Source organism: Lontra canadensis, unplaced genomic scaffold (assembly GCF_010015895.1).
Source record: "Lontra canadensis isolate GAN:19392208 unplaced genomic scaffold, GSC_riverotter_1.0 scaffold5, whole genome shotgun sequence".
NCBI lineage: Eukaryota > Metazoa > Chordata > Mammalia > Carnivora > Mustelidae > Lontra > Lontra canadensis.
In genome coordinates, this window is record NW_022630999.1 from 2,921,469 (window position 1) to 2,993,557 (window position 72,089).

The 72,089-nt window shown below is 38.3% G+C and overlaps 1 protein-coding gene across 4 annotated transcripts; it reads right to left on the bottom strand.

The window, feature by feature from the left end:
• Positions 1 to 3,255: 3,255 nt before the first annotated feature.
• RANBP3L (RAN binding protein 3 like) lies at positions 3,256 to 48,836 on the bottom strand. Of its 4 annotated transcripts, XM_032851335.1 has the most exons (15): positions 48,232 to 48,836; positions 26,213 to 26,271; positions 25,052 to 25,085; positions 24,484 to 24,561; positions 23,383 to 23,457; positions 20,730 to 20,801; positions 20,251 to 20,390; positions 17,444 to 17,547; positions 15,833 to 15,917; positions 13,356 to 13,458; positions 12,647 to 12,777; positions 11,147 to 11,267; positions 9,584 to 9,726; positions 5,725 to 5,914; positions 3,256 to 4,134 (listed from the first exon to the last, which is right to left on the bottom strand). In XM_032851335.1, the coding sequence occupies exons 1-15, from the start codon at positions 48,320 to 48,322 to the stop codon at positions 4,091 to 4,093; spliced, it is 1,470 nt and encodes a 489-aa protein (XP_032707226.1). In that variant the 5' UTR covers positions 48,323 to 48,836; the 3' UTR covers positions 3,256 to 4,090. The 4 variants fall into 4 exon arrangements, with proteins under 4 accessions (XP_032707226.1, XP_032707228.1, XP_032707227.1 ...); XM_032851337.1 differs by lacking the exon at positions 23,383 to 23,457; XM_032851336.1 differs by lacking the exon at positions 20,730 to 20,801.
• Between the last annotated feature and the right edge of the window lie 23,253 nt (positions 48,837 to 72,089).

Here is a 72,089-nt window from a genome sequence, read left to right on the forward strand (position 1 = left end):
ATGATACTGAATTATACTATTTTCCTACTTTCATGAAAATATTGGGCCTTACTGATACAGAAATATAAGGTTAAAATTAAATATAAAAGAATTTGGGGCATCTGGGTGGCTCAGTGGTTAAGCCTCTACCTTCGGCTCAGGTCGCGATCTCAGGGTCCTGGGATCCAGCCCCGCATTGGGCTCTATGCTCGGCGGGGAGCCTGCTTCCCCACCCCCCCTCCTGCCTCTCTGCCTACTTGTGATCTCTGTAAAATAAAAAAAAATAAAATCTTTTAAATATAAAAGAATTTTAAAAAGAGTGTCAAAGCCACTTAGCTTTGACAGGCACACTTTGCTTTGACTGGAATTTCTTGGAAGAAAACAAGCAGAGAATAAATACCTGAAAGATACTCAACCTTAGTAGAAATTAGAAAAATACAAATTAAGGTAATTTCACTGAAATAGTCTTTTATATCCACTAGCTTGGCAGAAATTAGGAAGATTTGGTGAACTTCTAATTGTTTGAAAACAATTACATCGTCTTTATTAGGCTACATATTTGCCAGTTATTTCAGTAACTTCTCTAATGCCACAGTTTCCAAATATCATCTCAGAGACTTTAAATGTGTTCATGTATTCCAGTTTGTCCACGGCAAGTCTGATGTCAGAATCCTGCAGTACTGTGGGTGTGATTTGTCCATCACAAAACAAACAGAAGTGCTTGCATTCGTGGATTTAATACGAGTTTCAAAACCCTCGAACTACTAAAACAATCCGTAATGTAACTGAGTCTCAAAAACTCAAACCCATCTCTGGCACAGCTGATATACTTCTCTAGAGAGTGGGCTTAACCCAACCACCTGGTAACCACATCTCAGGAAGCTTATTTTTCTCAACATGTTACAGGGAAAATTATTTTCTCAACATGTTACAGGGAAAATATCATTGTGATATTCACAATTTGAGGATTTACAAAGGTTAAGAGATGCCCTTCCAACCCATTTCACATACATTCTAACTCTAGGAGAGATACACATACCCCCCTTTTTTTAATGACATCCTCATATTCTAAGACTTGTATGGGATATTCATCGTTAAGGTCAAAAGATTCCTGGCTTTGACAGTAATGGATGTAAAATAATATTTTAAGAGAGAACATTTTGATGGCCCATAATTAAGCTGAATAACTTAGTAGAGTCTAAAGTCCTGTTGAAAGAGAAGAATGGTCAGGTTATATGAATCTAAGATATATAATTAGATATAATATTAAATATATAACTAGTATATTTGGGAAATATTGAAGTAAATTTTGACAAAAAGCAGCTTCTATCAAAATCTAAGATGTATCCTTTGAAATCATCTCATAATTTATGAAAATGATTATCATGTATGATGATCTCTTCACCTTACAGAAAGGTCAACATACGTAGAAAAGCCAAAAAGAGGAAGGTTAGATGAAGATATAGGACAAAGAGAAATAATAAGATGTTTTTACTTATATTATCCCTCTAAAATATTACTAAATATTTGCATAAAGGCTATAAGAAGGAATAGTAGAGTGGATAGAAATGGTTTGAAAATCATAACCTGAATACCATGTATCTGCTGTTGGTAACCATGTCATAATCAAGAAATTTTCACTTTTTCTCTCTGCCTTTCTGATACTCTATTTTTTATTCTGTTGCACTGGCATTAATGAGTAAATAAGTAATTGAAGTAGTCTAATTTTTTTTCTGCTTGGTGTATGCAGTATAAGGAAAGTGAAAGTACAAGGAAAATGAAAGAAAGAAAGAATAAATTCAAATGATATTAAAATATCTGAAGCATTGAGAAAATACTGCTTTATCTCCACCCTAAAGTGAGCACAAGAATGAACATGTCAGGAAGATAAAGAAGATCTCTGTTCTCTGTTTCACTTTAACAATTTAGTGCAATGACAATGTTTCCATATCAGCTAAGATCTTATAGGAAAAGAGAACGAATTAATTTCTTCTCCAGATGTCTTCCTGTTTATTTCCACTTCTAAAGAAAATTTTCCACTGACTCTGATGTCTTCAGCATCAGAGGCATTTTTAGGAGTTAAAAAACCCAAACTACTTTAAACTTTTGCTTTCCCATTGTTTTTATTCTTCCTTTTATGCTAGAGCTATTCTTTGATTATTTTTCCTTCTCTTTACCTTTTCTGTATTCCTCTCTCACATTAATTTTTCTTTTCCATTTCCTGAATCATTGCTTATTTTAGAAGGATGCTGTATTTCTTCTATAGTCACTATAATGAATGAGCCTCTCTCATTCATATGAATGAGCTAAATTTTACTAAGTTATAGGGAAAGAACAAAACTCTGAACAACTTATATACTAATGAAATTAGAGTCTAAAAGAGTTAATTAAACTTTCATATGCCAAACTGTCAGAAATTAGCTCAGATTTGACCATACCTATGTGTATGTATGTATGTATGAATCTACCTATCTATATCTAAATAATTGCTTTTATTACTATGAGAGGTACTATAGCAAAATAATGTGACTTTAAAAAAATGTATAATCACATGCGTATATCCAAATGAATATTGTTCTTCAAAGTAGCATTTAGTGAAGATAGACCCATTATTCCAAATATGTTGTCATTGTTCCAAAAATTTTCAGAAATCATTTTGGAATTGTAAATCCTATTCCCTAGTTACAGACTGGATGTTTATGTTCTCCCCCAAATGTATATGTTGAAGCCCTAACCCCCAGTATGATGGAATTTGGAGATGGGCTTTGGGGGTAATTAGGGTTAGATAAATGTATGGGGGCAGGGCTCCCATCTAATGGGATTAGTGCTCTTATGGGAAGAGACATTAGGGAGCTTGCTCTCTCCCTGCCTGTGCTCCAACGAAGAGGTCCTGTGAGCCCTGGAGTCAATGACTGCAGCCTACAACCAAGAGCAGAGGCCTCAGAATAAGCCTATTGTGTTAACCCTTTGATCTTCAACTTCTCAGCCTCTAGAACTGTGAGAAATAAATTTATATTGTTGAAGCTGCACATTGTGGTATTTCGTTATGGCACCCTGAGAAAACTAAGATGCTTCTAATAAGGGAATATTTAGAAATCATGATCAAAAGTCATTTTGAAGTCATAGGGAGATCAAACTGGATTGAAAAATGAAATATGGCTAGAAGCCCTAATTTTTGTGTGTAACTCATAAAGTGTCTCTGAGACAAATCTCAAAAGAGGAGCATCAGAACTTTGTTGCACAACTGTTGAAATTACCATAGTCTACCACAGTAACAGCATTTAAGAACAAATTTCATTTGGATATATATGAATATATTTGTTTTTTTTTTAAAGGTCTCTATACGGCTATACCCATTAGACTATTAATGACAATTTAATTACATAAAGCAAAGAACAAGTTAACATAGTTTACTTCTTATATACTTACTGTTTTGTTACATAGTTAATATTTTGTTCATCCCTTCCACAACTATTGGATGCTGGACTGTTGTCAAGCATATACAAGGTGCAATGGATACAAGTCCAAGAACAATACTATCTTTAAAGGAATTGATACCATGAATATATAATCATAACATATTAGTAAATCTAAAGGTTACATGAAAATACACATTTCCCAGAAGAGAAACATGACTTAATGAAATGTTAGTATGCAGTTATACTGTTTTGGAAGAAATGACTAGAAATCTTGGAAAATATTTGTTTTATGACCAGACAATGTATGACTGAAAAACATTTTAGTTAAACATTTATCAAATCCAGCAATTTATTTTAACTATTATATCCACCAATGTGATGAATAGTCCAAATTAGTTATCAAATCCTATTCTAAATTAGCTTCTTCAAAAATGATAAATTTTGAACTTCCAAAGTCCATGTATTTCTTCAATTCTGTCATTTTCTCCACAATAAACAAAATGTAAAATCTTGCAATTACTAAACTATATAAGAGAAAAATCTTAATTGCAACAAATTATCTTTCATGAACTTTGCTATAAAAACTCTTCAAGGAATTAATAGGATCTTCTCATTTCGTTAGGATGGCTTAGTATTTTCAGTAAGGTGACCAATCCTTTTGTAGATGTTGTCACGTTTATGGTAGATGGCGCTCATGAACAGGCAACGGACTGTCTGTGAGTCCACCTAGAAGGATCTGTGAGATAAATTCAAAATATTATAAAATGTTATATTCGGATTACATTTAATATTGAACAAAACTGAACATGAATATGCATGACTATGCTTACTATGAGGAAATGCGATATATAGAATATACATTTTATATGTAACATTTGGAAATGTTACTAATTTTAAACGTGACATTTCAGATAATTAAACCTTTCCTTAATTCATGGGCAACAAAGTTTAAAAAAATAGACTTTTTATTGCTTTCCTAATAGTTTAGCATTTGTATGTAACACCTCCTGGAGAAAATACCAAGTGAAAAAAGAAAATGGCAGAGGAAGGATGGGTTCCTATGATTGACATTTACTTTGCATTATTTCCATTGTTTCTCATTTTGTATGAAGAGAGTTGAATAATCCTTTTTCCTAAAATGGAATATAATAAAATATAGATTTCCTAAGTGTGACTTTTGTTGATGAGAAAATTTTGCCATTTAATCCTATTTCAAATTAACATTTTTGATGGATACCAATTAATTTTCCAATAGACCCCATTTTATTGACAATATATGCATTATAAAAGATAATTTTATGTATAGATCTCACACTTTAAAGAATAAGAAACCATTTGTTTAATAGTGACAAGAAAAATCATATTCACTTGGTTGTCTGGCTCACTTTAGTCAAGCAGTTTATATGCCTGGGTTGCATATTCTGTGCATTTTTCTTCTTGATTACATTCTTAGGATTAGGCAAAGGAAGATATTTCATCAAGTTTTGCACATGTCCTGTGGTAGATTCTTAAACTATGTATGATTACGTTACCTTTAAGATTTAAAATGATTAAAGGTTGGAAAAATGTTAATACACTGTCTTTGTAAGGATGTTACTCAGTTCTTTGTAAAGCAGAATTCAGGCCTAAATGAAACTATTACTGAACGTACTTGGCACCATTTATATAGCAAAGCTGGTCTTATTATTTCCTTGACCATATTTCTCCCCAAAAATAATGATAAATTTTTGTTTTAAATCTATCATCAGGACAAGCACTGAAACCTAAAAATCTACTAACAACTGGTTCCAATTGAACCTTGCTCAATTCATGAATCTTGACCCAATAAAAAAATAGTACTGCTTGCCATAGGCAAAAAAAGTCATTGAGAATAAAGCAGTCAAATTCCAAAAAGGAGACAAATAGGAGTCTCAGTATTTCAAGTCAGATCTGTCTGGTGGGCTTCATCGTAATGTGCTTTTACCTTTATGATGTATTTATGATTTCTTCTATTATGGCCAATAATAGGAAAACGAGAACAAGTGATGAGAAATATGAATAAATGGGTTAGTTTCAGTGTAAGACTTTATGGCATTTTTATTAAATCTATGTGCAAATGACATATGGGCATCACAGTGAAGAGGAATTTTGGCAAAATCCTAATGAAGGCCATACACAGAAGACAATGATTTCCAAACCCATTCCTCTGATCCAAAGAGCTAGGACTCTAATTCCCATCCACTTTAAATAGATAAGTTCCACTTTACAAAAATCTAGTTCATGTATTAGGATTGTGCAGAAGATTTCTTTCTTAAACCGCTGACCTAAGAAAAGAAAAGTTACTTACCTGATCCATTTTTAGTGACTTGGAGGAAATCATCCTCATCCTCATCACAGCTCTCGCAGTTTAATTGTTGCAGGATTGATTCTGACTGGCTTTCAGCTTGATTTACATCTTTCTGTTTATTGAAGCTCCGAAGGGCAAGGAGCCGGTGATGTATTGCTGCGTACAGACATCCTATGTCTTTGGCGCTGGCCTGCATGAGGAAAATTAAGTTGTTAAGAATATAAATAGGGCACCTGGGTGGTTCAGCCAATTCTTGATTTCAGCTCGGGCCATGATCTCAGGGTCTGGAGATCGAGCCCCATGTCAGGCTTCACACAACTCAGTGTGAGTCTGCTTGAGAGTCTCTCTCCCCTTCTCCCTCTGCCCTCTTCCTGCCTCCCCCAAATAAAGAAACTAAAATTTAAAGAGTATAAATAACTGGGGCGCCTGGGTGTCTCAGTGGGTTAAGTCTCTGCCTTTGGCTCAGGTCGTGATCTCAGGGTCCTAGGATCCAGTCCCGCATTAGGCTCTCTGCACAGTGGGGAGTGTGCTTTCCCACCCCCCCACCTGCCTCTCTGCCTACTTGTGATCTCTGTCTGTCGAATAAATAAAGAAAAATCTGAAAAAAAAAGAGTATAAATAACTCAGTAATAGCCACATTTTAGAAATTTTTTAATCTTTCACTATTAACAAGGAAGGGATCAAATGGCATAAATCTAGACTATAAATAACCCTAAAAATTAAAGAGCAAAAAGCCACTCATCTTGAAACAAATTGAATCTGAAAGTGAATAATCTTATAACAGGTCCCAATTTGTGCATTTTAAACTGAGAAATGAAATTCTGTGATTTAAAATTTCTTTTTTTAAGATTTTATTTATTTATTTATTTATTTATTTATTTGTCAGAGACAGCAAGAGAGGGAACACAAGCAGGGGAATGGGAGAGAGAAGTAGGGTTCCACCTGAGCAGGGAGTCTGATGCAGGGCTCTATCCCAGAACCCTGGGATCATGCCCCTAGCCAAAGGCAGACACTTAATAACTGAGCCACCCAGGCGCCCTGTGATTTAAAATTTCCATTTGAATTTAAGACTATCCTTTCTCCACTGTTTTACACTGTAGAAAAGTGTAGGGTGGATGAAAAAAGACCGCCTTTCCTTTACATGACTGTGTTTAAACATTCTGTGCAAGCCTCCCAGCTCAGTGGGAAAACAGAGCTCATTAGAGCAGTCTGTAATATTGCATCACAGAAATTCAGTGTGCCGTCCATTGGGCCACAGAGCCACCCTTACAATATTGTATCAGAAATACATCAGAAGTCCTTCCTCTCAGTATTTTCTATGCTGTTTTTATGGATGCGATTAATATAAAAAATGATGGTAACAATAACATTGGTATAACAGTTATGGTTACTCCATTCTTTTTTTTTTCAATCCTTCCAATAAAACCATGAGTGAATTATTTATTTCACTTCTATTAGCAAAAGTACCCAGCACAAGTATTCAGTATATACTCATTTCCCACTTCCCTCTACAGATGAGGAGATTATGGCTCAGAAAGGTACAATGACTTGTGTGAATGAATATAGCTTGTCTGCAAATGACTGGGCTTGAATGCCAGATCTTTGCCATCAAAGTCAATGTTCTTTTTAGGTGACATGGCAGCGGTTTACTTTTTTTTTTAACCTTTGCACAATTTCAAAGAGAATCTAGGTAAATTTTTCTCTTTGCTAATCTTCCAGAAAGCTGTCTTACTTATCAAAGCCAAGAAATTGAGGGTTGAACAAACTACATGCCAACTTTTTGGGAGAAGGGTTAAAATTATATTTTTTCATTTGAATGTTCTTAAGTTTCCTTAATTACTTTGGGAGAAAATAACTAAAAGTTAAATAGAATATTTTTCTTCCTCATATTGTGCTAAATATTATATAGTAAATGTTGAGAAAATAATTATTGACTCTTGACTGATTTCGTTTTTTACATTATATGCAAAGGTGTAATTTTTTTCTTAGTAAGTTAATAAATACTGAAAGAGTATTTGCAATTGAAATATAAATACTACTCTGTCACCTTGACTTTCTAACATTAAAATTTAAATATGTTTTCCACTAGTTAACATATTGCCTTTTGCCAAATTCATTCAGAAATATCCATTCAAGAAATTCAGAACAAGAAATTAAAAATAAAATCACAATGATATATTTTTTGAATAACAAATTTTCAGTGCTTGAAAGAATTATAATTCCCAAGAAGTACCATAAGAAAATGCTGGTGAGAATGAAAATCGATTCAGTTTTTCTGAAGAGAAATTTGTCAAGACAAGTCAAAACCTTATCCCAAGAAAATTAACATGTATGTACACAGAGAATTCCTCACAACTTCCTTGCAGAATTTATAATAACAAAAGACAGTAAATTACCTAACTACTTAATAAAGTAGAATAGTGGAAATAAATTAGGGTGTATAATAGAATTCTTTTCACCTGTTAAAAGATTTCTTAAAGACTGAACTATTTAATGACATGAAAACACTCATTTTCATTCATGAGTGAAAAGGTTACATACGTGTACTTCATAATCAAATATTAGCATTCTTATCTATTCAACCACTTTATAAAGTATATTACTATTATCTTTATTTGGCAGATGAGTAAAATCAAGTTCAGAGATCTAAATAAGCTACCTGCAGATCATACAGTTTGTACAATACATACATAGGTACGCACACACATATATGCTAAAATATACGACAAAAATGTTAGTAGTGACCATCCGTTAGATAGGAAATTGCAGTGATTTTTATTTTCATATAGTTTGCTTATCTGTAGCAGGTATCCTACAATTTACGGAGTCAGTGTGTGCCAGATATTGAACAGCACAATCCCATCTTAGCTATTGGTCTCGGTCGCAGTATTAGCAACAAGCAGGCTGCTTTCCTTGCTCAAAGTTAGGGGACCCAGCCGGGCAGAGTACTAGGGATTGGCTCCCTAAATGATGAACAGCGTTTGGGCTTGTTCTTACTCTAACATCTTAATACTCAGCATCACTTACACCTAAGAGTACCCTAACTGGGAGTTAATAAAACCTTTGGTTTTTCATCATTGGGCACTTGGCAACTTTTTTTCCCCCCCAGTACTATATGGGAGCTAATTTACTTGTACTGTTACCCTCTGCCTGGGTCACATGAGTACTCAGTCTTCTCCAGTCTTCTGGGTCTCAGCCTATGTATGAAACCTAGCCTTTTTTCTGGTCTGATTCCTGCCAGCTCTCTCTCTTTTGTGCCTGGATCTTGTATTTGAGGTCAAGCATTCTTGCTGCCAGGAAAAGCTAAGGCTGTGCTCCCATCCTGTTACCTTGGAGACTGACTCATGTCCAGAATGGGAATTTGCTCTTGGACTGTTTTTGTTTTTTTGTTTTGTTTTGTTTTTTGTTTTTCTAATTTACTAGCCCTGTGTTTTTCCATTTCTCACTGGTTCCTTTCTAGTGATTGCAAAGCCTTCTTAGTTTCAGCATTCAGTATAAGCACTCGGCTGTGTATTCCCCTGGACTCCTAGGAGCCCATCTTGACAACAGTCCCTTTGGTAACCTAGTAAGATTGTTGATATAATTTCAATGGTAAAGAAAAATGTGAAGGTTTGAAGCATATATCAATACTAGTGTCTCAGGACATATACCAACTGATCTTCATAGATTTTGGTGTCAAGCTATAAATTTCATATAAAATTTAAAACTTATATTAAACTGTAAACAACCAAAATCAATGGATGATGTTTGTTTGTTTTTTGCTAGTGGTACAGGTTACAATGAAATTAAACAAATTAGCAATTGCAGAGACCTAGAAATGTAGTAGAGTAATTCTCTATCACTGAACTTTGTTACTTACCTGAATTAAAAACACTTTGATGCTATAGTCTTCTAAATCAGTAGCTGTTATTCGCAAATTTTTGTGGTTCGCTCTTTGGATCTCCATTTGAGCCCAGAGTTTGCTATTGAGAATCAGCCTCAGGCTGCCTTGATTGCGCATAACTAAAATGGGAAGGTAAATATATAAGACTACAGAACAGTGGATTCCTTGACCTTCCTGGGGAATGTGCCATTTTTGAAAGCAAAGTCAATCATTACAGTTGTTTTTCAGACTGTATTTTCACTATGAGGTTGTAATTTGGCTTGATTATAAGTTGGTTTTCCAACCGAGCTGTATTATATTGGAGGACTATTTTTAGCTTAAAAGCTGGAATTTATTTTTTTACTATAGTATTAAAAAATGATGAAAATTTTAGAACTCCTTTGAGGACCTAGTGGTCTGAAGAATATTTATCCAAGAATTGCTTACAGTGGTGAAAACTGGGCTTTAGACATTCAAAAAATGGAAGTAGCGAAATAAATGATGACATGGCTATTCAAGATAATAGTATGAACCCATTAAGAATTGGGAAGAAAGAGAATTACTGATGTGGAAAGGTGATCATGATATACCATATAAAAGGTAAAATCAAGGTACCCAGCAATGTAAACACCATGCATCATAAATTTTGGCAGGCAGTAGAAAGAGTGGCGTGGAACAAGAGTAGAAAACAACTAGCATCCTGCCTTGGGAATAATGCTTGGTTGGGTTATTTGGAAACCTATTTGCCAGTTATAGAACTGAAGACCTAAGTTCCTATTCTTTTAGTCTGAATTCTGTTCCTTACTGGGTTCTCGAGCTCGATATCTGAAGCTCAGTAAACATCCATATATGTGAATCCAACTTCTACCAAGGGTCCCCTCCACAGCTTTGACTTCCCAGTGTTGACCAGGAAACCTACCCACCGTGCCCAGGGTGCTCACTTTCAGTTTGGGCCTCTGAACAAAGCCCAGTGTGTCTTTTCGGATGCCAAAAACTTTCTGAGTGTTTCAGTTTGACCGACTCCAGATTCTCACCATCGCTCTGGATGTCAGTAACCACACACTTTTATTTCCTGGGAAACTGGCCCTTCATCTCAAGCTACACGCCCTATGTAGAATGCCAAGAAGAAATGCCTGGGCAAATACTTTCTTTTGAAAAAACTATTTTTCCTTCAAAACTAATGTCATCACACACCTTTAAGTCACACGGAAATTACTGTTGAGGTGTGTGCTGGGCTTGCTCAGAGCTGCTGAAGTGCATTATCTCACGGAATTCTCCCAGTTGCTCAATTAGTCACGGAGTACTAGTCTCCCCATTGGAAACTGATGTAACTAGGGCGGGGAGAGATTAAGTACCTCGTCCAAGGTCACTAGTTAGTCAGTGATAGAGGCAGAACCATTGCCTGCTCCAAACACGAAGCTGCTATAGCACATTAGAAACAACATTGCTTTCAACAGTCTGATTTGTTGACTCTGATAACACATCTCCAGAAGATGATGTGTATCTATTGGCAATTTTACTCTGAGAAAGAGTGGGTGGCTGTACAAAACAATTCCTTACTTAGTCTTGACTGGAATGTTCCACAGTCACTGCTTGCTGTGTCATTCAGCCTCAAAGCTCCTCTGCCCCTTTCAGTCCAGGACTGTGTTGTTTTGTTGAATATAAAAAGCTTGCAGTTGATCTAAAGGACAATTTTTTAAAATGTCAAATATATAAAAAAAAAATTTTTTAAGTGATTTCTTTCCTATGCTGTAACACTTTTTCTTGTCTGATTTTACCAGAATAACCTCTGTTAATGATTTGTAAACCAGCTTTAAAAATTTGTTTAACTTTTAAAACATGCAATTTTTGAATAGTTCAAACATCAAAAAGGAAAAAGATGTACAAAGTGGAAAGTCCTTCCCAGCCCTACTTCTCCATCTGTCAGTTTCCACCCTCTGCAACAGGTGATCGCTGTTGCTGGTATTTTGTTTCTCTTTCTAGAGATATTTGCATGTACATACATGCCAACATGTATGTCCCTTAATTTTTCTGTAAATGGCAGAATACCATACCTATTTTCTGCATCACTTAACAATATATTTATGTGTACCAACGTTTAAATGAAATTAATGTTATTTGAGCTATGTAACTTACGTGAAAGTAAAGGAATAGTGAAACTATTTGCATGTTTAAAAATTTTTGAGGAACACAGCATCAAAACTAGATGTGGTACCCCAGAGTACCATACTATAATTTAATGCTTACCAAAATTAAGTATTACGGTGTATAAGAATCACCGAGATGACTTGTTAAAAATACAGCCTGCCAGGGCCTCAACAGCTAGCAATTACTTCACTTAATCTCAGTTTAATCTGATCTGAGAGTTAGGCTTGGAAGCACACTTGTACCGTCAAATGTATCAGTAAATCATTGGAGGAGAGAAATGGAAAGATTTGGGGGGTAAATGCAGATGGAGAAAGAGAAAGGGAAACCTGCACCTTGTTGAAAAACGATTATGTCATAGTAATTACATTTCCTCTGCCTTGGCTGATCCCTAGGGCAATTAACATTCAAATCCTATGTATATAATACTGGATACCACTATGAAAGTCTTGCTTTATATGAAGTCCAAAACTTATATAGAAGAACTTTTCAAGGACGAGCAGAATTTTTTAAATTATCTTGAACTGAAATTTATTCATCTTATCATTTAAAAATGTCCAGGGTAAGTAGAACTTTTAAATCATAGGATGATAGCACTGATTATAAAAGTACGCATGAGAAGTGTAAAACATGGGTCTGAAGTTGTTTTAAGACAGGGTGCCTGGCTGTCTTCTAACAGACAAACGTGAATGCTTTTAAACCCAAACATCCAAATTCCTGAAAATTACATATACTAACGTATGAATACAACAAAATGTTGGCTTCGTCTTTGGAAGCCTCTCACGTTTTTATTGAAGCAGCTTTGTCTTCAGGAAAATGATACTTCTGCCTTTATTTGTAAAGGTGTTCCTGCTTATAGAAATTGGCTTCATGTATACACGTGCTGGCAGAAAGAGCACCGGGTGATATACAGACCTTTAATACATTATGCTCTGCTTCTTCCCCTGTTACAACATCAATTTTCTCTAGCAAGCATTTGGGAGACGGTGTAGAAGAGAAAGCAGCAGCTGATTCAATTAAGGATATATTTTTAACAGAGTCTGTGCCTAAGAAAAAAAGAGGGAGAAAAGACACATAAATGACCTCATTTTCTCTACTGTACAAGCTCTTCATTGTCCCCATGAATATATATGTCCCCTTAGCTTTTTATAACAATGAGTGTTTCCCAGGGCGCCTGGGTGGCTTAGTCTGTTGAACATCTGCCTTCAGCTCAGGTCATGATCTCAGGGTCCTGGGATCGAACTCCAGATGAGGCTCCTTGATCAGGGGGAGCCTGCTTCTCCCTCTCTCTCTGCCACCCCCCCATGCTTGTGTGTGCTCTCTATCTCTATCTCAAATAAATAAACGAAATCTTTAAAAAAAAAAAAAAATTGAGCGTTTCCCAAAAGTGAAACTACCCGAGTTTAGATACATCTCTTTAATTTCTCATAGCCTCAAGTAAAAAAAAAATCTAAGTTTATGTATCATACAACCATATCTGTATGCTTTAATTTTTTACCCAAAAGTTTTAAAGCACTGCATTATTGTTTTTGTATTTTATAGATATTAAACAAATGACATAGGAAAACAGGAAACACACTAATTGAATCAAAAAAATTTTTTTAACAAATGAAATAATTCTTACTTGAATTTGGAGAGTTGGCAGGAAATTCTAGAGTGGATTTGAAGGGTTTTTCCTTAGTGTGTGAGTCATTTTCAAGTTGAGGGTGGGTGAGATGCTGAGTATCCTAGATGAGGGAAAAAAATACATTACTGAATTGTATCTCTACAGCTTTCTTTCTTCTACTTCAACACGCAAACAAACTCCACTGCGATGTTTCTGTTTTGGGCTCCCTGTGTGCTCAGCAGGGAAATCCTTCCTGTCACATCACAGGACCTTGGTCCTGATCCTTAGGAAGCGTAATGGAGTTACCACCAGCCTACGTCAAGTGGGATCTCATTCCAGGAACGAGGGGAGAAGGGTTAGGGACCTGAGAGGAGGTAGCAGCTGTTCCTGGCTACGACCAGACTAACCTGAATAAAGGAGATGAAACTCTCATCTCTGTTGCAAGGTATTTCAGTATTCCCAACACTTCACTTTTGATCCAAAATAATCATACAAGTTACCCAGAGAACCCACTCGCTGTCTCAGAGCTCATCTTAAGTTTTCTCTGAGATAACTTCTGCCAACAATCGCTTTTAAGGCTGCACACCTGGGGCCCTGCACGGGCGCTCTAACCAAGGCCAGGGAAGAAAAACTGAGCAATTGCCCGGCCATTTAAGATCCCAGAGAGCCCCCTACAGAACAGGGGGAATTAGAACAGCACTTCAGAACTTGGGTTTCTGTCTTTTTCTTTATGAACTCAAAATTCTTCCACATCATTTAATTGGAACTTTTAAGATATTCTGTTAAAACTGGTAGAGATGGGTTTGATTATATCCATTTTAAGAAAATAAACAGGAAGGCACAGAAAGTCTCATGACTCACTGGGACAGCGCATGGTCAGCAAACAAGTCATGAGGGCATTCTGACCCCCAAATCACAAGGTCACAGGATTATAGGATTAACCAGAGGACACACACGAGTGATCACTGTAGCTCCTGCCATCCTAGGATGTTATCAATTTAGAGAGACAGGAAGCTCTGTTTCCTTTGCAAGCCAGACTGGAAGTGCCCTCAGGAAATGTACACAGGTACCTCCTCCAACCAAATTTCTAATACCAACAGTAGTTCATTTGCTCAGGCATGTCTCTGTCTCTTCTTTGATTGTAAGCACCTCTAGAATACAGTGTCTCCCTATATCTTTGCATAGCCACTCACCCAGGTGTTTTTCTATCCTGGCTGTACATTCAAATCACGTGACACTTAGCCTCACCCAGAGACTTTGATCTAATCGGTTTGGGGAGATGCCCGGCATATGCAACCCTTCAGAGACTCACGAAAACGAGATGATTGTTAATATGCAGCCAAACTTGAGTACAACACCAGAGCTTTGGATATGATGAGAACACAAAATATATTTGGTAAGTTGAATTGGATGTTAAAGTTGATCCTGTGGGGCTTGGAAAGTAGTGTGTGGGTGTGTGTGTGTGTGTGTGTGTGTGACATCTTACAGAAGCTGTGGCTAATCTAGTACCAAATTTAGGACTAAATGATATGGAAGAAATGTGCCTAAATGTATCGCCTAGAATTTCCCTCTGGAAGTTGGTCCATTCTGGTTCAGATTAAAAAATGTAGGTCAACAGCCCTAGAAGTGTGGATTTGCCCTTCACCTTGAGAGTGACAGAGGGTGCCCCTAAGCTAGAAAGCTATGACACTAGTCTCAGAATTTAGGTTTAACCTGAGGCAGGTGTAGAATCAACCAAGTCTTAAAAGGGATTGATTTGTGAAAGCCCTAAAAATCTTGGAATACATAGGCCTCATGGTTGGTTCTTTGTTATTCTGAGCCTCTATACAGGTTTTTAAATCTGCGTGGCCTCCTGTGGATCCTTGATGTAATTAGTAGTCCTCATGCACCCTCACTGTGGAGGGCACAGTAGCAACCGCTTCATGGAGGAGGACGCCCACTTCTAAATAGGGATGCTGGTAATACTCCTTAACGGTTTCCACTTGGCAAGTATGTTTCCCTAGACAAGTAAAGTACTGTGATTTTCCTCTTAAAACCTGAAAAAAAAAAGTTGTGATAATGTTTTTCACCATAAAAGCTTGAAGGGGAGGGTTGTGGTTAACAAGAAAAAATAGGCAAATGGTTTTAAGTGCATCTTGTTACGAAAGATGCTATCAAAAACCTGATATTAAAATATCATTACCAGTTAACTCATCTACTGCAGATAATTCTGGGATTTCCTTGGGTACCTTGGGTGTAACACGTCGAAGAACTATTTAATATTTCTCATCACTAATAATGTTATAATTACATAATTCCCTTCCTCTGTGGGTTCCTGCCTATTATTCTAACAACCAGAACTTGCTTCCCAGGAGAATCTTTGCAGTTAAAGAAAGAAAACGTGCCTTTGGACTCAGGAGTTAAAGTATGCTCCAATTTAACATTGTTTTAATTAATTTGCCTCCAGAAACTCGAAGTGACAGCTTTTATAATAGAAATATATGCCAAATTCTTACCAAAACTCTTTCCACCATGTTTTCTCCAAACACGAAATCAGAACTGCAGCTTTTAAAAGAATACTTATCTTCCTTTGCTTGACATCTAAGGAAAAGAAATGAACATTTGTTCTTTAATATAGGGATAAAGGCACATTAGACCTTAGCACATGAAGTAATCCTATGGTTTAACAGATTTATGTAAAGCATAAAAACATCTGCTAACTCTTGTTCATCTGCATCTGAGAAATGAAGGAAAAAGTGAGGTCCTCCCAGGGATGATATTTAAATTATTTGACAGCTGTGACAGCACTAGCTAAGACCAGTCCAAACACATGTCATGCCCATCACTGTTCAGGCTGTGTGATCAACCAGGGGCTGGCCCAGACCTTATCTTCTTGCTTTTCCAGCACAGCCTCTCCGATCTCTCATTTCTTCTCACTCCTCCCCAAGTGACTGATGCTTTCAGCCACCAGAGGTCTCCAGAGCAAAAGCACAGCCAATCTATCTTGTTATACTTAAGTGTGCTTTTGTTTAATTTGGGTTTTTACCTCCTGGAACTTTTTTGTTCTTGTCATTAAAAGTGTTTTGCATGGGGGCGCCTGGGTGACTCAGTGGGTTAAGCCTCTGCCTTCAGCTCAGGTCATGATCCCGGGGTCCTGGGATCGAGCCCCGCATCAGGCTCTCTGCCCTGCAGGGAGCCTGCCTCCACCTCTCTCTCTGCCTGCCTCTCTGCCTACTTGTGATCTCTGTCTGTCAAATAAATAAATAAAATCTTAAAAAAAAAAAAAAAGTGTTTTGCATGATGAGAAACTCAAAGATATGCGGCTTTCTATCTGTAGGCTGATGTGGTCTGGGATCCCCACTGCACCCCAGTGTGCAACATAGGTAAGTGCTATGGAATCCACATGGGCCCTAATCATGTGAGTCTGGTTATCTCTATGGCTAATTTTAATCATCTCTCAGATCAAACATGCCTTCATTGCTGATGACACTGGTAAATACTAACTTCCATTTTGCACACTTATACTGCTTTCTTTGTTGTCTATCCAATGTATGTCAATAAATAAGGAATAACACTAAAAATAATGAGAGATGGTGGGGTGCGGGGGGGGGGTGCACCAGAGAATGGGGAGGCTGATCTAGCAGCCAGATAATTAATTCCTAACTAAATAAAAATTTAGCTGTATGTTCTTGAAATATTCTCACCTAAGTCAACAAAACAATAGAGATAACCTGATATTAATACAATAATCTTTAAATATTAGACACATTTTGAAAAGCATTTTAAATTTGTGTCTTTTAGAAAATCTCAAACAGAAATCTTAGCAATTTGGGGCACCTGGATGGATCAGTCAGTTAAGTGTCTGCTTTTGGCTCAGGTCATGATCCCAGGGTCCTGGGATCGAGTCCCACATCAGGCTCCCTACTGCTCAGTGGGGAGTCTGCTTCTCCCTCTCTGTTTGCCTCTCCCCCAGCTCATGCTCTCTCTCTCAAATAAATAAAATCTTAAAAAAAGAGAAATCTTAGCCATTTATCTGTCTAGTATCAGAAACCTATTTTCCATAAATGATGATAATGATAAAGCAAGAATAAAAGGGTATCCTTTCTGTGGCCTCATCATTAACTTACCCTACTGATGTAGCACCTAAACAATTCTGGTTGGTAGTCAGCTGGACTGAAATTCTGGCACTTGGTAAATTTTCACTTAGCAAAGAGGAGTTCCCCTCAGAAATCTGAAAGAAAGGCAATTCATCAGAAGGTTCCTTTCAATTGCCTTACTGAAGGAGCATCAGATAAGGAAACATTAGTTACAGTTAAATGTATTGCAAAGTTACTATGTTCAAATGCTACCCTAAGCATTTTGAGAACATTATCTCATTTACTCCTCACAACATCTCTGTATAGGTTGTATGTCTTTTATCCACATTTTATAGTTTACAAATGAGTAAACTGACGTAATGAATTTAAATAACTTGGCCAGGCTTGGGCAACCAGAAATGGGGCTGACCTTAGAGCTAGGGTCTGTCTGACATCAGGGACTAGGGACTGTAGCATTTGCTATTATATTCAGAAATCCCACTTCCTTTTGGTACTTTTATGTTTTTGAATTAATTCTCATTTCTAGCTTCACAAATGTATCCTTCAGGTCTATTTAATCCTGAAAATACCCTAAGAGCTTCACCAGCACGGCCACCAAATGTTAGAGGAAATCCCATTCATCTCTTCATCTAAAAATTTTTGACTGGTGACTTAATCAACTAGTTACTCTGTCGTATATGAAATGTTTATTACCTGATTAATATATAAATGAAGGCGTGAGCAATTTTAGAACTGGAAGGAGCCCTAGAAATGATCGGATCTAGTATCTCCAATGTTTTAGGAACACCTTGTTCCCCCAGCAGGGGTTTGCAAAGATGTTTCAAGGAGTTCATATCTTTAAAGGTAGATGGGGTCTGTTTCCACTTCAATTTTATATCAATCAATAAAAATAATATGGAGCATTTTCCCCTTTATAATAGAATTTGAGAGCTGAGAAATATGTATGAAGAGAATATATGTTGTTGGTTGCAAAGATCAAAGTGCATGTTCATGAGTCAGTCACTCAGATGACTTATCTCTCAGTACAAATGGTAGTTTTTACTCTTATGTACTTAAAATGGTTTTTATTTGGCATATATTGTTTAAATTGTACTTAATAAGTGACCACTGATTGATGACAGTGAATGAAAATTGCTCTGATTTTATATAAAAGTCATTAAGGAACATGAAAATAGCAGTTCTATGAAATTCACCTATAGATAATTTTCACTAGATCTGTAAATTACATTATTTTGTCAGAGTTCTTTCATTGCATTTTATATAGCATGTCTTTAAATCTTCAAAGGTCATTATTAGACAGAGAAAATTAAATAATGGGCATATCCAATTAAGCTGTTCACTAATAAAGTGCCATTCATATGCTTAATTTATTCAAGAAGAAATGCTTGCAAACAATTACCTGAAAATTTCTCTTATTGTTTATCATTTAGAAAGAAAATGCAAGAATAAATTTTATTTTTAAAATATATAATGCAAGGTTTCAATAAACCATACCAAAGAAGAAATATTGATTTACTTTTTATATCATAATATGTAACAAAAAATTTAATCTATAATTTATAGTACATCCTGTTCCAAAGTTATATGCAATATGATAACATTTTAGAAATTAGTCAACATATCATACTTTTTCTTACATACTTCACACAAACAACATGCATCTCTTCTTAAATGGATAAAAGTAAGAATTTATGTAATGTAATGATTATTAGGTTGTATTTAAATGAAAACTTTTAATAATCTACTGATTTGAAATTTAAAACATGTCTTACTTAAAACTCATGCCATATTCCATGCAGAAATAATGAAATGATTTTTAAAATTCACAGTAAGTCTCATGAGATCATATCTCACAAAGAAAAAGGCTTGGAATTACAAAAATGTTGTCAAATGCTGACCAAGTTAAACTCTCTCACTTCACTGATGAAAAGAGAAGATTGGGTGATTTGACCAAGAATGTAAACATAAGTTAGTTAGGGGCAGAGGTAGGATTAGTACTGATCTGATTCTTTTTTCATTGCACTGATGAAATGACTGGCATCTTAATTTCCATGTGTCCCTGTCTTTGTGTTCAGTATTGAAAAACAAAATAAAACAGGAGACCAAGCCTCAACAGTTCAGCTAGAAACAAATGAAGAATGGAATGACTGAAATCCTGGGTGCCGTTCCTCTCAAGTATTAGCTTCTGGAAGACACAGCAACAGAATATCCCCAAACCCGTATCTGCACAGCTTGAGCAAAATGACAATCTTCCTAAAAAGGCCCGCAGTGAGGGACTCAGCCATCCACAACCACTGGAAGGGAGACTATTTCTCTGTCTTCAGAAGCTTCCCCAGTCTTCCCAATTCCCAACTCTGTGTGGGTAATTCCCTGCTGCCGTTATCCATGAAGATGGATCTGGATGGATTCCCGGTGTGAGCTAAACTGGCAAGGCCGCACTGGGATGTCGACCAGCTGCAGATGCAGAAAACGCCTGTTCCTTCTTTGATTTGTGGCTCCTGGTCCTGGCCACCTCATTGCTCCCGCTGTTCTCATCAGGAGTCAGTGCCCTGGAACAATGCCCCAGGAGTTTCTACCATAAGGGACTCAACTTTACAGCTGGGAGAGACCACAAAACTAGTTTCTAGGAATACTTTCCATTTCAAGAGGACAACTTTAATAAGGTCACCGAGGGCTGCTTCCTCTGTGTTTCGTCTGGGTGTTTCTCCAGCCTGGCAGCTGCTTCAGCAACAGAACTAAAGTCAGGCAGCCCCTAACGCTGAACGTAGGGCCCAGAACAATCTACTAAATGAAAGATGGAGACTTGATGTCAATCCCACTATAGGAGATTTTCTTACCTTATTTTTTGTTTTTTCCTTAGTCTTGCAGGATTCCAAGGTATTGTGTCCATATGTTTTTCTTAGTTTTTCACACCTTAGAGCTTGAGGTGGTTGCAAAACAGCAGGTCTTAGGACATGATCGGAATGTTTCACAGGACCTTAAAAGACCAGAATTAAGGAGTCACTATATCTTTAGTGACATATTTCTTCCTCCAGATTTTTGACTAATTTAACGTTTATTTTCTAAAGTCATCATTAAGTGAGGGATTAATGTTGACTGATCAACGTCAAAATAGCCAGTGAATTGCTTAGTGCTTACTTCAGACCTAGCTTTTACCCCCTATCTATTCATCTTGATCCTGGGACTTTGCTTACCAAATTTGTTTTTTCACATTTTGTCACTTGACCGTACCTCCAGATCCCAACACACACACAACAAATTAAACTATAAATGGTAAAATGTAAAATTTCAGAGGTTCTTATAATAAACTACATACCTTGTTCTGTACTGTTCATATCCACATCCCTTTGCACAAGAGTTGATGTCATAAAAACATTGTTTTTCTTCACTGTGAGAAAAAATATTTAGTGCGTTTTAAAGCTGAGTCAGTTTCTAGGAATTCGGGTTTTAACGGTCCTGTACTACATTCACCAGTAGATGTCGCTGTTGGCACTAATATCTGTGGGCAGTGAGCTGAGAAGGCAGTCCGCTAGAAACGGGCGATGGCAGGGAGTCCTGCCACATATGTCTGCTGACTTTCAGAAATATAAATGAAAATTGGTCCACTAATGGAACAGGCACTCTTCTTTAGAACCATGAAAATGATTACTGAAATGAGTACATATTATAAAATCTGATAGTAGTGAGCCCTCTGTATTTATATATATATATATAAAGATTTTATTTATTTGACAGAGAGAGAGATCACAAGTAGGCAGAGAGGCAGGCACAGAGAGTGGGGGGAAGCAGGCTCCCCGCTGAGCAGAGAATCCGACGTAGGGCTCTATCCCAGGACCCGGGGCCATGACCAGAGCCAAAGGCAGAGGCCCAATCCACTGAGCCACCCAGGTGTCCCTTAATATGTATTTCTTATAAAATGTTATGAAACTAATAGCAAATTCTTCCACTTTCCCCACTCTAGTGATACGTAGAGAGAGATGACTGTTATGCTAGGGGATTTTTCTATGAAGTGTGTTGGTGGCATAAGACTAAGGATGGTGGTTGCAATATAGGACTATTATACATTTAAAAGTGATCACCTCCCTCTTGGTTGCAAATTGCAGAAACAGCAACCTTTGAGGATTTGATTAGTGGAAATGAGAAAAGAATAAGAACTGCTTCATCTAAGTATTAAAAATACTACAGGGGCACCTGGGTGGCTCAGTGGGTTAAGCCTCTGCCTTCGGGTCAGGTCATGGTCTCAGGGTCCTGGGATCGAGCCCTGCATCGGGCTCTCTGTTCAGCTGGGAGCCCGCTTCCCCTTCTCTCTCTGCCTGCCTCTCTGCCTACTTGTGATCTCTCTATCTATGTCAAATAAATAAATAATATCTTTATTTTTAAAAAAAAAACCTACAAAGGTTGGGATAGAATCACTTCTCTAATTCAAAGTTCAATTAAATGCTTTATGATCTTTAGTATTAAAAACCAGCAACAAATGGGCCATATCAAATTGTACTATTTTTCTCCATTCCAATACCACCAACATTCTGCACAACATAAAATGGAATGGTACTTACTGATATCAATGTTCCTTTAATCTTTTTGTATGTGTATGTCTTGTTTAAAATAATAATGAATCAAAACAATTACTCAGATAACTTATATCCATCCCTTCACTTTATGCACAAATACAATAAAACAAATTCTCTAGGATTAGGACCCCTATTTCTTTTAATGTCTGTAACTTGTCATTCAGGTTTAAAGGGGGTCTACTGAGCTTGAAAGTATTTCTTCTGTATCTGAAAGGTATCTGACATGTATGTTGCTCAGTCATGTTTGGAATTATTAATAAGAATATAAATTCATTAGTTTGAAAACCCCATGGCTCCCATGTAAGAAGGGATCATTTAGAAGGAAGTGAATAGTTTGTATTTTTTATTTCTTAGTGGCAAGCTTAACCTGGAAAAGGCAGCCGGATGTTCAGTAGAAACAAAAACAAAAGAATATAAAATTGTAATTTCAATGTAATGTTCCAACCATTTCAAATATTTTATGACAAGATAGATTTCGTTAGCAAAGCACTCTAAATGTCAAATTAAAAGAAGTAATGTTTTAGTGAAAAGTTTAAGTAATCATATTCTAAAAATATAAATCAGGGTGCCTGGGTGGCTCAGTGGGTTAAAGCCTCTGCCTTCGGCTCAGGTCGTGATCTCAGGGTCCTGGGATCGAGCCCTGCATCGGGCTCTCTGCTCAGCAGGGAGCCTGCCTTCCTCTTCTCTCTGCCTACTTGTGATCTCTGTCTGTCAAATAAATAAATAAAATCTTTGAAAAAAAAATCTCCCACAGGAGTTAAAAATATAAATGAAAATAAAAGGAATCATATTCTCAACCTTAGAATAGTCACCTAAAGCATAAATTTTGGAATAAGTATAGCTGTATATTTTGAGCACTGTATATATTATAAACAGATGAATATTAATGAATAAAATAAAGTTATCTTATGGAGCTGCCTTATATAACATTTTGCTATCATAAACATAAATTCCTTAAAAGAATCATCAAACTCAAAATTTCTGCCAAAATTAGATACACCATCTGGATTTGTGGAATTGGAATTCATAAGGCATTCTACTAATAATAATTTGCTAAGGCCTGCATTTTATTTGCCACTAAAATGCCAGCATTTTATAGTAGCTGAGTAAGAAAGCTCACCATTAGTACCATCAGTGAAAATGGATTTTTTTTTTTAAAGATCTTATTTATTTATTTGACAGACAGAGATCACAAGTAGGCAGAGAGGCAGGCGCGGGGGGTGGGAAGCAGGCTCCCTGCTGAGTAGACAGCCCAATGTGAAGCTCGATCCCAGGACCCTGAGACCATGACCTGAACCGAAGGCAGAGGCTTTAACCCACTGAGCCACCCAGGCACCCCAAGAATGGATTTTGAAAAGTCAGAGTGTCAGGCTCAAGGTTCTAGAAGCTGTTTATTACCTGGCCCAGAAGGGGGGAAGGTCAGGAGGTTGGTGAAGGATGATGATCTCATTCGATTCTGGGACAAGGTGGATGCTAGAAGCAAATTGCAAACTGAAGTCAGTGAGGAAGTAGGTTTTTGTGTTTCTTTTGATTTGGACTTTTGCTGTTTCTAAAATTTCTATATCACTAATTTAGAAAAGGTTTGTTTTTTTTTTTTTTTAAAGATTTTATTTATTCATTTGACAGACAGAGATCACAAGTAGGCAGAGAGACAGGCAGAGAGAGGGAAGCAGGCTCCCTGCTAAGCAGAGAGCCTGACGCGGGGCTAGGATCCCAGGACCCTGAGATCATGACCTGAGCAGAAGGCGGAGGCTTTAACCCACTGAGCCACCCAGGCGCCCCAGTTTTGTATTTTTAATCAATAGAAATAAAATATGCCTGTCATGAGAATTATAAATTAATTTCTATTCAATTCAATAAATATTGGAGTGCTCCCCATGTATAAGACACTCTACCAGGCATGAAGACAACCTCAAGGAAGGCGCAGTGGAGGAGACAGACATACACAGAGATAGCTGTCTTACAAGGCAGAGAGGGCAATGCGGTCATGTATAAAAGGAATCACGGAGTGCTTAGAGTATAGAAGAGAGGCAAACTGAGTTACTGGTTTATTCAGAATAGAGTATGTGATGAAGTTCTTAAAGTGTTCTTTTCAAGGCAGACATCTATTTGTTTAAGTAGGTGGTAACTTAGGGAGAAATGTCAGTTTCCCCTAATTACAAAGTTAATGCATACTCAATGCAGACACTCTGGAAACATGACAAAGTGCAGAGTGGGTGGGAAACCCCAAATTGCCTGTGTAATCCCCCTACCTAAGACAACCATTGCTGGCATTATGGCTGATGTCCTTTCCATCTTCCATCCCATGTTGACAAATTGAATTTTTACATAGTGACTGACTGTACAATCCATCTTATAGACTGCTATTTTTATCCAGTAATTTATTATAAACACTCTCCAATGGGTAGACTTTTAAACATTTCCCTTTGAAAAGTTTCTCACTAATTTCACACAGAGAAAACATAACAGTGACCAGCCAACAGTCAGGTCTATACCTACCTCCTCGGAACTGAGGATCTGTCGTATGCAAAGTAAAAGATGAAGACCGTGCACGCTTTCTTAGAAAACCATTGGATTCTGAAAGAAATTCAACAGGACAGGTAAAATTGCCAGCAATAACAAATTATCCTCAACCAAGATGGGAAAGGATAAATAGAATGAACTTTTGCCTACATAGATCATCACCTGCTAACATGTTAAGTCCTGAAGCCCAAGTTTAAACACTGGGGTTAATAGCTTGGTGATTTTAAAGTGATAGGCATCTCATCCTCCTAAGAAACCCTTAGAAACAAGTGGCTTCAGCAAGAAACTGCATGTGACTTTTGAGATTGTGTAGGGAGTGTCTTTGGTTGGTGGAGACCCAGGCACTGGAGAAACAAGGGATCTTAGGCATTGCTAACATCAGTGTTCCTACATGTCATCTTTCAAAACAAAAGCCAGTTTATTTGGTGTTAAACACCAGCAGAACCATGAAGTTTTCCCCAGTTCTTGCCACATGCCAAAACACTTGTGCCTGCTTCTTTTCTTTGTCCCAAGACAGGTTGAAATACAGGATGTAAGTCATTACCATACTCGGCTGCTTCAGTGTCTTCTGCTGGTCTCTGGAAAGAAACAAAGTTGCCAATGAGAGCTGAGTGTTTGTTGCATCAGAATTCGACCCTGTCACTTTAGAAGAGAATTCTCAAAAGCCACGTCTATTCAGCTAGGTCAGGGCAAACCCACTCACCTTTGCTCCTTTACTCACTAGGCATATTTTCAAGACAAAACAAAGTCTTAGTGGAGCAGTTTTGTATTTCAGCGACTGCAGAATCCCTTGTCAGAACTTGTTTAAAAGGAAGATTTGAAACACCAGCTCTCAAGATCTGAGCTGTAGGCCTGGGGTGGGGCCCAGGAAACTGACTTTTTGACCAGGGCAACTGACTTTTCCACCAGGGCTGGGGGGTTGAGCTTCTCTTCTTCTTTTCTTTTCTTTTTTTTCCAAGATCATCTTTAAATATTTTATTTATTTATTTGACAGACAGAAATCACAAGTAGGCAGAGAGGCAGGCAGAGAGAGAGGGGGAAGCAGGCTCCCTGCTAAGCAGAGAGCCCGATGCGGGGCTCGATCCCAGGACCCTGAGATCATGACCTGAGCTGAAGGCAGAGGCTTTAACCCACTGAACCACCCAGGCACCCCTGAGCGTCTCTTTAGTGAGTTTGTGGGTAGTAGGGTAAATGACTTGGATAAGCAGGAATGAATAACAGGAAAATATTAATTGAGCTAAAGTGGGAAAGCTACTAATCTTATCGTTGGTCTCTCAAAGCAGGTGGTTTCAGTATGATATAGACCTTAAGGGACCTTAAGATCCCTTATAAATCAAGCATCACAGTTTAGAACTTATTTTGTACCCAGTTTTAGGCGAGGTCAGTGGAGACCCATGAGGAATTTCGACCCTACTAACCTCTCTCAGTCCCGCCCCTTTCCAAGTCACTCCAAAAAACCCTATAATTTTGGTAAAGATGGTATGTTATTCATAGCTTCAAGACAAGGCAGGCCTCTGGCCTCCCATTTAGACCTAATTGCTTCCAGTAAGAACGTACTGTAGAAATATTCTAGAGGCTCGGCTCTGCTAAGTGAGGAGCAAGAGGATAAACTAAGGCAACCATGATACCATTCAGCGCCACTGGCTTCTTGAAACATCATTTTGTCAAAGTCAAAGTCAAACAAAGAAAATTGGCTTGATCTTACCTTAAAAGTGTGTTCTCTCTTTGCAAAAACGAATACTGGTTGAGCAATGACAGATTTTTCTGTAAAAGAAAAAGAACAGACAAAAAGTCAAATTATATTTGGATAAATGTAACACCACCTAAGGATGTTTGAAGATTTTTTTTTGTGTCGTTTTGTATTTTTCCTGCCTTTGGGTCGAATCCAAACTGTTCTTACATGGACACTGTAACTTGCATATTTACAAATGATTTTAACGGTTAATTACAGAAATGAATACTAGGGGAAAGCGATAATAATGTGTTTCCATAAAGAGTGAGATCATCCCATTAAAAGAACACACTTTAAGTGTTTAAAGAAAACAAAGTATAATTACCTGCATTCAGAATATCATTAGGACATCGTGATTAACATCTTTGCTTTTAGAATGAAAAAATGCAAGGAGTGAAAAATCTCATCTAAAAATAGTTCTTCTAGGGCCACCTGGGTGGCTCAGTGGCTTAAAGCCTCTGCCTTCAGCTCAGGTCATGATCTCAGGATCCTGGGATCGAGCCCCGCATCGGGCTCTCTGCTCAGTAGGGAGCCTGCTTCCCGGACTCCCCCTGCCTGCCTCTCTACCTAATTGTGATCTCTCTGTCTGTTAAATAAATAAATGAAATATTAAAAAAAAATAGTTCTTCTACTTGGGTTGGATCTCAAGGTAAAAATGGTATAGATATATTGCATTCCATCCTTAGAATGATCCAGAAATAATCTATATTTCCTTGATGGGAGTAGTCATATACTAAGCTGTGTTTTCAATATTTAGACTAAGAGTCAGTCTTCATCTTTTGTCCTCAGCCCAGCTGAGCTTATTAATCTTTTATGTTTTCTTACCTTAGGTAAGACAACAGAGAAAAACTCATTTATTATAGGGTGTAAATGAGTGATAACAACTTTAAATATCAGGAGTCCAAAATTCTAAGGGAAAATGACATGCTTGTTAAAAGCCTAGGCCCTGAAGTTAGGCACATGTAGCACTAATACTTGGGGAAATAATATGTTTGTACCTTTAGTTTCTTCATCTGAAAACAAAATGAAGATTAAAACAATAGTTACGTCACAGAGTTTATGGGACAATTAAATGGATTTTTGGATGTAAGTACTCAGATTTTTACAAGACAAAAATAAAAAAGAAAATATCTTTAAAGAAAGGATATGAACTATGTGGCATGCCACTAATCCCCATTCCAAAACTCTTAGCTGACATTGCCAGTTTATGACAATTCTCTTTCTTCCTTTCCCATTTTTCTTCCTTTCTCTCTTTCTTTCCCTCTTTCTTTCTTTCTCTTTCTTTCTTGCCCTTTCCTTCTTTCTTAAGTTGAAGTATAAGTGACAACACTTTCTTAATGAGCCCAAATATGATCTTAGAATTTTCCCATTACAGGTTTCCAGCAGCCATTACCAATATATTGTCCTGGAATACAAGCCAAGGTAATTTGCCCTCCCTGGGCTGAATAAATAAAACTCACTGAAGAGTTTCAAGGAACTATCAGACAACTACTTTTTTTCTTTATATGCTAGGAAGGGGTCTTCCAGTTCCCCATAATCTAATCCCATAAGAGTGTCAAAACTCTGCCAGACCACCCTTGCCAAGCTCCTGGGCCCTGTGATCTTGGGTACCTTCTTTCAGTCCAGTGAGGTAAACCATTCACTTTTTCATGCAAGCATTTACCACACTGCTGCCCTTGGAGCCAAGTGAGCTCCAGCAGAAAGCGCACAAGAACGTACTGGCATTCCCATCCATATTAAACTATAGCTCAGTGCTCTGTTCCTTCTTGAATAGACTCCTCTTCCAGCGATTACATTAGATTTAAGAAATGAGAACTCCAGTGACTTTGAAAGAAAATAGTCTTTGTGAATGTTCCGGGGAATACTTATGAATTAGAATTATAAATTAGCATCTTCTAAACTGGCCTTAGGGTAGTTCTGCCTAAAATAGCATGAGGAGCTCTAACCCTAGACAATGGACGTGCTGACTTTTCCTTGATCAAAACATGCAGCTAAACACAGGCAAAAGCAATCTTCTGGACAGCATTAAGTGTTCCTTGCAGCTTGGAGGACCTATGATAGAGTAAGTACATCACTGTTGTTCATTAATTCAATAAATGTTTATTTATAATATTTTGTGCCAGCCAACTTTTTTGAGCATCTTTTTTGTGTATACCCCTGTGCTGGGACAGGGGTATAGACCATCTGATTGAAGGTACAGTAGCCTCAGACTAACCACCTTCTCCCCTTGACACTGCATGGCACGTGGTTGGAAAGCAGAGACTTTCCACATCTCTTCCTTCATCTGGATTCTCCCAAACAACTCTTTTGGCTTCAAAGACAACGCCAAAATTAAGCATTTATCAAGCCATCAAATCCATAACAGTTTTCTTACTTGACCCAGTAGGAAAATTTCAAAACATAAGCAAGGTTCTTATGATTATATATATATGTGTATATATATATATATATGTATATATATATATACATATGTATATATTTTAAGAATTTATTTATTTTTTTGACAGACAGACATCACAAGTAGGCAGAGAGGCAGGCAGAGAGAGAGGAGGAAGGCTCCCTGCCGAGCAGAGAGCAGAGATGGGGCTCAATCCCAGGATCCCAGAATCATGACCTGAGCCAAAGGCAGAGGCTGTAACCCACTGAGCCACCCAGGTGCCCCTGATTTTGTATTTTTAAATTTATCCTCTTTTCTTTCTGATGTAGCCATTGATCAACCCATTTATTCAAAAAATGTGATTTGAGGATTGACTGTGTACAAGACACCTTGCAAGGCAAGAGAGCAAGGACAAGTGGTACAAGATGAGGCTGAAAGCGAGTGAACATAAACTTCTTTTTCTCCTCTTCTAATAAGTATCACAGTTTCCCCCTCCCCCAATTTTAGGTGGGTTGCAAGGCCTTGTCCCTGCCCTTACTTCTGTATGTTTAATGGACGGTCTCTGACAAACCTGCTTCATCTAGGGAAGCAACTGGAGGATTTTCTCAATGAATCATCCCAGAGAAGGAGGTTCAAAAGGCTCTGTGTAGCCAAAAGCAGATGCAGAAGAGGAGGAAGACCCTGAACAGGGAGTACCATTGACTCAGAGCAGCGGGAGTGGGGTGGACTCTACTAAGGGCCCCAAGTTTCTGCTGCACAGTTTCTCCCACGTAGAGTCCTGCAGACTGCCTCTCTGCTGCCTTGGTAGTTCAGGAAAAATGAAAACTGAGTCGTCCACACTGGATAGAACCAGGCTACTCTAGCCGGGGCCAGAAAGGTTATGGAAACAGTGTTGGCAGGAAAGAGAGTGGCAACAGTCCCCCTGCAGAGGGGCCGGCTCTGCCAAATGGGTCACTTCTTAATTGCTACCAGGACTGGAATTATCCACTTGGACCAAGGCCCTGGCAAGTCCTGCATTTTCTTCTCCCCTTCTTCCTGGACCTATCCACATGTCTGACACATCCTCTTCTCTAATTTCTTCTTGTGCACTCTTATCCCAGGCTCCAATACTGTTCTTTATGCCCTTGCCTTTTTTACTTGTGTCCAGCTCTGGGACTGGTCAAAGCATGGATTTTGGAGCTTTGAAGTGTAATGGTCCTAGAGCTGTTTTGTTTTGTTTTGTTTTTAAATTACTCTAAGCCTCAGCTTTATCACCTCTCTCCGTATGTATTTTGAAAAGGTTGTCATGAGGACTGAAGCAATGCATGCATATGGAGGACCTGGTACAGCTTCCTCTTCAAACCTGTTTGGAACAAAGCAGAGCCTCATCTATCATCCATCCATCCATCTGTCTATCCATCCATTCTCCATATACACACACATCTCTCCATATATCCAGATATTTGCAGTATCTTCCATATCTACCAATCGATTTATCCACCAATCCATAACATATAGCAATATATCAGACTACAGTTTGCACATAAGACATTCACTAAAAGTCAGATTCCCTGCCCTCCTCCTCCTCTGCCATCCAATGTTACATGCAAGAACCCTATGACTCTTGTTAGTCTCAGGGAAACATCTCATTGTTCCTTAAGGGTCTTTCTCTTTCCTTTCACTCATTACCTTATCCTTACCTTATTTCCTTTCCTTATATCCTTATCCTTATCCTTACCTTACCTTATTTCTTGTCCCTTCTCCTCATTGAGCTCCTATATTTCTTCTTTTACTCTCAGGAAGTTCCTGAATTCAGGCTGTGGCCCATACATAGTTTTAGAGATTGTTGGTCCTCGATGAGTGGTCCAGATTGACCAGTAGCATTACAGGGTGCTTATTAGAAATGCAGACCTCCCCACCCCAGACCTACAGAATAAGCATTTGGATTTGACACTATCCCCAGGTGATGTATATTTAAGAAGCAGTCCTCTAGACTATTCCCGGTTTCTTTCATCCGAGACCAAATTTAGGAAAATGGCAGTAGAGACTCATGGAGTCAATGATTAAACCTCCAGATGTTCTGAGTAACCTGACAATTAATGAGAAAATGATTATTACTCAAACCACATACTACGATTGTTATGACTCAATGTCGGGTGAAGTCAAGGGCTACTCTGAAGACTTAACTAGAAATCCCTGTAGTAAGGATATTAAAATATTGACATTGATATTGAAATCAGTCATTCAGCTATTTTGCTTAAAGCAATTAGTGATTTCCTCTCTGATGCAAAAGTTGGTTTGCTGCTTTGATGTGCCTAAAATCTGATTTTTTTTCCTTGAAAACTGTTTTCAGAAAATGTCTCTGCTTGAGATTATTATTATTGTTTTAAAGATTTTGTTTATTTGAGAGAGAGAGACAGCAAGAGAGGGAACGCAAGCAGGGGGAGCGGGAGAAGGAGAAGCAGGCTTCCCGCCAAGCAGGGAGCCCGATGTGGGTCTCAATCCCAGGACCCTGAGATCATGACCTGAGCCAAGGGCAGATGCTTAACGACTGTGCCACCCAGGCACCACTCTGCTTGAGATTATTAAATGTTGATTAAAATATTCATTTCTGCAAGGCAAAAAATCAGGCGAAAAGCATAAACTACATAAAAAACCTTGCCATGGTACTGAGATTCTTTGACAAAAATCGGAAACGCCTAAAGTTTCAACTCTAAAAATGATCTCTTTTGTAGAAAAAATAGACAAATCATAGCAAGTGAACTTTAGATTGGAAGCACAAGCATGAGACATTCAGTAATTATTTCTAGCCATACATGGAAGAGTTCTATAAAAATGCAAAAGGAATGAAATAAACAACAAATCACCCAGCCACCGACATATAAAAAGTAAGTCTTCGCAGGGCACGTAGCAGGGTCACAGACTGACATTATGAACTGTGATGGGACACTCTTGGTTCTATGTTATGAGATGCTTTGTACTGCCTTGAAGATCAAATAACCAGGACCCTGGAGGAAAACAGAGGCCGTTTACACAAGAAGTTTCCAGGCGGATTACAAAACACTAACTCAACTTGAGACACAGGATGAATGGACCTGCTGGACTGTTTCCAGTCCTGGTCATTGCTGCTGAAGTCATAACCAATTCTGTGTACTATAAATACAAAATTGTCGTAATAAATACAGTGTATGAAGTAGAAGGGAAAAACACTCACCCTGTCAATCAACTTCTACATTTTTCTGAGCTGCTTTAAGTTCTTGTTGAAAACGAAGTTATTAACTGCTCATTCTAAGAAATCTAACATTTCTAGTTTTGATTCATTATGAGAAGCGCACGCTAGGGACAAAAAGAACCAGCAAGAGAATTGCACAGGAAAGTTATTCCTTTTCTTGTCAATACCATGTTGATAAAGAAATCACTCATTTTCAAAATGGGAATCATATCAGATTAAGGAATTAGAGAAGATGAGAAAAGTCTATCTCAACTCACTGAACACATCCATCATCACCCAGAGTTTATGTAATCCATCCGATTTTCTGAACTCCTCTGCTTCTCATGCTGATAATCTTCAAGGAATCTGTTCACTGCAAATTCTAAAGAGTCTAGAGTTTTTCCTGCACTGGTGTGTACCTTGGTCTAGAACTTGATACACACAGGCCAATTTTGCAAAACCAAGGAATAGAGATAATGAAAGTCTCCAGTGTGAGCAAGAAGCAAGAAGACTTAGAGGTTGTGTCAAATACAGACCTTGCTACCCTTTTGGTGGTAGGACCAAGCCCTGAGAATTCTGCACTGAATACACCCATCCAACCTCACCTCCAAACTGTGCTGCTTAATTTATTATCCAGTTTTACGTGATAGTGGGAGATAGCCAGTGAATTAATTTCATTCGCATTTTAGAATCTAGAGACTTATAGTAGCAGTAATTCAGCTGAAGAAAAATTCGTATTTTTTAAAGTCACTGAGTTCACAATGTCTGTATAAGTGGAGAAGTGCACCGATTAAAAAACAGGTAATTTTAATTAAATCATTTGGTATAGAAGATCTGGCAAAATCATTCTGTCAATCAAAACACAACGGTGAAGGGAAAAAACAGGCTTTATATTTCTAAGTGTGTTCTGCAATTACCCCCCAAAATATATGGTCATCATGTGCACTGTGCTTTATATTTGGGGGTGATCAGTAACTTTTAAAATAGATATCATAGCACACTTTTAAATTTTACTATTATTCCAGGGTCAAAACATAATTCTTTGAATTATTTCTTTTTTCATTCTTAAAGACAGTAGCTACCATGTGATATGCTTGTGCATGTCATGATTAGTCTTTATCCTTTTGCCTTTTGAAGTGTTTAACTCAGTATGACTTTTGAGAAGTAACCTAAAGGGGCACCTGGGTGGCTCAGTCATTAAGTATCTGCCTTTGGCTCAGGTCATGATCCCAGGGTTCTGGGACAGAGTCCCACATCAAGCCCCACAAGGCCCCCATTGGGCTCCCTGCTCAGTAGGAAGCCTGCTTCTCCCTCTTCCACTCCCCCTGCTTGTGTTCCCTCTTGCTGTCTCTTTCTCTGTCAGAAAGAAAGAAAGAAAGAAAAAGAAAAAAGAAGTGGCATGAAAAATTAGACCTTGGTGATCTCCCAAGATGCTTCTTTTACAGACTGGTGTACTAGAAAACCTTACATTTGCATCATACTTCACCTATGATAAAACAGGTTTAAATACATCAGATTTTGGTGGCTTCCCGGGGACAGAATGCATAGTTTTAAACATCTAATCTTTGGCAGAAAACAGACCTGGACTCAAATCCATCTCCTGAACGTACTAACTATGAGCTAGTGCAGGTTTCCTCATCTGTAAGGTGGAGAGCATAAAACATTCTTCACAGAGTTGTAAGGACTAAGCGAGTTGATGTGGGCAAAAGGCTGAGCGTGGTGGCAGACACAAAATGCTCAGTAAACTCTGCTCTTCTGCATTACAGGCTTCTCAGAAGAAACATCATGAAACCATGTGTTCATCATGAGAAAAGAACGGCTCTAAAATTACCAGATGTGCCCAAGATCATACAGCTCACACTTATGGGTAAAGCACGTGAGAGCAGATTCCAAATCTGGAGCTTTGTCCTGTAAGCAAGACTCCCCCCGACCCCCTTGCCCCAGCTTCCACTGTGAGTGAAATGACTACTGGCCAGCTTCCTGACACTGTGAGATACCTGCGCTGTCACAGCTCCCCTCCTTCCGTGCTCTGTACAAGCCTCGCCAAGAGACCGTCTCAGACTGTGTCAGTCTCCCCGCACTTCTGTTTCACCCTCTGTAAACACTGCAAGAGGTTTCACCATTTCTGTTCCCATTCTGACGAAAGAATGTATTCGAGAATGTTGGCAGACCAGTGGCCTGGTGAGCCTTGCCATCCAAAATCTCCATGTCAATATATACATCCAATCACTGACCAAAATAACAGACTAATGTATTACTTTCGACAGAGCATACCTACTTCTCCATAATTTGAAGGAGCTATTTTATTGATAAATGAAACAATTTTGTGATAAGTTTACTTGCGATCTTTGATGACTTGAATATGTTTATCAGCAACAAACGTGAGACTTCTGGATTGAGAATGCCAAAAGGGTCTGTTTGTATCTCTTGACACTGTTCCTTTGTGCCCATGGGGTAATAAAGATGGGGAACGTGTCCTGGGATGTGCTTGGTCAACTTGGTACCATTTGGAAATACATATTTCATTTGACAGCGTTTATAAATCACATATTTTCCCCTCAGAATAACTTGCAGTGTGAAACTGCTTCCATATGTTAGGAACGGGTCTCTCTGTTTTGCTGAGAGAGGGGAAAGAGAAATATCATCTAAGTTTTATGACATGTTGAAGATTAATATTGAACAGGCACATGCACAGGTTTAAAATGGTATCTTTTTATTTTAAGTAATTCTCTAGTGTTTCTGGGCTGCTAAAATTAAAGAGGTGATTTTGACACGAAGTATCATATTAGTAAGAATTAAGTCACTCGTCACATAGACTATTAATAAGTCAGTATGGCTGAAGCATAGCTTCATACGTCGAATTCAGATAAATTTAAGTTCTTCCTCTTCAGTAAAGAAGCACACTATTTTTAAATTCCTCCATGATTCCAAGGACACAGGCCGGATGGAGAAGTTTGATTGCAACCTCTACTAATTCCAAATCTCTTTTCCTTAAACTTATTCCTCTTTGAGCCTTTGAGCAAGCAGGAGAAAAGGCTCCTTGTTTTCTTGTTTCCAGAGGAATAAATGGATGTTATTCCCCTGAGAACAAGACCTTGGAGGCCTAGGCCAGAAGAAAGGAGCAGAGCTGCCCACCCAAGGCGCTCATAAGCCCAGAAGCCCCGGACCTCTTTCTCTTCTTGGGAACTCACAGAAGCCGGCAGACGGGCATTCATCGTCACTGAAATGCCCTGCGGGCCTTCCTCGGGCACAGAACTGGACGGGAATAGAGTGATGCCTACTGCAGGTACCTTACTGCATTGATGTTAGAACTAATCTGGCAGAAGTAAAGGCCAGGTAGCAATTTGCAAACAGAAATATTTTGCTTACCATGCTACAAGAGAAAAACACTTTTCAAATTTATATGACTTGAAAAATTCTCAAGAAAACATAGAACGATCCTTTAAATTCATTCATTTTTTTTACCTGCAAGGTTTTTTTTTTAAACTGTGGGAAAAGATACATAACATAAAATTTACCATTTTAACTATTTAAAATGTACAGTTCAGCGACATTTAGGTATATCCACATCAAGGTGTAACTATCACCACCATCCATCTTGAGAACTTTTGCATAATCCCAAACTGAAACTCTGTGCACTAACCCCTCTTTCCACTCCCCCCGCCCACACCCTGTAACCACACTCAGTTCTGTCACTCTGTGAATCCAACTGCTCTAGGACACTTCGTGTAAGTGGAATCATACAATATTTGTTGTTTTGTATCTGACTTTGTATCTGACTGAGCATAGGGTTTTCAAGGTTCATCTATGCTGGAACATGTACGAAGAATTTCACTCCTTTATAAGGCTGATTAATATCTCAGCGTATGTATGTAGCACATTTTGGGACTTTAAAAAAAAATCAGCTTTTCTTCATTTGACTTCCCCTTTCCTTGTTCTCATTTGGCCACATATTTCTCTCTAGCGCCTCCCCACGTGTTTCCCTCCCTCCACATTTCCTGTTCTCCCCCTTCCACTACATATTCATCATTTTCTCAACATGCTTAATATTAGGATTATTACACAAGTAAATACTCTTTTCTATGGTATTTTCAAATGAGATAAAATGCAAGTTTATCTCATCTTGATTTTTTATCCATTTTAGATACTTTTCTTATGTGGCCCTTTTATCATAAAATTCTCAGATAGATATAGAAGGAACACAGTATGAGTTCTTTGCCTTATTAACTTTGAGGCACTTCTTTCCTCTGGTTTCAGTTTTTCTAGTGAAGATTGGTTGGACAAAGAGGAGTTTGAAGCTCTAACATTCAGTGATTGAGGAATATTAATCACTTGGATGAAGTTTTGGGGGGAAAATGTATTGATTCCTTTAATAAACATTAATTGCCTGCTATGATCAAGGTAATAGGCAATAACAATATTTTGAATTTAAATTAAATTTAAATCAATAAATGTGAGAAATGTCTACAAAGACAGAAAGACATTTGATACCTCTAGTACAGTAGTTTTTGAAGATTTGTTTTCTAAATCTTTTTTTTTCTCTGTATATTTGTAGCTGGAGTTCTTTTCTAGAAGTCCCTCGAAATCTACTTTGCTTTGTCCTACTATCAAAATAATCCCGTCTACTAATTCACTTTAGCTTTTTCAATTTTCAGAAAGAAAAATGGCAAATAATACCAAAACATTAATCCATACTTGAGAATGAAGTTCCTTGTGACAAAGTTGGTCTTGCTGGTCAAACGGCTTCTCCTAATCAGTAGTGCTGGCCTAAGTCTTACCCACGCTCAGTTTATAAAAACACACATGCACACGAGTCTTCATCTGTGACTCCATTTCTCTGCAAGACAACTAAAGTTTAACACAGACAGCCCTAGCCCAAAAATGTCCATTTCCAGAAAGAAGGTGTTCTCTCTGCTCAACTCCTTCCTCTCTAGATGGTCACACATTTTCTTCATGAATTACCTCCTCTCATCAGAACAAGAAAGGTTGGTGCTCTTTATTTAAATCAGTCATTACAGATGCCTACCCGAGAGGGACAGTCAAGTTACCAAGCTATAGTGTCTGGAAGTCTGGTCGTTTCTCTGCATCTGCCGAGGGAAAGGAATTTGTGTCCTGTTAGCCTTGGGCTCTTTTTGGACCTGAAGCCCATCCTGCACTGATACAGACCACTTACAAAAAATCCCTTTCCTCTCTCTCCGGTTTAATCTGTAGGTCCATTTTCATTTCCTCAGTTAGAGTTTAACCCCTGTCTCCTGGCCCAGCACATAGCCACAGGTTTCATGCTCTTTTGCTGTGGCCTTACTTAACCCCGAAAGCCACTTCAGACTATCATCTCTCGCCGGTAGTCTAGATCTTTCTCCTATGACCTCGTGCTTACTTATTGGCCATCCACGCAGGGTGAGTCTTCTGATCACTGGGTAGAAAGAATGCACCTTTTAACCGAATACGGGTATTTGCTGCATCTTGAATCCTGACTTTTGGATATTATGCTGGTTTTTCCAAAAGATTTCATTAAAAAGCAACTCATTAAAATTTCATAAAAATTTCATTAAAAAGGCAACTACCTTGCCTGAATGTTAAGACGTCAAGTCAAGTTAATGATTTAAGGTAAAAGTTGAGCCAGCTCTTTGAACGGAGCCCTCAGTTTAAATAAAAGAGTGAATGATAATAACGACAATTATTTTTTTAAAGATTTTATTTATTTATCTGTCAGAGAGAGTGAGCACAGGCAGAGGCAGAGGGAGAAGCAGGCTCCCCGCTGAGCAAGAAGACCGATGTGGGACTCGATCCCAGGACGCTGGGATCATGACCTGAGCCGAAGGCAGCCGCTTAACCAACTGAGCCACCCAGGCATCCAAATAATGACAATTATTTAGCCCCCTTTTCATTTGGAGTTTTGGATACTTCTTGCGTATTTGGTTGAAACCCAAATCATCTCTCCAAGGCCATATCAGCCCAGTTCCAAAAGTGGTACAAAGCGACATTTCATGCTTCACATGGGGAGAGATGGAGACCATGCAGTCACTGAGATTTAAGAGACAATTGCTTGCCCAGGAAGCAGACCACCTGCCCTGGGCTGGTAGGTCTGCACTGACACTGCTGCATTTTCTTACCTGTTTATTTTAGGGTCAAATACACCCTTTTGGGAGACAGCTGGATGCGGTAAGCAGTTAATATAGGAATTAATTGGTGACTTCAATGATGACACATTTTAAACTAAACCACAAACAGAGTTCATGGGCCAGCCATCACTCAGGTAGTTTGCATGTATTTCGCTGAGCATCTATCTTGTGCCCCCCAAAGAGGAAGCAAACATGGGTTAAACAGGCTCTGGAGTTTCTTGGATTAGGATCTTGGCTCAAGACCCCAGCTGTGAGGTCTTAATGTTACCTACCTCACGGGACTTTAATAAAGAAATGAGCTAACACACGCAAAGTGCTTCAAACAGGGGCCTGTCACGTGACAAAATGTGATTTGTTTATAGATGACATGGTAGCACTGTGCTTGGTCCCCGGTATAAACCCAGGTAACTGGTCCCAAAGAACTTGTACAACACAGTTGAGGAGGCAACATCCAAATGAATGAAAGAATTAGGGCCAAATCACAGAATCTTAGTTTTGAAAGGGATCTGATTGTTCTCCTAGGAGAACTTACCATCTGAGGTGTCTACAGCATCCTCAACAGATGGCCTCCCATAACACAGCATCAGGGTTAGAATGTGTGTTGTGGGCAGAGCTTACCAGCATACCCCACCGTATGAGCTACCCGGGTGCCAATCTCAGAGTCCTTCATTCCATAGGATCAGCTTCCTGTCTTCATCGCCAAAATGTCGTGCAGTTTCAGATTCATCTGTGTGGTTCCATGGATCAGTAATTCAATCCTTTCTACTCCTGGCAGTATGCCAGTCTATGGACATACTAGTTTGCTTATCCATTTACCTGCTTAGGTACATTCGGGTTGTTCAAATGTCAGAGCGCATAGGTATAATATTCGCTATCAACATTCCTCTGCAAGCTTTCTGTGGACATACCATGTTCATTTCTCTTGGGAAAATACTTAAGAATGGAATTGAGTACCACATGGTAGGCATAGATTTAACTCTAAAAGAAACTGCCAGACTGTTTTCCAAAGTGGTCACACCACTTCACAACAGTGAAGGGGAGTTCTGGTTGCTCCACATTCTCTGAAACACAGTAGCATGGTGTATTTATTTATTTATTTTATTATTTGTTAATTTACTTATTTTTTTGCACTGCTGTATTCAATTTTAGCCGTTCTGGTGGATGTAAAGTGGTATCTCACAGTGTTTTTAATTTGCATTTCCCTGATGACTAATTATGTTGAGCATTTTTTGAGGTGGTTATTGGACATTTGTATATCCTTTTTCTAAAGTGTCTGCCAGGTCATTTGCCTATTTTTAAATCAAATTGTTGATATTGAGTTCTTTAAATATTCTGATTATAAGCTTTTTTTCAGATCTATATATCACAAGTGTTTTCTCCTAGTCTTCTTTTTTTCTTTTTTAAAAAATTTATTTTATTCATTTATTTATTTGAGAGAGAGAGAGACAGAGAAATCAAGAGAGAGCATGAGTGAGGAGGAGAGGGAGAAGCAGGCTCCCCAGTATCGGGGAGCCCAATGGGGGTCTCCATCCCAGGACCCTGGGATCAAGATGCTTAATAGACTGAGTCACCCTCAGTCTTCTCTTTTTTTGTATTAATGCTATCTTTTAAACAACAAATATATTTTTTTAAACAACAAATATTTTTTAATGTTCATAGTCTAGTTTATCTATTTTTTTGCATGTCTAAAAATTACCTATTCCAATTTTGTGAAAATATTTTCCTGTGTTTCCCTCTAGATGCTTTAGGGACTAAGCTTTTGTATTTTCATATTTCATCCCAAATTAATTTTTGTGTGAGGAAGGTAATGAGGTCCATTTTTAGCAACATGTTTAGCCATTTGTTCCAGAGCTACTACAAAAAATATTACCTTTCCTTCTTTGAGTTATCTTGGTATCTTTATCAAATATCAATTGGCCAGGGGCACCTGGGTGGCTCAGTGGGTTAAAGCCACTGACTTCGGCTCAGGTCATGGTCTCAGGGTCCTGGGATTGAGCCCCGCATCAGGCTCTCTGCTCAGCAGGGAGCCTGCTTCCTCCTCTCTCCCTGACTGCTTCTCTGACTACTTGTACTCTCTATCAAATAAATAAGTGAAATCTTTAAAAAAATATATCAATTGGCCAAAAATGAGGGAATCAATTTTCGGGCTCCTTCTTCTATTTTAATAATCAACTTTCTATCTTTATACCAATATTACACCATCTTGATTATTGTATCTTGAAATCCAAAGCACAAATTGTCAACTTTGTTCTTCAAGATTTAGCTCTTTTAGGTTCTTTGCATTTCCTTAGAAATTTTAAATTAGCTTGCCAATGAAAAAGAAAAGGGTCTACTGGAATTTTGATTGAGATGGCCCCCACTCTCTAGATCAGTTTGAGGAGGATTGATATCTTAATGATATTGAACCTTCCAATTTGTGTATTTAGTTCAATATTCTTTCACTTTTCTCTGCATTTATTTAAGTGTACATACAGGTCTTGCACATATTTTGTTAAATTAATCTTTAAGGTTTTTTTTGTTTGTTTGTTTTTTTAGATTTTATTTACTTATTTGACAGGCAGAGAGAGCCAGCGAGAGAGGGAACACAAGCAGGGAGAGTTGGAGAGGGAGAGGGAGAAGTAAGCTTCCTGCTGAGCCCCAGCTTATGCAGGGCTTGATCCCAGGACCCTGGGATCATGACCTGAGCCAAAAACAGATGATTAATGACTGAGACATCCAAGTGTCCCAATCCTTAAATATATGTATCTATATCTATAGATAGATAGATAGATAGATAGATAGATATAGATATTTATAAAAAGGTACTACTAAAGGAATACTTAAAATTTTTCAATTTCCAATTATTCTTTGCTAATATATAGAAATACAATTTTTTTTTGTATATTGACTTTATATGTTGTTATCCTGTGACCTTGGTAAACTCATTTATTCTAGTATTTTTTCTTTTAATGGATTCCTAGACTTTTTTCTATACCAACTATCATCCATCTGTGAATATAGTTTTACCTCTTTTTTTCTGATATGTAAGACATTTATTTCTTTTTCTTAACCGAGTACACTGGCTAGGACCTTCAGTTCTATTCCATAATGTTGAGTATAACTGATTATAATGGACATCCTTGTTTTCTTCCCAATCTTAGTAGGAAAGTGTTAAGTCTTTCATTGATAGTGAAAGTACTACCTTAGCTGTCAGTTTTTTGAAAACGTTTTTTATCAGGTTGAGGAAGTTCCCTTCTTTTCTAAATCCTTCTAGAGTTTTTACATGAATGCCTGTTGAATTTTTTTTTTTTTGGTATCTTTTTGGCACAGTGTTAATCATAATATTCCTTTATTATCCTTCTAATAACCAGCTGTAGGATCTGTAATAACACCCTCTATCATTTCTGATATTTGGTAATATTTTGTTTCTTTTTAATGGAAATTAAGAGTTTATTAATTTTATTAATGATTTCAAAAATAACTTTTGAGAATCAAAGATGAGCACAATATTTCTTTCTAGTTTTGGTTTTGAGAATAGGAAAAAATGAAGGTTTATTTTGTTTTGTTTTTGTTTTTATTTTTTAAGTCCAAATTCAGAAATGTAATTAGGGATGGCTTTGGGCAGCCACGGCTTTAAAATATTTTTGGTAAAATACACACACCATAAAATTTAGCATCTTAATCATTTTTAAGTGTACCGTCCAATAGTGCTAACTGCATTCACATGTTTGTGTAATCCATCTCTAGAACCTATTCATCTTGCAATACTGAAAGTCTGCACCATTAAATAATAACCCCCTAGGCCCCTTCCAGCCCCTGACAACTGTCATTCTGCATTCTGTATCTGTGAATGACTACTCTAGCCATCTCATATTAGTGGAATCATATACTATTTATCTTTTTGTGACTTGCTTGTTTTATTTGGCATGATGTCCTCAAGATTTATCCATGCTGTAGCATGTGTTAGAATTTCCTTTCTTTTTCAGGCTGAATAATATTTTATTGTATGTGTTGACCACATTTTGTTTGTCTACTTTTTTGTCAATGGACAGACGGGTTTGCTTCCACCTTTTGGCTTTTGTGAATAATGCTGCTATGCACATGTGTGCAAGTATCTGTTTGAGTCCCTACTGTCTCCTTTTGGGGAGATACCCAGAAGTAGAATGGCTGGATCACATGATAATTCTATTTTTAGTTTTCAAGGAACCGCCATACTGTTTGCCACAGCAGACGCACCATTTTGCATTCCCACCAACAGTGCATACAGGTTCTAACTTCTTCACATTCTTGCCAACACTTGTTATTTTCTGTTGTTGTTGTTTTTTTTCTTTGATGGTAGCCATCCTAATGAGTGTGAGGTGGGAAAATGAAGTTTAAGCCATTTCATATATTTTACAAATCCTTATATATGAGCCATCTATTAAGGACGTTTTAATGGAAAGGATTCCTGTCCTAGGTGAGAGCTTGAACATGATCAAATCTAACAGAATATGAACTCTCTCCTTTCTAATTATTTTAAAGTGATCTATATTTGTTTCCACCAATCTGTGCCTTTAAAAGAGAGTAAAATGGTTTTGCAGATAGGACAAAACTCATTCTAGCCTCCTTGAGACTCCTTTTGGTGAAAGAAAAACAGAAATATGTGTACGCCTTCTTCTTTGATCCTTGTTTATATAGGCATGCATCATCCAAAAGACATCACACTGTCTAGGCCGTATCATAATTTTAGAATCACAAAAAAAGGAAGGCTAATACAAATCTATTTTGAGAAGTATAGTATATATATTTCATCTAATTTTTTCATATAAAAGACATTATTTCATTGTTTGCCACTACTGGGCTCCCTTTCTCATGGTTGTGTCTTCAGTTCTGAGCATTTAAATTTTTTAGGTGTTCTAAGTTAAGTAAGTTCATAAATGCTCACAGAATATATTGAGGGGAGAGAGCACGTTTGCAGCACTCAATAGTTCAGACTTCGGAGCAAATTTGATTGTACAGTAAATAGGCCCCACTTAGCCTTTATATTTGTATTTACTAAGTTCAAAGCTAAATTAAGTGCCTTCTGAAACCCTCAAGAGGAGTGTGGCTAAAATACAAAGAATGAGGGTGCATACAGCAAAGTCAGAACATTATGGAATCAAACCACTTTTTCTTTCACCCAAAAAGTTGAATAGGTATCATTAGCTGAGTTCTCATTACTGAATACCTCTAAAAAAACACATGATAGAAAACAAACCTGGGAGATAAGCATCTTTGCATTTCTGGTGTCTAACACAGAATCCAGCAGTTGGCAAAAACTGCACTGAATAAGTAAGCGACTGAAGGCATTAATCTATTTTTCTTGACTTGCAGGAAACTGACCTGACACTAAGAACAGAATTCATCCAGAAAATCTCAGCCAAAGTGTGATGTAATAAAGAATAGATCTGGTTTTTGTTCTCTATTCCTTGCTCAGAGCTTCAAAGCATTTAGAATTTCCCGACTAAGTGTCAGGTGTCTGTTTTACTAATGAGGTGTCTCCAGGGAGGGGCTAGCCACACCAAAAAGACCAAGCAACTATACAGTTGGAACTTCTAGCCCTACGTCCTACCCCCAACCTGAAGAGAGGGAAGAGAGACTGGAAATTGAGTTCAATCATAGTCAATGACTTAACCAATCATACCTACGTAATGAAGTCCCATATGAAAACTCTGGACACCCATGCTCACTGGAGCTTCCTCATTGGTGATCTCACTGATGTCCTGGGAGAGCGGTAGACCCAGACTCCATGGCGACAGAACTCCTGAGCTCAGAACCCTCCCAAACCTTGCCTTATGTATCTCTTCAGTTGGCTGTTCATGGGCATTCTTTATAATAAAATGGTACAAGGCTTTCTTGGATGCTGAGTCTTTTACCAAAGTTTTAAACCTGGGAGAGTTGTGGAAAGCCTTGCATTTTCAATCACTCAGGCAGAAATGGAGGTGCCTGAAATTTTGTAGCTGGTGTTTGAAATGGTCCGTCCCATGAGACTGAGCCCTTAACTTTGGGAGTCTTCACTAAGTTTGGATAATACCAGAATTGAGTTAAATTGTAGCACACTCGGGTGGTGTCAGAATGAACAAAAGCAGAAGGAATCCTAATGCAGCTTGAGGGTTTGCAGAGAAAGTTCTTTGATATGGACCAATGAAAAAAAATTAAACATTGTAATGATAGGAATCATGGATTCTATGATTCAGCTCTATAGAGCAGAAAGTGCACTGAAAGTAGGCCTTAATAACTACATAACCTTAGAAAAATCACTTGACTTTAAGGATTCCCAGTTTCCACATCTTTGAAATTGAGGATAATGATGCCCACTTATAATAGTTAATTTTATGTATCAACTTGGCTGCACCACAGTGCCAGATATTTGGTCAAACATTATTCTGGATGTTTTGGTGAGGGTGATTTGGGGTAAGATTTACATTTAAACTGGTGGACTGTGAATAAAGCAGATTACCCTCTAGAATGTTGTGGGCCTCAACCAATCAGCTGAAGGTTTGATATAACAAAAGACTAACCTGCCCTGAGCAAGAGGAAATTTCAGATTTCAGCAGCAACATTGGTCAGCTCTTTGCCTGGGACTCCAGCCTGATGGCCAACACAGAGGATTTTGGACTTGCCAGCTTCCCTGATTGTGTGAGGCAATATCTTAAAATAAATTTTTTTAAATTTCTAAAAAATTAAAATCTTAAAATTTTTAATCTAAAATTTTAAAGACTATTTTTAATTTTAAAGGCTATTTATTTGAAAGAGAGAGAGATCAAGCATGCAAGTGAAGGTAGGGGCAGGGGAGAGGGAGGGAATCTCAAGCAAACTCCACACCAATCACAGAGCCCCACATGGGGCTTGATCCCAGGACCCTGAGGCAATGACCTGAACTGAAATTAAGAGTCAGATGCTCAACCAACTGAGCGACCCAGGTTTTATTTATTTAAAATAAATTTCTATCTTTATCTCTATCTGTTTCTTTATCTCTATCTACACATACACACACACATCGTACAGATTCTGTTTCTTTGGAGAATCTTAATACGTGACCTTATGTGACTATTGTGAGAATTAAATACGGTAACGTATTGAAAATTTTATAATTTTTAAAGCCTTTTAGAAATTTACTTTGTAAATTTTAAAGTATACAGCATTATAAAACATATGGTGAATTTTGCCTAGTACCTACATGTATTGTGTACTGAACAGTGTTGAGGTTTTGCATACACAGGTTAATGTTGACAAATGTGGCCTCAGATTAGAGTTAGATATCAGTGGATTTGAACTCTCCCAGAAGAAGCTATCAGACAGCAACAAGTAGAGAGAGGACCTTCCTGGACTTCTGTTCTGGACTCTGTACCAGCTGTTGCTGTAGCAGGTAAATACTGGCTGGACCGAACACCACAGCTTAGTTGGCTTGATTCAACTCATGGACTCAGTGACCAGCCCAGTGCTTTGCAGAGTCATTGTTCAGAGAGTTGCTAAAAAACAAGTGACTTTTATCTCAGTGATCACCCAAAAAGCACAGCTTTATGACATCAAGCACCTCAACATAGAGCATGGAGGGCTAGAAAGTATGTATGTGTTGAATCTGGTTGCACCCTTGGAAGAATTAAATGCCAACTAATCATGGCCCATACATTAAGTTTAAAAAGCTGGCATTTTGGTGTGGCTCGGGGTAGGCCAAAGCCACAGACTCAGAATACCTCAGTGAATAAATCCGCAGCGGACCTCACTCTCTGAAACTAATGGCTTTTGCTTTCTTGGACCTTTGCTGAACTTTGCATAATAGCAAGGTGCAAACAGAGCATGGAGGAAAATCCAAGGCCACTACACTCAAAGAACACTTGTCAACTCGGGCACAGTAACTAGAACGCTATTTAGCAGCATAGCAAACACTGCCCAGTGTCACTTGTCCGTTCAGACCTCTAGATGACAGTTCTTATAGCTGTCCATGGCTTTTGTGAATTGCATCAGCATGCTTTATAACTTTATGGATTGTGGCTTATGTGGGCTGATATTTTGCAACTCGGTTGTGGAAGAATATGGTTGCTTTCAAAACATTCTAGGCAAAAGCTTCAGTCTGACAAAAGAGACCAGACTTCGTGTCTCGTTGGTATTTTGGGAAGTATGTCATCATAATGATATTTCCAGTGGCCTCTGAATATGGCCAGGATGAGGAGGGAATATTAAGACAGACTGCCTTCAGTGAAAAAAAACAGCGGGATAGTATTTCCACTTATAAAATTGGGAAAAACTTTTAAAAATATTACCCCAGTATTACTAAAAATGTAAACTTCTGGTTGGAGGACCAATTGGCAAAACAAACAAACAAAAACAAACACAAAAAAAGCCCACAAAATATTAAAAACATACATATTCTTTGACTTCACAGTTTCACCACTAAGGATCTATCCCAAGAAAGTAATCTTTCTCTGCAATGATTTATCCATTAGCTTATGTGAAACACAGTGTTGTTTGTAATAGTGAAAAAATAGAAATAAAGTGTCCCATAGAGAGCTGCCTAAGGAATTTCGTTACAGCTATTTAAAGGAATAGTATACAACTGTTAAAAATAAGGTTGTAGGGGCACCTGGGTGGCTCAGTGGGTTAAGCCTCTGCCTTCGGCTCAGGTCATGATCTCAGGGTCCTGGGACTGAGCCCCACATCGGGCTCTCTGCTCAGCGGGGAGCCTATTCCCCCCCCCCTCTGCTTGCTGCTCTGCCTACTTGTGATCTCTGTCTGTCAAATAAATAAATGAAATCTTTAAAAAAAATAAGGTTGTAGAAGAATATATGACATGGAGATCTGTTCGTAATCAATTATTAAATTAAAAAGCAGTTTACAAGACAACTATATGTGAAATAACTCTATTTAAAAGACAAGCCAAGGAATAAGCTGTACATGTGCACAGAAGAAAAGGCTAGAAGAATATACATTAAAATGTTAATAGCAACTATCTTTGGGTGATGATTTTTACCATCTCCTTAATGCTCTCCCTGGCAAATTTTATAGAATAAATATTATATTAGCAACGGAGTGGGGAGGTTACTTTAAGCATTTAAAACAAAAGGAAAAGCCAACAAAAACCTATGATGATTTAGAGTTTACTAACAGAAGGATAAGAATTTTACAATGTTATGATTAAACCCCTGCACATTCTGGGACTTGACATGCTAAGGCAATTAGTTTAAAATAGCTTACAGGAGCCCTGATGATACAGAATGGTTTTAAAATTTTCTGCTATTTCCATTTCTTGTAAAGTATTTTCTACCCACACTATGCCAAGCCTTGTACAGCATAAGTCCAGTAACGAATGCAGGGAGGTGGCCTGACACTGTCTTGCAAATGTCAGCACATAGATGCCACCTTGGAAATGGGAGTTTTCAGTGCATGAGCCAACACTTTCCATGCCACTAAAATCTAAAACTGTCTGTGGAAAAGTAAATCAAGATCTGGTAGCCTAGATCCATACACAGAGACATCCACCAGCCGTTATAGGGCAAGTTAGAAACGCCTGGGGCCAATACTCAGCCTCTGGGGAGTGATGATGTCATCTATGACAGCACCCTGCCTTTTCCCCAAGTGTCCTTTGCTGTCTGTGACAGAATGGATTGGAGGGATCCTCTTGGCTATTCATGTCCACCATCTGCCACTAATCAATGCAGCTGTGTAGTAGATGTAAAATTTTAAAAAGACTGATGGTGAAACTGGCTGCCAGGTGGACAGTTTAGTCTGAATGAGGACCCATCACGTGAAATGTGACACTTCTCCCTGTATGTCTCCAGCTGTTCCTACATCATAACAGGAAGAGAGTTAAGAATATATTTATTTTTCCCACAGATGAATGAGTCAGAGACCCAGGCAAAAATTAGGTTTAAACTTTAAATCCAAAAATGTGCCATTAGTGGCAGGGCAGGGAAGATAGTTCCAGGCTAACTTAAAGTTACTCTCAGCAAGTTCCCCTTGTAGCTGATTCTGCTTTGCCTGGATGGGCGTTTTGAATTACACAAGTCTATCACACTCCAGAAAAATGACAGTGGCCAGAAGTTTAAGCATATAAGCCTCCGACTTGCAAGTCCAAGGAATATGCTTTCTTGATCGTCTCCCACGGTCCTTTCAAAACCAATAGTAGATCCAAGTTAAGTCACCCTGATGCATCACGAGTATGCCGGTCTCAGAGTTAAAAAAAAAAGATGGTAAAGGATTTTACAACCAGAGATTCCCCAAGTTCTTCCCCAGCCTACCATTCTTCCTGAAATGCAAATGGCCCAGAGATCACTGAACACATAGCCCATTAGCCTAGCTGACTCACCTTGCGGTCGCGGGTCTTCCGGAAGCTTCAGTTTACAGGTGTACGAACTGTTAAACAGGTGGCTGCTGCCTTTTCTTTGTACGGTAGACATGGTGCTGGCGATAGGGCTGTGGTTGCAGTCTCACTAGGGCATTTCCTTCCCTTAAGGGTCAGTCACCTAAAATGGTCTTCATCAGACACGCAGAGCCACAGAGAAACATGCAGGTCCTGTCCTTGAGTGTAAAACATTTACTTCTCTAATAAACTTCCAAGTGCTTCCGAGTCATGATTCTTGAAATAAATATTTACCAATTTAATTTCCCCTACATATAAAGATGACAATTCGTTTGGATAAAAACACAACTTAATTCTTCTTTCATCTCAAAGCTCTTTGAAGCTTTCCCCCCTTCTGGTGCAAAATTCTACAAAATAACTATTTCTAACCAGTTACAGTTTTGGCAATTCTTGCCTCATCTGCTGACATGAAATCGAATGCCTCTGGCATTTAGAGAGGACTGCTAGAGTAATAGACGCAAAATTTAAAAAGTCCTGCTGAGTTAAATCAGATGATTTCGAAGCCTGGTCTGAGTTACCCTTCGTGACAGCTGAAAGTGAACAGTTCTTAAGGGAAGCTGAGGGAGGAGGAGCCGAGGGAGCGAGGCTGATTAGCATAAAGAGGCAGGCAAGAAATGGCATTGGAGTTGCTTTGAATGATAGTGACCAAAGCAGGGATTCTAAAAAGATGCCCTGATGTTACAGTAATCACATACCTGACTTCTGCTACTTTGTAATTTAAACAAAAGCTCAGAGCAGAGGTTTCTGCTGCGTGGATATTCATTTGCACATGCAACAGCTAAAGGGTATAACTGGAACCGGTAATGAGCTCATGGAAATATACTGCTGGAACTTTCAGTTTCTGTAAACACCTCTGAGTCTTCAGAAGGGGGCAGCTACGGAGCAGCCTGCCTGCCAACACAACTATTTGGAGTTCTGGAAGACAAATAAACACATAAAACATTATCTTTCCAGCAATCTACCTCTCTTTCCCCTTGCACTCTCTATTTCCACTTCTAGGTCATAAAACACAGCTTTCTCCAGGGGTTTCTTGTGCTGCCAAAGCATATTTCATTGAAATATTCATTGAAATAATAGGATATTGGATTATTGTTTAAAAAACAAACCCTGAGCACCTTTCATCAGACTGGGAACCCTGCTACCTCTGAAGTTGTAATGAATGTTAGCAGATCCTGCCCTTTAAGATTCACAGCTCGTAGATTCTGAACCCAGGTGGTGGGCTGGGGCAAAGGAGAAAGGCAGAGTGGTCCACCTCAAATTCTGGGTGGAGCAGCTTCCTGGGCATATTTGGAAATTGGTGCTAAACCTGACACCTTAACTAGGTTACCCGCTAGCCAGATCTGGGTAAGCCTTTCTCCGACTTTGACACAGTTAACAAGTCCCCAAGCATCCTTGGAGTTATGAAAGGTCTTTGGATCTGTGTGCTGGCTCTTTCACGGTTACTGTTATTTATTAAACTGCTTTTGTTATTTCAATAGCTTACTTATTGTAGTTTGAGGTCCCTCACAGCGCAACAGGTTATAGAAGTACGTAGCTACTTGGAAACAGATTGTTGTTACTAGAGAACCATAGTTTCTGCTTTAATGGTTGGCATTTGTCTCCTACAGTCATGATAGAAGGCTGGTGGAGGCATAAAGCTATCAATATTCTACCATGTTGTGGACCTCACTAATAAGCCTATTATTACATAGGTAAGTTGAATAAACCACAAAATTGTAAGCCAGCCCTTGAGAGAAATGGATTCTTTAAAAAAAAGTGTTATAATGAGAAATTTAAAACATGCATATGAATAGGTAGAAAGAGTAGCATAGTAAGTCCTATGCACCATCACTTGGATTAATCATTATCAACTCACGGTCAATCTTATTTCAAATCTGTTTCATCAAAGCCACTCTTGTCCCCCACCCCACCACTGGATTTGAAGCTTCCCAGAGATTGTTGCTTTCATAAGTATTTCAATATGTATTTCTAAAATGCAAGGACTTTGAAAAAGTGAGCCATAATAAAATTGTGACCCTTTTAATACTTAAACACAATTCCTTAATGTAATTGAATATTCAGGTGGTGTAGTTATTTTCCTGGTGTCCCATAATTTAAAAAAAAATTTACATTCTGTTCAAATTGGGACCCCAAGGTCCACACGCTGTCTTTAGTTGATATGTGTCATAAGTCTTTTACATCTTGTAGGTTTCTCTCTGAGAGAAAATATTGCTTAGGGATTAATATCTACATTTACCCTGATTTATGTCAGATTTTTCAAGGAAACCCCTAGATGCCTCCATTTTTCTTATGCATGGATATAAAGCTAAGGGAAAAGGAATAGTGAACTAACCACAGAGGCTAAAACAAACAGCTTTCTAGTCCTGGCACTCCTAATTAGTGTACTGTGTAACCTTGAACCAAGTGCTTAACATCTCTGAGTTTGTGTCTTCATTTGTCAAATGAAACAAACTTTTGGTAACCAATGCAAGAAATTATTCAACATTCATTCTGGAATATAAAGACCTGAGAAAGGAAAAGGAAATAGGTTAAAACCTAAAAATATGAGTAGGATCAGGGAGTATATTTGAAAACCTAAGCCCTCAGTTTTCAAACCTGGCTCAGTAATTACCCTGGGAATGTCATAAAGGGGCCTGGGCCCGAAATGCAGAGTCAGAGATACGGGATGGTATCTGGAAAAAAAAAAAAAAAAATAATACTATTATATATAATAATATATATATATATATATTCTTTTTAACCTAACTTCCCCACCCCCAAGCTTCATTGATATATAATGGACGCAGAACATCCTGTAAATTTAAGGTGTACAACATGGTGATTTGATACATTTATATCTTGAATATCTTGAAAGATGATTACCACTATAACATTAGCTACACCTCATCCTGTCACATAATTACCATTTGTTTTTTGTGGTGGGAATGCTTAAGATCCATTCTCTTAGCAACATTCAAGTACATGGTACAGTAGTATTATCTATAATCCCAATCCTGCACATTAGCTCCCCAAATTTGTCAATCTTATAACTGTAAATGTTTACTCTTGACCAATATACTTCCCATTTCCCCCACCACCAATCCTGGTTACCACCACTCCATTCTCTGTTTCTCTGAGTTTGACTATTTTAGATGGAGTATTTTAAAGTCCTCTTATCAAGGTAAATAAGCATAATCTGCTTAAATAGATCTGGTATACTCCTTTATTTCTTTCATTTTGTCTTTCCTGAGGGCTGATGAAACCAAACAAGAACTCCCTAAACGTAGTTTCCAGTGCCACAACATGAAGGACTAGGGACAATACCAGGGGAGACTTGCTGCCTGGTTCCTCTGTGTCCCACAGTTGTGCGTCATTGAGTCAGCCCTGGGCGGCGACCCTGTGTTTGATGGTGTTAAGGAGATTCCTGGGCTCCAGCATTGCATGTTGGGTCACATGCCTGCTCTGGGAGGAGTCTCTGTTTGACTCACCAGTTTCCACTGAAAATAAGCCAATGTAGCTGAAACCAGAGTTTTATAGGAATATATAAAATAACATCAACTGCATCAGCCATAGTAAGAATCTGCTATAGTAAGCCATACTGTTATTTTTCAGAAACACTACCGAGTTCGTGGTTCATAATGGATATATATACTTTGTTTTTTGGTTGTAAATAAAAGCAAGGAGTCAGACTTAGGAAAGTGAAGTCCAGTTGGGTAAAAACAAAAACAAAAACAAAAAACAGGTGAATAATTTGACATTTTTTTAACTTGCAATTTGAGTAAAAATGAATCAGAATTTCTATGAAATTCAAGCTTCACCCCTTGTCAACTCTCTGTGATGTCAGAAAGATGCCACTATTGAATGCAAGTTGGTATAGCAACTCTGGAAAACAGTAGGGAGATTCCACAGAAGCTAAAAATAGAGCTACACTACAACCCAGTAATAGCACTGCTGGGTATTTACCCCAAAGATACAGATGTAGTGAAAAGAAAGGGCACATGGACCCCAATGTTCATAGCAGCAATGTCCACAATAGCCAAAGTGTTGAAAGGATCTGAGATACCTTTCAACAGATGAACAAATAAAGAAGATGTGATTCATATATACAATGAAATATTACTCAACGATCAGAAAGGATGACTACCTCCCATTTACATTGACATGGGTGGAACTGGAGGGGATTATGTTGAGTGAAATAAGTCAATCAGAGAAAGACAGTTATCATATGGTTTCACTCATATGTGGAATATAAGGAGTAGTGCAGAGGATTGGAGTTGAAGGGAAGGAAAACTGAATGGGAAGAAATCAGAGAGAGACACACCATGAGAGACTCGATCTGGGAAACAAATTGAGGGTTGCAGTAAGGAGGTGGATGGGGAACGGGGTAACTGAGTGATGGGCATTAAGGAGGGTATGTGATGCGATGAGCATTGAGTATTATACACAACTAATGAATCATTGAACATTACATCAAAAACTAATGATGTACTATATTTTGGTTAATTGAATTCAAACTTTAAAAAAAAAGATGCCACTATTTTTCTTGGCCTGGATTCTTCCCTCTCTCCCATATTCTCCTTGCTTCACCTGTGTCTTTGTACTCCCCGAGGGGCAGAGTGGAATGGCACATCACAGGTAAATAATCTTATTGGCTGGTGTGTTTGGGGTAGATATCGGAAAAATTGGTATTTTAGGATGAGAACTTAGCTCAGAATGCATAGTACTGGGTTGAATAATATAAATGGTCCTAGGTTTATAGGAGTTTTTGTCTTTCAGCTGAATCTTGTTTAAAAAGTAGGAGGACATGCATTGTACGTTAGTATTCAAGTGAGTTACTTATTTAATTAATAACCTGCCTTGTTTCAAAAGTATCTGTGATATTTAGTGTACAAGTATATCTACTCTTTGATAGTCTTTGGGCTGCTTTGAATGACAACTATAACAAATAAAAAGCAGGAGTACTGCATTTATCACTCTTATCCTCAAATAATAGGATAAAAGACCCTCAGCATGATGCAAACATGAAAATCATGAGCTCCTGGCCAGAGCCTCCCATGACCCCCCAAGCACTGAAGGGTTATCACATGGTCATTTTAGTTCAACACTGAGGAACTAATGTTAAGACTTTAGAATATCTATTGATTTTAAATAACAGATCTTCTGCTTCTTTATATCATTGCATGGTAGATTTTTTTTTTCCCTAAATCACTCTTCCTTCCACCAAAGACATGGTGGAGGAGACTTTTGAGTTTCAGCATCTCACTATGGCTTATGCAATGTGTGTATCATAAAATACCAGCAAGGCAGGTTTTTGTGGTTGTCTAGAGTTGTGTTACTCTAAGTCACTGTATGTTTTTAGCTCAAAGATTTTCTCAGGTAGCACAGTTGGCTGGATTCACATAATTTCTATCTATCAAAACATAAGCAATGCAAATGGTGGTATTAGAGATTGTTCTGCTTGAATACTTGTTCCTCTCTATGAATTCAGGAAGCTACATTGGCATAGCCCCAAACTGCTTACTTATTAAAGGTGCTCACTATTCTGAAATTGCTACCATTGATCTCTAATCCATTGAACACCAACATTTGGCTCTCAGTTATCAGAAATACTGCCTCACTCCATAAACATTGCCTTGGCATTTGAAACAAAATTTCTTTTGGCCCTTTCACAGATGAGCCTCAGTTTTGGCTGCTACAGGGCTCCCTCTGGAGGTCAGCAGAGTCCAAGTTCTGTTAGTAAAATAACCTTGGCCCCAGAACAAAATTAGCTTTACATTTTTTCTTGCTTTATCGAAGCCTTTCAGCCAAAGTGAAAGCAAGATAAAATAAAACCAAAGGGCAGAAAAATGCAGAGTTTTATTTTGTTTGTTTTAAGTGGCAAGGAAACCCAGAATATGGTGGTTCTGATTCCATAATGTCCACCATCTGGGTAGGATCAAATGATCCTACAGAGTCTGAATTCTACCTAAAAGTGTTTAAAGTACACAGGCACGGGGTCAGTGGGTTTGCAGCAGAACTGAACTCTTTGAAGATAAACATTCATTAGCTGGGATCATTTCCAAAATAAAGCAAATTAACTTGCATCAGACAAAACTTTTGTTACTTGATAGGAATTTATATTCACAGGAATAAAATAATAACCAAACTATGTTCCTTCCTCCCTTCCTCCCTCATACCTTCTTTCCTTCATTAGTTAGCATGTTGGATCCTTTCTTCCTTTCTTCTTTTTCACTCTTTTTCTCTATTTCTTCTCTCACTCATTTTCCTTTTATGTTAATTAAGTGGCATAAAATACAATTTTGATATATTGAAAATGAAATTATATGTCTGGAATTTGCTTCAAAATAATTTGAATGAGGAAAATATGGAAGGTATAGATGACATAAGACATACCATAAATTCTACTGTATTTTAACCAGTGGTTATAGGGGAGGGGTGCCTGGAGGAAACAAAGTCAGTTCCCTTTTTTGAAACAAAACTAAAACTTAAAGAAATGTATTTTTTGTTCAGTAAAAATGGGAAAGAATCCCAATGTCCCTAGCCACAAGGGACCAGTTCCAGTGAGAAGTGAAGAATGACTACTCAAAATTTTGAAAATATTTGGGGATAGGAAAAATAGGCCTTCTGTTAATTGGCGAGTGTTCTAGTGGGACTCTGTTTTTCTTGAGATGCGTTATGTTGTAAGTACATACATATGCACCAGAATCTCTGCTGAGTTTATAAGATTGAGAAAAGATGACTAATGAAATCTTGGGGGTTTTTATGTTTGTTTGTTTGTTTTTGAGATTATTTGTTTATTTGAGAGAGAGAGAGAAAGAGAGAGCAGGAGGGAGAGGGAGAGAGAATCTGAAGGAGATTCCACACTGAGCATGGAGCCCTATGCAGGGCTCGATCTCACCACTGAAATAGCATGAACTGAGTGGAAACCAAGAGTCAGACACTCAACCAACTGAGCCACCCAGGTGCTGCTGATAAAATATTGCTTTTTGTTAGTTTATCTCAATAAAAACCCACTGGGACTCAAAAAAAAAAAAAAAAGCCTCACCCTAAATGGATCATTATTAAAACTAAGTGATAAATACATAGGACTTATTATTCCTTCATGACTACTTTTATAGACATATTTTTAATTTTGATGATACAAAAATTAAAATATGATTACTTTTAATGAGCCTGACTGAAAGGATACAAGGAATGGGCAATGTGTTTTATTAGGATATGGAGAGAAACTCTCCAAATTTCTTTTCCTATTTAACTTTTCACTCTATATATTATAAAATATAATGAAAGATAGGAAATTTTAACATTCATAATGTATTTGTGGGGCAGCACATGAATATAATTTATAAACAAGCAAAGACACGCACATTGCAGTACACAGGGAAACACCTGCCATTGTCCAGAGGGCATGACCATTGACTCAGAGGCCTCTGTGGCAGGGGATGAAGGCTGGACTTTACATGAAGATGGAAAACTCACATTTAAAGAAAACCAGAGCCATTTTACTCATTACTGCTCAACTGTACAGATGTTCCCTTCTATACCATTCTTCTAATTTTATTACTATCTTATTATTTCTATTACAAATGTAATTAGGTTGTATCTTAGTTTGGGCTGGTGTAAGAAAGTTCCATAGACTGATGGCTTATATACAACAGAAATTTATTTCTCCCAGTTCTGGAAGCTGGAAGTCCAAGATCAGGGCACCAGCATGGTTAGGTTTTGGTAAGGACCCTCTTCTAGGATGCAGGCTGCTGACTTTCACTGTGTTCTCATATGGTGGGAAGAGGGGGAGGGAGCTCTCTGGGGTCCCTTTTAGGAGGGCACTAATCCCATTCAGGAGGGCTCCTTTCCCATGACCGCCTCACCTCCTAAAAGCCCCACCTAACACCCTCCCATTTGGAGGGTAAGATTTCAACATATGAATTTGGTGGGGGCGGGGAAGGCCATGAACATTCAGTCCACAATAGGTTGCATTTTCAAGGATGGAAAAGGTTTTTAACCTAACTTCATCTCCTTGGTGGGGCACTAAAGAAAAAAGATCTAGGAGGTTTTCATATTCCCACACATATGACTTCAGAGGTCTATTCACAATAGTCAATACATACCAACTAACATTATACTGTAGGACTACAACCACTTCTTGCCTCCCAACACCCCCCCCACGCACACACCCCTTATCTCCCTGGCATTCACGACTGGCATGTGAGGATCAGGTGTTGTAGTTCAGATATTGATTTTCAACTTCAAATAACAACAGTGTCCAGTGTGCTGCAGCATGGGGGTTCCCTGAACAGTATAAACAGTACCAGGGCCACTGAAGCCACTCTTTGTTGTGCAGTGAGGACAGAGAGCAACTGAACTTGAAAAGGTTGGAAAGGATGTGTTCATATATCCATGAAAAGGATGGAAGGGTCAGAATACAAGATCCTACTCATTGTCTCAAGGGTCCAGTGGGGTAAATAAGAAAGGGTGAATTAAGAAAGAATCAGCCTTCTATTTCTTTTTTCTTTTTAAGATCTTTAAAAAAAATTATTTATTTGAGAGAGAAAGAGAGAATGAGAGAGAGAGAGAGAGCATGAGAGGAGAGAAGTCAGCGGGAGAAGCAGACTCCCTGCTGAGCAGGGAGCCAGACATGGGACTCGATCCCGGGACTCCAGGATCATGACCCGAGCCAAAGGCAGTCGCCTAACCAACTGAGCTACCCAGGTGCCCAAGCCTTCTACTTTTGATTCTTTAGAACGTCTTTGGTTCAGAGCAGCTTGAAGCTCCCCTAGGAGCTCTGAAGCTTAGATTTAAGTGTTATTGGTATGATTAGATAAAACTTCTGGTATGTTTTCATGGATATTACACATTCCACCTGAATCATCAAACATATACTTCATTGTCAGCTTTCTTAAGCAAAGCTGTGTAGATAATCAACCCTACATAAACATTTAAAGAAGACAATAGAGAAGAAATTATTTAAACTTACTACAGAAAAGACTAATTAAAATGAGAAACTGAGCACACACTTCAAAATGCATTCAGGAGCACCTGGGTGGCTCAGTTGTTTAAGCATCTGCCTTTGGCTCAAGTCATGATCCTGGGGTCCTGGGATTGAGCCCCAGGTTGGGCTCCCTGCTCAGCAGGGAATATGCCTCTCCCTCTGCTCCTCCCCATGCTTGTGACATGCTCTATCTCTCTCTCCCTCTCTTTCAAATAAATACACAAAAATCTTTTAAAAAGTCATTTCATATCATATGGAAAATTATACAACAGGGTATATAAAAATATAGGTGATGCTGATTAGAAAATCATCTTTTTCTGTGTGCCATCATTGGATGAGAAATTATGAGGACTTACAAGATGATTAAAAGGAGAGGGGCAGAGATAGTCCAAGATGGTGGAGTAGTAGGAGACCTTAGTTTCATCTGGTCCCAGGAATTCAGCTTGATAGCTATCAGATCATTCTGTACATCTACGAACTCAACCTAAGTTCTAAGAAAAGAATAGCTGCAACCCTACAAATAGAAACATAACCACTTTCTGCAAGGTAGGAGGTGTGGAGAAGCAAATCCAAGGCAATCTATGGGAAGATAAACCATGGGGGTAGGGAGCCTCTGTGGCCTGGTTACTGGAAAGTGATATAGCAGTGGAACACAAAACCAGAACATATAGAAGTCTGCTCCTGTGTAGGATGTCCCTGCCTGAAAGATGCTAAGGTGGCAAAGTGGGGCAGAATCCTAGGTGGGACCTTGTGGTCTCGGGATCCTTGGGATCACAGAAAGACCAGGGGTACCTGAGTGTGGCAGAGTTCCCAGGCATTGGAGCAGGGAATTGGGCTGCAATCAGAGAGCCTAGGAGTGGGCTCTCAGCTCTGGGGTTGCCATAAACCATGAACCCCAGCAGGGTCAGGCAACTAGTCTCCTAGCAAGGGCCCAGCAAGTGGTCAAACCACAGCAAGACACAAGCTACAGGAGTTTTTAGGGTTTGGAGTCTCGAAATGAGGTTGTGTGCTTGAGATAGAAATGTTTGGTCACATGCCAGGTGAGTGCAAAGTGTGGATGGAGACCAGGGAGACAGGGGTGATTGACTGCTTTTCTCTGAGGGTGCATTGAGGAGTAGAGCCCTGGTATTTTGGCTCCAAAGCCAGAGATCGGGAGGCCACCATTTTCATCATCATCCTCTAAAGTGGCATGGAAAGCCTTCAGGGAACAAAAGCCACATAGACCAATCCAGAACAGCTTACTTAGCCTGGCCCCTGGCAAGGATGGTACAATTCCATCCCAGGCAAAGACACCTGAGAATCAGTGCAATAGCGCCCCCACCCCCACCCCCTGCCCAGCCCAGAAGATCAGTAAGAACATTCAGTCAAGACCAAGTTTACTAATCACACAGAACTGCAGAACTCCAGCACTAGGGGACAATAATATACAGAATTCATATCCCCCCCCCACAATTCTTTAGTCATCCTATTTTAATTTTTTCCTCTTTTCTTTTCAACCAATTTCTTATTTTATCAACTTTTTAAAATTTTTTTTAAATTTTCATTTTTATACTTACATTCTATCCTTTCACTGTATTTAATTATATATATATGTGTATATATATATATATATATATATATATTTTATTTACTTTATAATTTTGGGATGTAGTTTTCTAACAAACAGACCAAAATACACACAGGATCCAGTGTATTACTCTGTCTGTTCACCTGTCTGATTATATTCATTCTCTCTCTCTCTCTCTCTCTCTTTGTTTTGTTTTTTGTTTTTTGTTTGTTTCAGGTCTCTTCTGATTTGTTTAGTGTATATTTCTCTGAGGTCATTGTTGTCATTTCATTATTTTGTTCTCTTGTTCATCTATTCTTCTCTGGACAGAATGACAAAACAGAAAAACTCACTTCGAAAAAGAGAACAAGAGGCAGTACTGACTGCCAGGGACCTAATCAGTATGGACACAAGTAAGATGTTGTAACTAGAGTCCAGAATAATGATATAAAGATGGCAGCTGGGCTTGGGGGGAAAAAAAAAAAGCGTAGAAGATACCTGGAGGAGTGAAAGAACTAAAATCTAATCAAGTCGAAAACAAAAAGGCTATGAATAAGATGCAGCAAAAAATGGAGACTCTAATTGCTAGGATAAATGAGGCAGAGGAGAGAATTAGTGATATAGAAGACAAAATGATGGAGAATAAAGAAGCTGAGAAAAAGAGATAAACAAGTACTGGAGCATGAGGAGAGAATGTGAGAGATAAGTGAAACCATAAAGTGAAACAATATTAGAATAATTGAGATCCCAGAAGAAGGGGAAAGAGAGAGAAGGGCAGAAGGTATACTGGAGCAAATTATAGTGGAGAACTCCCTAAGAGAACTTCTGGGGAAGGAACAGGCATTCAAGTCTAGCAGGCACAGAGAATTCTCACTGAAAATCAATAAAAATAGGTCAACACCTCGACATATAATAGTGAAACTTGCAAATCTCAGAGACAAGTTGAAAATCCTGAAAATCTGGACAATAGGTCCATAACCTACAAGGGTAGAAACATCATATTGGAAGAAAAGACCTGTCCACAGAGACCTGGCAGACCAGAAAGGACTGGCATGATACATTCAGTGTGATAAATGAGAAAAATATGCAGCCAAGACTATCCAGCAAGGATGACATTAAAAATAGGAGAGATAAAAAGCTTCCAGGACAAACAGAAACCAAAACAATTTGTGATCACTAAACCAGACCTGCAAGAAATATTAAAGGGGATCTTTTAAGGGACAAGAGAACCCAAAATTAACATACATCAGAAAGGAATAGAGACAATGTACAGAAACAGTGACTGTACAGGTAAGACAATGGCACTAAATTCATATCTTTCAATAGTTACTCTGAATGTAAATGGGCTAAATGCCCCAATCAAAAGACACAGGTTATCAGACTGGATAAAAAAAGCAAGACCCATTGATACGCTGTCTGTAAGAGACTCATTTTAGATCCAATGATACCTCCAGATTTAAAAGTGTGTGTGTGGGGAAATGACTTATCATGCTAATGGACATCAAAAGAAAGCTTGGATAGCAATCCTTATATGAGGCAAACTAGATTTTGGAACCAAAGACTGTAAGAAAAGATAAGGAAGGACACTATATCATAATTAAAGGGCCTATCCAACAAGCAGATCTAACAATTGTAAATATTTATGCCCCTAACATGAAAGCAGATAATTATATAAACCAATTAATAACAAAATCAAAGAAACACATGAAAAATAATACAATAATAATAGGGGACTTTAATACCCCACTCAGTGCAATGGACAGATCATCTAAGCAGAAGATCAACAAGGAAACAAGGACTTTGAGTGACCCACCAGACCAGATGGACTTCACAGACATATTCAGAGCATTCTATCCTAAAGCAAAGGAATACATATTCTTTTGAGTGCACATGGGACATTCTCCAGAATAGATCACATATTGAGTCACAAATCAGGTCTCAACCAGTACCAAAAGACTGGGATCATTCCCTGCATGTTTTCAGACCACAGTGCTTTGACACTTGAACTCAATCACAAGAGGAAATTTGGATCACTTCTCAGCCTTTTGGCTAAGATCAAGTGAAGAGGAAATTTGGAAAGAATTCAAATACATGTGGCTAAAGAACATCCTACGAAAGAATGAATGGGTCAATTGGGAAATTAAAGAAGAATTTTTAAAATTCATGGAAACAAATAAAAATGAAGTCATAACTATTCAAAACTTTGGGGATGCAGCAAAGGCAGTCCTAAGAGGGAAGTATATAACAGTACAAGTCTTTCTTAAGAAACAAGAAAGGTCTCAAATACACAACCTAACCTTAGGAGCTGGAGAAAGAACAGCAAGTAAAGCCTAAACCCAGCAAGAGAAGAGAACTAATAAAGATTAGAACAGAAACCAATGAAATAGAAACCAAAAGAACAGTAGAACAAATCAACAAAACTAGGAACTGGTTCTTTGAAAGAATTAATAAGATTGATAAACCCCTGGCCAGATTTGTCAAAAAGGAAAGAGAAAGGACCCAAATAAATAATATCATGAATTAAAGTGGAGCAATCACAACCAACACTGAAGAAATACAAACAAGTATAAGAACATATTACAAACAACTGTATGCCAATGAATTAGGCAATCTAGAAGAAACGGATGCATTCTAGAGAAGTATAACCTACCAAAACTGAAACAGGAAAAAATAGAAAATCTGAACAGACCCATAACCATCAAGGGAACTGAAGCAGTAATCAAAAATCCCCCAACAAACAAGAGTCCAGGGCCAGATTTTTTTTTCCGGCTTGGCAAGAGAATTCTACTAAACATTTAAAGAAGAATTAATACCTTTTCTTCTGAAGCTGTTCAAAAAATAAAAATGGAAGGAAAACTTTCAAACTCTTTCTATGAGGTCAGCATTTACCTTGATCCCAAAACCAAATAAAGACCCCATCAAAAAAGAAAATTAGAGACTAGTATCCCTGATGAACATGGATACAAAAATTCTCACCCATATACTAGCCAATAGGATCCAGCAGTACATTAAAATGATTGTTCACCACGACCAAGTGGGATTTATTCCTGGGCTGCAAGAGTGGTTCAACATCCACAAACCAGTGTGATAAATAAAAGAATAGACATTAATAAAAGAAAGGACAAGAACCATATGATCCTCTCAATAGATGCAGAAAAGGCATTTGACAAAGTACAGCATCCTTTCTTGAATAAAACTCTTCACATTATAAGGATAGAGTGAACATACCTTAATATCATAAAAGCTATCTATGGAAAACCTGCAGCAAATATCATTCTCAATGGGGAAAATTTGAGAGCTTTTCCTCTAAGGTCATGACATGGCAGGGATGTTTGCTATCACCACTGTTGTTCAACATAGTACTAGAAATCCTAGACTCAGCAGCCAGACAACAAAAAGAAATAAAAGGCATTCAAATTGGTATAAAAAAGTCAAACTCTCACTCTTCTTAGGTGACATGATGCTCTATGTGGAAAACTGAAAAGACTCCACCCCCAAATTGTGAGAACTCATACAGGAATTCAACAAAGTGGTAGGATATAAAATCAATGCACAGGAATCAGTTGCATTTTCATACACTAACAATGAAACAGAAGAAAGAGAGACTAAGGAGTCAATCCCATTTACAATTGCATCCAAAGTCATAAGATACCGAAGAATAAACCTAACCAAAGAGGCAAAGGATCTATACTCAGAAAACTATAGAACGCTCATGAAAGAAACTTAGGAAGACACAAGGAAATGGAAAAATGTCCCATGCTCATGGATTGGAAGATTAAATATTGTTAAGATGTCTATGCTACCTAGAGCAACTTATATATTCAATGCAATCCTTATCAAAATACCATCAACTTTTTTCACAGAGCTGGAACAAATAATCCTAATATTTGTATGGAATAAGAAGAGACCCTGAATAGCCAAAAGCATCTTGAAAAAGAAAACCAAAGCTGGTGGCATCACAATTCCGGACCTCAAGCTCTCTTACAAAGCTGTAATCATCATGACAGTATGGTCTGTTCAATGTAACAGAATCCAGAAATGGACCATCAGCTTTATGGTCAACTAATCTTCGACAAAGCAGGAAAGAATATCCAATTGAAAAAAGACAGTATCTTCAATGAATTGTGTTGGGAAAATTCGACAGCCCCATACAGAAGAAGAACTGGGCCATTTCCTTACACCACACACAAAAATAGACTCAAAATTGATGAAAGACCTAAATGTGAGCCAAGAATCCATCAAAATCCTTGAGGAGAACATAGGCAGCAACCTCTTTGACCTTGGCTGCTAGACTTCTTGCTAGACACATCTCCAAAGGCAATGGAACCAAAAACAAAAATGAAGTACTGGGATTTCATCAAGATAAAAAGCTTTGTACAACAAAGGAAACAGTCAATGAAACCAAAAGACAGCTGATAGAATGTGGGAAGATATTTGCAAATGACAGTTAAAGGGCTAGTATCCAAAATCTGTAAAAAACATATCAAACTCAACACCCAAAGTATAAATAATCCAATCAAGAAATGGGCAGAAGGGAACAGACATTAGTGCAAAGAAGACATCCAAATGGCCATCAGACAAATGAAAAAAGTGCTCAACATCATTCAGCATCACGGAAAAGCGAATCAAAACCACAATGAGATACCACCTCACACCGGTCAGAATGGTTAAAATTAACAAGTCAGGAAATGACAGATGTTGGTGAGGATGTAGAGAAAAGGGAACCTTTTGACACTGTTGGTGAGAATGAAAGCTGTTGTAACCATTCTGGAAAACAGTACGGAGTTTCCTCAAAAAGCTGAAAATAGAGCTACTCTACAACCCAGCAATTGCATTACTAGGTATTTACCTAGAAAAGTCTTTGAAACAGGGACCAGAAAGAGAAGTGGAGCTGAAAGTGTCTTATGACTGCCCCCCTTCCACTTTCCACATGGAAAGAGACTGGAGAGAAAAGTAGATAGTCCCAGGAAAGAAATGTGCTAAAGCCTTCCACAGCCAAAGTCCTAGTTCATGGTAATTGAAGGATGTCTGTCTGCTTTATATCCATGAACCTAAAAGTCTATCAGTACAACCAGTGCACTTACACAAAGCATGAAACCAGCCCGTAGAAGAAGCCTGCTGGGAACAAGACCCACATGTCTGCAGAGAAAATCCTGCTAACTGTCAATATAAATGAAGCTAAATCTTCACTCCTAAATGTGAATGGTCAATGCAAGATCATTAGATGTTTCAGGAAAACCAATAAAAGAAAGGAAATGCACCAGATGCTTAAACAAAACAGATGACCCTGGGTGGGGGGAGGGGGGAATAGAATAATGCAGGAAATCAAAGAGAACTTGAAAAAAATAATTTAAATGAGGGTCCTCAGAACAGAAAGAATATTACATCTACAATATAAGAACAGTTGCTATACAAAAATGAGCTACCAGGGCACTAGAAAAATTCTTGGAAATATAAAAATATGAGTGCCAAAAAATCCCCCCACATCTCATTTAGTAAGTGAACTAAATAATGAACATGATTAAAGGTAGAATTAGTCATATAGAAGGTAAAGTTAAGGAAATTTCAGTATGCAGAACCAAAAAGCAAACAAAAATTGTGAACAAGCTGAAACATTTAAAGTCCATCCAGGAGGTCCATGCACTCCTCAACTTGGTAGTTGTGACCTTGGGCAAGTTGCATAATGCAAACATCCAGACTTAAGCGTGTGTTTATTGTTTGCTGACACTGTTCTAAGTCCTTACCCATGTTAACCCATCTAATCCACTCAGCAGTCCTCCCTAGGCTATCTTTCCATTTCCCATGATCTACCACATCCTTAATCATCCTTCACTGGAGGAGCTGCGTGCTTTGTTGTATTTCCACCTGATAAATTCATGTTTTTATAAAATACCAAGTAAGAGACGTAGAGAGTCCACAATGGTCATTTCATCCTCTCCTTTCAAATGTTGGCCAGGGATCCCCTCTCTGCCTCCTTGCACATATCATTGTGTCCATGGTGGAGAGAAAACACAGAAGCAACAAGTCACACAGCCAAGAAGTGTTGGAGGCAAGAAGCAATGCCAAAGGGACAGTGAAAATGCATGGACATATGGTTTTGCCCTAAGCAGAGCTTCAAATAATACTGAATTAAGAACCTCTTTAAAAAGAGAGAGAGACCTGTAGATTTTATATAAAATTCTAAATTTCAGCTTTTTATGTCAAAATCTTCTGATTTTGTCTTCAAAAAAGATCAACAAGTATGTTAGTTAGGATAGGCTATTGTAATAAATAGGCTCTAAAATAGAGTGCCTCAAAGAAGATAGAAATTTCTTTACTATGTAATAGTCCAAAGATAAGCAGGTAGTCCAGTCTAGGTAGGTGGCTTTATCTGAGGATCTAGGATCTTTGATGGCTTCTATTTTGTTGTTTCCAAAGAAACTTTTTTTTTTTCCAAAGAAACACTTTTATTTATCATCTTTGATCTTATTTGCCATCTTTGATTTGCCAGAAAGCAAATTCCTTGCCTTTCCGTAGGTATTCAGATATGGAATGAATGAAGGGAAGTTAAATCTCTGGCACCTTGCGGATGATGAATATAAATTCAAAGCACTTTTATAAAGACTATTTTGAAGACAATAAAGATACAATAAAACAAAACAAAAACTAATGAAAAGTCCTCTGCAGACCACTATATGTGACCTATAGTGATGTGCATGGTACTAAAAAAGAGAGAAAATACGCAATGCTCCTTCTTCATTGGTACACAAATGCGTCATCTATATGTCATTGCAAATGTCAATCACCTAGTCCCTCAATTTTCTTATTTGCTCTGTAGCAGACATTGCTCAGTGCCTGCCTGGCAGCCATTTCCTCCCTCTTTTTATTGACAGAACTCTAATCTAGCCACGTGCTCTGGGAAAGGTGTGTCTCATCCCCATCACCAAGGACTGGTCTAAATCATCATGAAGACCCCACGCTCCTTGCATTAAAAAATTCTGAGAAAATAAATGCTTTGCATCACAGCCTTGCTCTAATTTGTACCATGTCAAATGGCTTTTATAACAAACAGAAAAAATCCTGAGAGAAGATGAAGTATTTAGCATCATACTTTCCATGAGACAGAAGTCATGGAAGCATGGTGCCATTCCAGCAGCTGCCTCACCTTCCACACTAACACCACTGAGAGCAGCAGAACACTTGTCTTTGGAAACCACACACACATCTGGAATACAATACTTGTTTGGCTCTGACCCTTCTGCATCTCCAGTTCTTTTCTTAATATTGCATTTAGTAGTCGCTGGTATAGGAATCTGTAGCCAACAAAGACACACCTGGGCTTTTTATACTCGGCGCTTTCTCTCCAAATCACCCTTCCTCTTGCCTATTCATTTTTCAAGCATCAAGATCAAGCATCTTCTTAGGGGAAAGATTCCTTGGCCCCACCTTCTCCAGGAACTGTCTTCCAGGCTGGAACTGTATTTTGGATATCTTTCTATTATTGAATATACATATTTCCTGATAATTACCTGCATACATATGCTTCTTCCCATGAAGATAGGAGTGCATTGGGCCTAATATATGGTGCTTTTAAATTAGAAATAAAGGACAGAAAGAAAAGGGGACAATAAGAAAGAAGGGAGGGAAGGATGGAAGAAGGGAAGAAAGAAAAATGTTATGATTTCTTTCTTTTTTCTCATTGAGACCATGATGAAATAACCAAATTGTGGCATGTTTAGATCTTAGCAGATTGTTCCCCAAATGGGGAAAGTTTCTGCTCCATCCATGGTTAAAAAACCAAATGGAGAAAATTGCAGTAGATTTTTTTTTTTAAATAGTCAGGGAAGGTAGATTCATTAAGCGGTTGACATCTACAATAAATGGAAAGAATAAAGTGCTACTGACCTAAGAACCAAAGGCAGAATTTAATACGATTAAATGAACTCAGGATCATTAAATTGGAAGGGCTCTAAAATCAGGCAGGCCTGCTGTAATTAAGGTTTCACCCTTTGCTAACTGTATGATCTTGAGCAACTTTTTATCTTCCAGCTTCCATTTCTGAGTCACACAAAATGAGTCCAGTAATACCTACATAAGATTAATTTGCAGTCTACATTAGATGAGATAACTGTACCTGGCTCATTGCTGGGCTCAAGCTGTTTAGATGTTAACATCTTGCTTTGCATAGAAAGTACTGACTTAGAATACGTATATTTCTTACCATATATGTATATGGTAAGAACAAACCACTGTTCTGGTTTGTTTAGGATGAGTTAACTCTCTGTAGAATGAACATTCTTGGGCAAACTAATAAATTTGAGTTACCGAATTTAAGCCGTGGATTGCAAGGGTCTCAACAACAGAACGTCAAGATTTTCTGTGGATAGGGACCATGTCTAATTCAACTTTGGGTCCCAAGTGAGCACAGATACAGGCACACCTCAGGTAGCAATGAGTTTCACTGGCAGAATGAATTCATGAAATCACACTGAAGGTTTCTTCTAAGTCAAATTTCTTAAAATTTATATCAACAGCACAGCCCAAAACTCCTGGCAGGATTCTTCTCCAACGACATCTTTTTAAAACCTGCATAAAACCAAGCAGAAAAGCAGTAGGGCTTCATTCTTTCTTGACTTTCTCACATTCCCATTTTCTCTCAGGGCGAGGAAGTCTTTTTCAACTAGATGGTTGACAGACAGCCAGCATTTCAGCTGTGGGAATTTTCCAGTTGCATGAGAAACTTCATTAGAAACCATCTCCACTCTTGCCCTCAAAAAAGAAAAAAACAAAACAAAACAAAACAAAACAACCAAAAAAACAAAAACAAAAAACAAACAAACAGATATTTTTCTCTTTTCTCTTTTCCCAACTCTATAATTATGGGTTGTGAAATGCATCTTAAAAATTATGCCATTTTTATGATTTACAAAGTTCTAAATTAAATACTATTTACAATCGCACAAAGCATGAAAGATATTAACTAGATATGATGGAAAGATGGAGATAGCTGCCCATTGTGAACCAAAGAGGAAAACCCCATTGGGAATCAACTAACATGATTTGTTTAGTCAGCATTTGGCAGACCCAGTAAATTACAGACATAGCAGATACCAAGTGGAATTATCTACAGTGCCTTTCAGAGAGTCAGCCATGCCTGGGATAAGAAATAATATTTCATCCAGGGGAATTTGTGTTATGAAGTAGAGTCAAGTATTCTGTCTAAAAACTATTACAAGAAATATACGGTTTTCCCCTCTTTGCAGCTCATTTGAAACAAACTTTATAAGCATCTTTTTGAGTTTTTTTTTAAAGGATTTTGATTTTTTTTTTAATTATTATTTATTTGACAGACAGAGATCACAAGTAGTCAGAGGCAGGCAGAGAGAGAGAGCAAAGGAAGCAGGCTCCCTGCTAAGCAGAGAGCCCGATGCGGAGCTCAATCCCAGGACCCTGAGATCATGACCTGAGCTGAAGGCAGAGGCCTCAACCCACCGAGCCACCCAGGCACTCCGAATCTTTTTGAGTTTAAAGGTAGGCAAACATTTTGTAGTTTAAAAGAGACAAAGACTGACAGTAAATGATGATACCTGAACTGTTTAGCAGAAGAGGGCAGAGATTTCTGAAAAAGTCTTTGTGTGGTTTGGAAAGCTGGTTCACAGACTGTGGAGTCAACCCGGTGTTAAACTCTAGGACAAAAAAAAGTCATGAACGTCATGAAAAAAATGATGTCCTCCATCCTACAATGTGGTATCAAGCCCGGTCCGCCACAGCCAGGTGGTGATCAGTCTTTGGATGGCTTCAAAATGGCAATCTACAATGTTACTTTCTTCCCCCTTGCAACAAGCCTCTTCCTGGGAGAACAGACATAAATACTGATGTGAGGACCAGCCTGGTGAGAAACAAAGACAATGGAGCAGATCAGAAGTGCCTTTGATCCTCACTCCACCGCTAGAGGGGGGTTCTACAGAGAGATTATAGAGAAACACCAGGGAGACTTCTTGAAGACATCTTGGAGCGTTAGAGTTGGAAGCTTTTCTCTTTCCACATTCTCCCACTCCTAAGAAGGGGGAGCACTCACCATAGTTTCCTATAAAGAGGATCCCCAGGGAACAGCCTGTGAAGTTGAGGGATAAATCTGAACATAGAAGTTGGCACCAGTTTCTCATAGGGAATGTGTTGAGCAGCAGAACCCATACGCACGTCAGAGGATGCCAGTGCTCAGACAGAGGGAATAGAGAGGGGGCAGGACAAGTCAGGAACAGCCACAAATTATCTCCCAGTGTTCCATGGAGCCAAGGTGGTTCTAACAGGGAGTCCAAGCTTCCCAGGGCCTCAGAGGTCCAATAAGAAGGTCAGAAGCACAGATTGGCCTGCTAAGAAAACCCTCATTCTCCAGAGACCAAAGAAGCAAACGTTTCCATACCAGCCTTAGTCTCAGGCAAGAGGGACCCCTTTCCTGGACCCCATCTTTCCAGGGCTCTGCAAGTCACCAACAAATGCATTTGCTGAAGAATTACATGGTGCTGCTGCCACTCAGGATCTGAGGTCAGAAGTGGTGCAGACCAACATAAAACCCTAAAAGTTTGCTCTCTGACACTATTCAGGCCTCAGAGTGAGCTTCTCCACTCCCTCAGATACTCGAAACAGGCAATTGTGTCCACAGCCAGGAAGGTTTGTGATCTGCACTCGTGCAGAGGCTGCTTGCAGGTGTGGGAAGGATTATAGCATTGCATTTGGTGAAAACTCTTGGGGGAGAAAAATAACACCAAGTTAATTAACTTGTAAATCCTTCCTCTCAAATAGTGTGCATATAGAAGTTTCTACTATACTGAAATATCAATTTCCTCATTGTGACAACTATCCATTTTCTTTGTTCTCTTCATTTTTTGTTTGTACTTCCACAGATGCTCATGAATTGGACCGCTGTTTTTAACAGCTAACCTGGGAGCTGAGAAATAATTATAGTATTGCTCATATGAGCCTTAAATGTATATATATTGTAGGTCTAGTGTAGCAGTCATGAAGCACGATTACTTTCCTTTATACTGGCAATTTCATGGACATTAAATTTTAGAATTACAAATAGTTCTGTTTCTATTAAAATTTTAATAAGGATTAAATTTTTTTAAATTTTCATTTTAATGGAATCACTTTGATTTAAAATTTTGTGAAAAATGAACTGATATTCATTATAATTTGTAGTTTGCCTTTTAATTTTAATAAATAGTTTAAAATATTTTAGAAGAAATCTTACTTAGCAACATAGGAAACATAGGGGAAAATTTTATTTGTTTATATTTACTTTAAATTTTCCTAAAACTTCATCCAAATTTTATAGTTTGAATATAATTACATTTCATTTTTTAATCCATGTGTTCATTAGTGAACACAAGAGTACAAGTTATAGCTGAAAGTTTTGATTATATCACCTTAATTAGTGACTTTACTTGGAATGATGTCTCAAAAATTTAGATTCCAGGAAACAAATATATACTAATTTCTGGACTATTACTCATCCTAACATTGACATCCCATCAAGAGACTGCCTGGCATGTGGAACAAAAATTAAATTCACTTGTATTCAACTGATATTTTGCTAACTCTCAGCTTTATATGTATTTTTTTGATTTGTCCTTACAAAGGATATATTTTGAGTTAAAGGATAGAACATATTTTATTTGGCAGTTTATCAACCTGATATATAACTCTTAAATATATAGACTTAAGATAGTGTGTCTCCATTTGCCTCAGGCCTTATAAGTGTTGGGTGGACATGAAGGAACCACACAAGCAGAGACTCAGGGTAGGTCGGCACTCTGGGAATAAAGCAGAGGCAAATCGCAGCATGCCAGGAAAATTCAGGGACTGCTGAGCCAGCAGGAAGATACCCACAACCAGACTGGGTGATGACACTGGCGTCTGGAATCAGCAGAGAAGTGACAGTAACCAGCTCCAGTTTCCTGCCCCCACCCTGGCCTGTATCAGTCAGCTTATTCTTCCTGACTTCATCTCCCTGCTGCTTTCATAAAAGTCAAGCATGAGCTTTCTTCCCTGGAAATTCAGTAAGAGTAGGGAATAAAGGCAATTTGGAGAAGAGATTTTGAACTGGATCACGATTGAAATGGTTTGACCTGAATTTGACTATGGACACACTAAATTAGATGGATGCTTACCTAATTGCATTAAATTGTAATGTCCTCCTACAGAACAGAAATGGGGGCTTTTAACAGGAAAATGGCACTGATACCAAAATAAAGGGAGTATCTGCCAACAACTGACTTGGCATTTTTCTTTTTCTTTCTTTTTTTAAAAGATTTTATTTATTTATTTATTTGACAGAGATCACAAGTAGGCAGAGATAGCAAGGAGGAAGCAGGCTCCTCGCTGAGCAGAGAGCCTGATGCAGGGTTCAATCCCAGGACCCTGGGATAATGAACTGAGCTGAAGGCAGAGGCCTTAACCCACTGAGGCACCTAGGCACCCCTGACTTGGCATTTTTCTAATGCATATCTCTTACTCGTAGTGTCTTACTGGAGAATAGGACATCTTTTGAATGGGAGAGACTAACAAAGACAGAAAGGGATTATTAATTTCTTGGCTTGACACAGTAATTTGTAACCCTAGCTGTACAGTAGACTTGCATAAGAGCTTTAAAAATATCCCAATTTCCTTCCCCACCTCAGAGAATTGAGTCTGAATTGCTGGATATAGAGTTTAGTTCTATATATTATAAAAACATCTCAAGTGATTCTAAGGAGCAGCCAGGGTTGTAACCCACAGAGAAGGTATCTTCCGGGTCAGTCCTTTGTGTCTGTGTTCCAGAATCCTGGCAGACTCACCAGTTAATGCTGCACTGTTTCTTCTCTCCCTATGCTGTCATGGTCCAAGATCCTGCCAACTGATTAGGTCTTGTGCCTCAGGTGCCTTGGACATCAGCTTATTTACTGAGAGGTGTGTGACAACCACATCATTGACCTGGGGAAATTAGCCCGTGTCAAAGCCAATTAGTCTCACTGCTTCCACTTTAATGAAGCAGATCAATTAAGAAGAGGGCCACATTGGAAAATTCCTGGACCTGCCAGACCAGCAGTCCTTGAGTATTATGCGGTTAGGCACCAAATTTATTCATTCATTCAACAAACATATACTGAGCATCAGCTATGTGCTGGACACTGGAAACAGAATGCTTAATAAAGATACAATCTCAACCCTCAAAGAGCCCACAGCTTTTTTATTTGTAACCTTAGAAATCAATTATTTCCCAGCCATCTGTTTTTAGTACCCAAATTTACCACTCTTTTCCACACATTA

Excerpts from the sequence above, each read along its gene's own strand:
- RANBP3L (XM_032851335.1), bottom strand. The coding sequence starts at position 48,322 with ATGTCTACCGTACAAAGAAAAGGCAGCAGCCACCTGTTTAACAGTTCG. Across the intron at positions 15,918-17,443 it reads TTAGGTGCTACATCAGTAGG|ATGTCAAGCAAAGGAAGATA; the intron begins GTAAGTTAATGA and ends TCTTTTCCTTAG. Across the intron at positions 13,459-15,832 it reads ACATGGTGGAAAGAGTTTTG|GATACTCAGCATCTCACCCA; the intron begins GTAAGAATTTGG and ends TCCCTCATCTAG.